The 72,089-nt window shown below is 40.6% G+C and overlaps 4 protein-coding genes across 4 annotated transcripts; 3 read left to right on the top strand and 1 right to left on the bottom strand.

The window, feature by feature from the left end:
- Nucleotides 1–10,089: 10,089 nt before the first annotated feature.
- LOC131229684 (homeobox-leucine zipper protein ATHB-40-like) lies at nucleotides 10,090–13,448 on the top strand. Its single transcript, XM_058225669.1, has 3 exons — nucleotides 10,090–10,233; nucleotides 11,189–11,487; nucleotides 12,731–13,448. Exons 1-3 carry the CDS (start codon nucleotides 10,167–10,169, stop codon nucleotides 12,965–12,967), a joined length of 603 nt encoding a protein of 200 aa, XP_058081652.1. The 5' UTR covers nucleotides 10,090–10,166; the 3' UTR covers nucleotides 12,968–13,448.
- Nucleotides 13,449–22,406: 8,958 nt separating this feature from the next.
- On the top strand, nucleotides 22,407–23,527 carry LOC131229298 (peroxisomal membrane protein 11A). Its single transcript, XM_058225208.1, has one exon. It carries the CDS (start codon nucleotides 22,541–22,543, stop codon nucleotides 23,309–23,311), a length of 771 nt encoding a protein of 256 aa, XP_058081191.1. The 5' UTR covers nucleotides 22,407–22,540; the 3' UTR covers nucleotides 23,312–23,527.
- Nucleotides 23,528–44,250: 20,723 nt separating this feature from the next.
- Nucleotides 44,251–57,790, top strand: LOC131228593 (NEDD8-conjugating enzyme Ubc12-like). The gene is made up of 6 exons (XM_058224356.1): nucleotides 44,251–44,415; nucleotides 54,541–54,654; nucleotides 54,949–55,057; nucleotides 55,810–55,888; nucleotides 56,000–56,116; nucleotides 57,330–57,790. The coding sequence occupies exons 2-6, from the start codon at nucleotides 54,546–54,548 to the stop codon at nucleotides 57,465–57,467; spliced, it is 552 nt and encodes a 183-aa protein (XP_058080339.1). The 5' UTR covers nucleotides 44,251–44,415; nucleotides 54,541–54,545; the 3' UTR covers nucleotides 57,468–57,790.
- Nucleotides 57,791–60,403: 2,613 nt separating this feature from the next.
- On the bottom strand, nucleotides 60,404–70,677 carry LOC131228666 (uncharacterized). The gene is made up of 4 exons (XM_058224483.1): nucleotides 70,430–70,677; nucleotides 63,987–64,601; nucleotides 63,638–63,813; nucleotides 60,404–61,030 (listed from the first exon to the last, which is right to left on the bottom strand). Exons 1-4 carry the CDS (start codon nucleotides 70,504–70,506, stop codon nucleotides 60,432–60,434), a joined length of 1,467 nt encoding a protein of 488 aa, XP_058080466.1. The 5' UTR covers nucleotides 70,507–70,677; the 3' UTR covers nucleotides 60,404–60,431.
- Nucleotides 70,678–72,089: the final 1,412 nt, after the last annotated feature.

The raw sequence follows: 72,089 nt of genomic DNA, 5'->3' as shown, positions 1-72,089 counted from the left end.
CCTAAAGAAGAGCTGTTTTTAGTTTTTAAGTTCAAAATAGCATTTTATGTTGCCATATTTTGTGATTCTTAAAGATAAATTATAAATTTTTATTTTAATTCTTGTCATAAAATTTATTCCTCATAGGCTTGTTTGAAATGATGTAATTCATCTGAAATTACTAGCAATTTAAGCCTTATTAGCATTAATTACTTATCATAAAGATTTTGATGGAATTGAGATGTTATGATAGTGATAACAACATCCTTTGGTAGAACTTGACTCCAAGAATGAGATGGGCCATATGTCCTATCATGACTAATATATTTTGTTTACACCATTTATTCATTTTGTTATATCATTTTATGGTATTAGTCCGAAAGTAACATATATCCAAAGTCCGAGTCTACTACACCGTAGTAGGAATTTTTAATAATTGTCTTTCAATTCCTATTATTTTTCTTTAGCGAGGTCCACTTAAATTTTAAGTTTATCTCTTTTGTAGCCCATTTCCTAAAATGATTTAAATTAATGAATGAAATGCATGAATATAACACATACATCATGGTGAATGGAATTTTGGCTTGGAATCACATGAAATTAGTTTGAATTTCTCATTCCTTTCAGATACTTATAAAAGAAGATATTTACCATTTTATCTTCAACTCATAGGATGACAACATTTTAAACGTGCCCCTAAACTTTGAAGTGAAGGGTAATACAGTAAGGTTAAAAAAGTTTTTATTATGAAAAAAGAGTATTTAGGTCATTTACATGAATTTAAATTGTTGACTTTTGACCAAGGTATACCCCAAAGTATTATAAAATTTATGGGTATAAGTGTAATCAGATGATTAATAGGTAAAAAACTTTAAAAGTAAATTGTTAATATTATACTCTCAATTGGGCCAGCATTTAAACTGTGGAAGACTAGCATCCATTTAATCCTTATCCATTCCATACCACCTTCCAATGCAATTAAATCTTTTTTAACCCAACTACTAATCAAAACCATTAATAAATGTATGAAAAGCTTTCCATGCACCTACTTGCATTAGGACTGATTGGCATCTTCATAGCCTATCTCGGCCGTCCATTAGGTTCAGCCCCTTCTTCATCCACTACTGTGGAAAGATCACAGCAATCTTATGAAGAGTGGATTGGATGATGTGTATGACAACGAATCATGGCCGTACAAAAAGAGACACGTGTCGGGCTTTAAATGGGGGCCATGGTTCAGTGATCCAAATCAACTATAAGATAGAACACGGTGCGGATGGCCCATCACTCTCCAAGATGAGAAAAATATAAGCCTTAAATAAATGGCCCCAAAAATAGACGGTTAAGAAAGAACTAACAGCATCAATTCACATTCAAGTGAAAGAGTAAGCCATTCACGTTGTTCGAATAGGGGGGTTTTTGGTGCACATGGCTTCGAGGGGTGTGGCTCATCATATCAACGGCCCTGATTGCACAGACTATCTGAATTTGGCCATGAACTTAGGCTGTTGTTGATTTTCCCTTTTAAACATCCATATGACAACCACCAATCATGCCGTTCAGATTGCCTGATCAGTATTAGACGGTCTGGATTGAGGACATTCATATCAGATGTCTGCATGTGTACAAGCCTCGTACTCCTCCAGAGTATTATGTTGTATTGTTACCTAACCACCCCACATTTGACAAAATTACCACGAGATAAACGGGGCGGCTATATTTTAGCGTGTAATGGGGACGCGGCTTTGGTGGATCCCCGACTGTGGGGCCTACTTTGATTTATGTGCCTTGCATCCACGCCGTCCATCCGTTTCGATGGCTCGTTTTAGGGCATGATCCGAAAAAATGAACAGATTCAAGTCTAGGTGGGTCACACCTCAGAAACAGTGGTGATTGACCGTTAAAAACTTCTTATGGACTACACGAAAGATTTTGATGAATCCGATAATTGTTTTGTTCCTTTATCCATGTCTTTGTGACCTTATCAACAGGTTGGATGGGAAAAAAACATTCCAGAGGCCACAGCAAGTTTTTAATGGTACGTATTCGATCACTACTGTTTCCTGTGGTGTGGTCCACCTGAGATTTGGTTCTGCTTCGCTTTTTTGGAACGTGCCCTAAAATGAGCTGTCAAAAACGTATGGACGGCGTGGATGTAAGGCACATGAGTCAGGGTGGGCCCCACGATCAGTGATCTATCGAAGCCGCCTCGATTAATGGACCTCGTGTGTGATTGGAACGAACCCAGTTCTGACACATTTAGGATCTATGACGTGCTGACACGTGGCAGAAATAATTTGTGTCCCCCCAGGCGGTGAGGGGCTACGGTGTACAAATTTACTGTGCAAATGAGGTGTAACTTTCGAGGATTGAGGCGATTCGCACATTCTCCCGTGTCCTGTGATCCTGGGTCGGACGTAGGTTAAATAGGGGTATTATCGTCATCTAAGGAGTTGTTCCGTTGACAGGACGTGGGTTGGGTTGAGTCAGGCTGTCGGGCTACGGATTCGGGTTGAAAATATCCAACCGGATTTGAACTGGGGTTAAGTAAATTGGGTCGGGTTAGGTGGGATTGGGAATAATTACGTGCATTTGGGTTGGGTTATTTGGATCGGGTTGGGTTGAAATTTAAGAATTTTGGGTTGGGTTTGAGTAGAGCTGTGCATCAGTCCGGATCGGATCGGATTGGGCCAACTCAATCTGATCGGAAATCTCAATGGCCTATCCAAACTCGATCCAATCCAAGACCAAGTCTGGGTCGCCTGACTCGGACCAATTCGATGTATGGTTGGCCTGACCGAAATCGAGTCCGACTCGATCAGGGAATTTGAGTCGGATCGAGTTGGGTATTATTCGGATCTTATGAATTTAATCCAACTGTTTCATGTGGTGTGGCCCAATTCAGCCTTCAATATACTGCCTTTTTGTACTCAAAGCCTAAAATGATATGTCAAAATGGATGAACAGCTTAGATAAAACATATACATTAAGGTGGGCCTCATATGGCTCTGAAAGAAGTGTCCATCTACCGTATATGTGCTTTTATCGGATGGTGTTGACCTGCTGTGCACGAAAGTGCATTGACGTGCTTTTCACGCTACTTTTTGTATTGACGTTAGCAAGTTTTGTGGGTCTGATCATGGGGTATATGTTACATCCAAACCGTCCATCCATTTGCAAGCTCGTCTTAAGGCTTGAGACGAAAAATAAGACAGATCTAATTATCAAGTGGACCACACGAATTGTTTAACAGTGAAAATTATTCTCTTCTGTTATTTGTGGTGTGATTCAGATGATCTTTGGATATTATTCATTTTTTGGATAATGCTCTATAATAATCTCTAAAAATATATGAACGGTATAGATATAATAAATACATCATTATGGGGCCCATATAACTTTGATCTCCTTTGAACCGTTCATACAAATAGGAGCTCGAGGAGCGCCAATACTCGTCTTCGCACACGACACGTACCTACAATAACTATATAGCTGGTGTGTGGTACACCAGCAAATCCATTGTATCATACAAATGCACCATCTATTGTATATATGGAATGCACGTATCTTAATCAAAACCGTCAAATCTTGGGATTTATTGTGGACAGACGGTTTTGAACAACACTGTAGACCTTAATGGGCATTTACTAGCTGAATACAAACCGTTTATTATTCCCTTGACCATTTGATGATGACCAATCACACTGTTGGAGTCCTCTATCAATTTCGGTTTTTCTTCCTAGACCACATCCATAGGGGTCACACAATTTAGACGGTTTGTATTTGTATTGAGACAAATGCAAGCTATGTGTACAGTAAGTCTGTAAACATGCGCATGATAAGCAAAATGACAAAGTGAGATACGTGACGAAATTTATCGTACCTAATAGGTATCAAAGGCTAAACCTACGATTACCCAAAAATCAGTCTGACAAGTTAGAATGCATGTGGTTTATCCACTCCGAATCGAGTCGAATTGGATCCAATCGGATCGGATTCCAGTTCGGATAGGTATGGATCCGAACTCGACCCGAAAAGTTTTCGGATCTAGACTACCCTACTCGATCTGCACCAATCTAGGCCGTCAGATCGATTCGGATCGGGACGGATCTACCGGATCAGGTTAGGATTGCCCAGCTCTAGGTTTGAGTTTGACATATGAGTTTGGAATTCAGGTTAGGTTGGGTTGGGTTGCAGACGGGGTTCCTTTGAAGTTGGGTTGAGCCCGGGCTAACCCACAACATGACTAATTTGGTTCAATTGATGGACGGAGTGGATGTCACATAGACATCTTGCTGCCCAACATAACTTCTGCCTATAAAAACTTCCTCACATGTCGAGGGCATTTGCAACTCATGGCTTCCATGTGGTCAAAATGCCTTTGAATGAATGCATTTGCGGCGTGTTTGGTTGGTGGAATTGAATGATATTGAATTGTATTAGATGGGATAAACATCATTATCGCAGAATGATTATATGTCTGGAAATACTATAGTATTGTAGCCATCTAATCTCATGTTTGGGATAAAAATTTTACTACGGAAAAACATTGGATCAAGTAAAATTACATTTGGTGACTATGGAATTGTAATCAACGGACCAAATTCACAACAGATGTTGTTCACTTGTACACATATATAACCTAAATGTCACATGTAAACTGTAAATGGATGGACGGCATGGATAAACGCATGCATTAATGTGAGACACGATTTTAAAATCCAAAAAAATCCTGCATGGGACCAAATGTAATTTCATGTACTAAATGCAATTCCATCCCACCTAATCCCAACCTTTTCCATCCTCTCCAAATGCTGCATGGAATTGTACAGGAACAAATGCAATTCTATCCTACCTAATCCCATCTAATACCCCGTGCCAAATTCCCCCTTATGTTTTGATTTGGGATATATTTGGTTGCAAGGGAATGGAGTTCAGGACCATCACAGCTACTCATTCTCAAAAGCTCCAGATTTGAAGTTCATTAGAACCTTGTGTATAAATCATAGTCCAAGTGCACCACCCCTACATGAGTGTGAATCATAGTCCAAGTACGCTACCCCTATGCAAATTTGAATTTGATCAGAAGAATGTACTTCATGAAATGTTTGTAGATAGGAGAGTATAGATTGTGGGGCTTACAAAGTGTGTATATGACGTCCAACTGATCCACTCCACCATCATGATAAATAAATAAATTTTTTTAAAAAAAATAAAAAATCGGTCTCATCTAATCATCAAGTGAATCACAAATGAACATGCAGGCATTTGGGTGGTGCGCATTGTTTTCATGGTGTGGTCCACCTGACGATTGCATGATTTTTGACCGGATGTCATGACCTAACCTTGACATGACCGAATGAAAAGCATCATGCATGTGCGAAGGTGGAGCCTGTAGTAAAAATGCAAAAAAAAAAATGACATTTAACATAAAGTAATCTTTGTTTTTTTACTATAGGCATCCACATCTGATATGCACACATCATGCTTTTTCATCAATTGATGTTAAAGATCAGTGGGGATTTCTTTGTAACTTCCTGGTTATAGGCAATTCATGTTGAAAAATATTATGGACTTTAAATTAGTCCAAACCATTTTCAGTAAGAATTTTTCGGGTAAAAAATGTCATTTTATATATTTTCTTATAAATTAATATTAATTACTCTTCTAGGCAAATTAATTTAATTATTAAATACCAAGTCAATTAATGTAAATGTAAGATTAAGCTTTTGAGTTGAGTTCGTTGGGAAACTGCAGAAGTAAACTCTAAATTCATATCACATAACAATAAACAAACACAAACAAAATATGCACAAGTACGTGAATTTTATGTTGAAAACTCCATAAGCTAAAAAAAACCACACCATAAAACGACGAGCAATCACGATGAAAGTGAAAAGTAAAAGAGATGGGTACATTTACAATTCCAAAAATCATCGTTTTCTCCTCTCTAAACTCTATAAATGACTTAGCCCCGATTAGAATACCCTAATCTAATGTTACACTCGTATATAAAATGTTACACCGAGAATAGAAAACAAATTCCGTGCAATTACAAAAAATTACGTGTGCCATCAATTTAAGCATCGATTAATCGACATCAATCGATTAATCGAACTCCTATATTGGATCAATAGAGTATGGCCTACATTATCTAGAGAGCAAACTGTAAAAAAATGGAATTTCTCAATCAGTCAACCTAGGCCAATCAAACTCCTCTGTTCCTATGCATGTTAAAAACATCTAACAATAAAGTGGGGTATGATTTATTGGGTTTCTTAATTGCATGTAAGAGACCCAAGAAACCAAGCATTTCTAGACCAGAGGCTCTGGCCTATTATTATTCTAAGAGAGTTTCTTTGGATGATTGGACAGAAGTTCTAGCATAGATACTTTCAACTTTTCTCAGGAAGGCCCACTAGAGCATCTTCCCTTCTCACTTCAGTCATTTCCTTCTCTTCCATAAATTGAAATACCTATACAATAAGAAAATCACAACCTTTGAGAATCACCTACTTTCAAGATTCGAAAAATTAGTGGCTGGGATCTTTCAATCTTGGAGTTTTTTTTTTTTTTGGAACATCGTCCATCCACAATGAGAGTGGAACATAATAAAGGTTTGGATTACTAAAGCATGGACCCCATCTATCATATTAGAACACAGTGATACGCCAAGAAAAGTCTTAGGTGCAGCATTCCTATTTGGAAAAAGAGAAGCTTTGATACTCCGGTGGAGATGGATGATATGCAGGGACTAAGAAATTACATACTCGGAATACAAATAATTCAAATTGAACTGTCCAAATTATGAATCTCATTTTAGTAGATGCATTATTTCTAAAAAAGAAAATCATGCCTATTTGATTATCCGACTATTGGATTAGTGGACGAGCATTGGACAGTTAAAATGGGACTATTTCAAAAAACAAATGGCACTGAATAGGAAGTTGGATTATTCAATGAACCTGATTTTGGGACCTTGACTTAGTAGAGTTGCGCAATTTAGTTGGTCTAATTTGAGCTAATTTACTCCAAGTGTACAAGTTCTAAATGACTGCATATAAAGCATCATGCACAACCAGAGTATGAAATAACTCCCTATAACATGATTCAGGGACTGAATTCGGTAGTGAGTGCTCCAGTACTGAGCTTGGTACTGATCGATGCTGGAAAAGCTTTGTGCCCCACCATGATGTGTGTTTTATCCAGGCCGTTCATCTATTTTTTCAGCTCACCGTTAAAAAATTCCTCGGGCCCACCGTGATGTTTATTTGCCATCCAACTTGTTCATGAAGTCAAATAAATCTGAATGAAAGGAAAACACAAATATCAGCTTGATCCAAAACTTCCGTAGCCCACAAGAGGTTTTCCACGGAGGGCATTCGGTGTCCACTGTTTCCTATGGTGTGGTTCACTTGAACTTTGGGTCTGCCTCATTTTTGGGCTCATGCCCTAAAATGATCTGGAAAAATGGATGAACAGCATGGATGAAACACAAACATCATGGTGGGGCCCACAAACCATTGCCAATACAGACCAGTACCAAGCTGGGTACTAGATGGTGACTACCGAATCCGAGTACATGATTCAGGCCCCTTACCCCAGCTTTTGGGGCATATACCTACCACATTGAGGTCATAGGTCACAAGCTCAAAAGGGACCTCAAAGTAGCAAAATATCAGAAGTAACTCATAACCGTGGGTCCAACATGGCCTAGTAAAAGGTTCCCCTACCTAGCCCACCGCACCCGGGCCCTATGAGCTTGGTTCATGAAAAACCGAGCCTATCTAGTGCTCAGCTCAGTTGGGTCAGCAAAATGAAGAAAAAGGTCGCCTCTGCGTTGGTGTGACAAAGGAATTACTTATTACCGGCATCTTTGTTACTGATTTCCAATTCTAACAAGTGGTCCAATGTTTTGATAATCCAAACCATTGGTCTGTCGTGTGTCCTAACATAAATGGACCCCACATAAAAAAATCTACGCTACAAGATGATCTTAACCTTCTCACTTGTTGCCAACGGATAGACGGTCAGAAAGAGAAATACAACAATGATACACATTTGACTGAAAACGGTAGCATTATCCAATACGGCAGACTTTTGGGGCATTCTCTATCCATGATGGGACACAGAAGACAAACGGTCCGGATGATGGATCATGGCCCCATCTATCAGAATCCAAACCATGAAAAGATGCGGGCCACATACGATGTAATTGCACCCGTGGATGACAATGCGTACAAGCATGGTCTGAAATGTAAATAGTATCACAATGAGGGTTTATTTTTGTTGTGCTTTAGACCTTCGGAAGTCTGAGAGTGGATCACAACTAGGTGAAAGAAAGAAAGTAATGCGCTTTTTTTTATTCTACTATGGTTATCAAGGCCTATGGTTGTGTGGTAGACTCTTAAATTCACCACCATTTTAAAAGTGGTTGTAACTCATCCACCATACACATGGCATGATTGTACGGCAATCCAGACCATCCAAATCCCTGAATTCATTGTGGTTCGAGCATAGCCTGAAAATCACACCCAGTGGATCATGATAGTAGTCATCTGATTTCACCAGTTAAATTGGACCACCCACTATTTTACATATTTTACTCTGCATTTGATAGCTTCGAACTGGACGGCTAGGATTGGTCAATAGATGTGGGAGTTGAGTTGCGTTAAGGACCCAACGCACGACCAAACCCAATCCCATTCCAACCCGAGGTGCCCAACCTGAATTCCTCTGTACTCAAACCTGATCAAACTCAACTCAAATGCAAACAGTTATTAATAGTTCAACTTAACTTGACCCAAATTTGCTCGACTTGGGGTTGGATTTTCCAACCCTAACTTGCTTACAACACTCTTGGTCAATGTGATTTTAGAGTTAGGTTTTGTTGTTGTCTAAATCTGTCGAACAGACGAAGTTGATGTAGAGTTGAGCCAACTTATAGCCTTGTCATCACCCTTTGATAAATCTGCAAAAACTAGAAAAAATATGAGTAGTGAGGGGTGCCGATGGCTGACTGTGGACACTCCGATGGCTAAGTCAAGCTTGTAGAAGATAATCGCATGGAGATATATTAGGGCTTAAATGTGTCATCTTTTTTTTTCTAAGTTTAGAGTCTGTGGTCGTATATATAGGGCGTGGTAGAATGTTCCAGACCTCCAAATCTCACTGTGCTATGCTGGAGGACCCCTGATCTAGTAGTATTTTTATCTCAAATATGTTGGAGTGATCTTCGGGTGAGATCAAACCGGATCCTTATCTTTTCGGGATTTGAGACGAGATTCGCCCCAAATTTTTCATACCGCATCTCCGGCAATGATCGACCTAGTCAACCCGAGATGCTGGGAAGCTTGGACTCAGAGCCTAAGCTCATTCCCCACGATTTTCTTACCCGTGTTGTAGACATTCCGAGTGAATCATCTCCTACCGAGCTTTGTCCTCTGACGGCTCATTTTCGAGCGGGAGGAATTACTCGTCCTATGCTGATAGCCCTTCTGCTCGAACCTTGGTCACCCCATCTTAGAAATATATCACTTGCAGATATATGTTGCTCATCCCATGTAAAGGAAAAGTTCAGTTTCCTCACAAAAGGTTCCATATAGAGTTGTCCACAAATTGGATGGTTCGTATATGCATTTTGTAATGAGTAATTGAGTAAGGGTCACTGAGAATACAACCTTCAACGCTTGACAGTATAGGCTTGTTAATTGAGAAGAATGGTGTCGCCAATCAAGAACACCAAAACAAGCCAATGCCTAAAATGAACATTTTAATTGAAAGTAAACTATCATTTTAAATTTTTTTTATGAGAATGGTGCGTATGAACCCACACTCTTTTTCTCTCTCCACATCTTGCAAACTGCACTCTTGTTCTTCTGGGCTTGAAAAATAAAGGTCCAGAGCTGGCCCATTTAAAAATCTAGGCCTGGCCCAATTTAAAAGCCCACCTCCTTCTCAACAACAAACACCCTTTCAGTACTATTGTATTTTCAGTATGGACCGTTGATTGCCAACCACTCAGACTGAAGAGTGGCACATCTGAAATTAATATTTAGGGAGAGGGCAATTGTATAAGTGAACCCATATAAATAGTCAGAAAGCTCTGTTGAATCCCCACGAGAAGGAAGTCCCATGAATGTCCAAGTTACAAAAAGCCCTGAAAAGAGTTGATAATTACGAATAAGATGGCTCAACTACAAAACGAGATGCTGGTCTTCTCTAACTCCGCCATGTATACCCAAATCCCACAAGGTAAGTTCTGTAAAATGTGATCCCCACCGTTCACGTTGCAAACGAGTGTGATGATCAGAACCATTGATCACATGGTCCACCATGTGGATGGGCTGTATATCAAAATTGGTAGTTCTCATCATCCAATCCTTTGCTAGTTTTCCCACTGAATGTGGGCCGTCGCTAATTCTTCAGTCAGATTTGACTGGAACGTCCAGTGATCAGACGGCCAAGATTGTCTATCCACCTTTCTTGCTGTGCTATGGACCATCCAGATCACCGTCTAGATCACTCTACGAGTTTTTCTATGTTTTCTAAGTATTACTTGATATTTAAAAAGTAGAAATAATATATAAATAGCCATCTGTGCTGAGACAAGGTCTCTCAATTTCATTTCTGTGTTTCACCATGTTTGAGTTGAGTCGAGTTTTAACTTGAGTCGTGACCAGGTTGTGTTTTTCTTGGTGAAATCTGGTTGAATTGAGTCGAACCAGGTGAGTCACGCCAGAGCGGTTTTCAACTTTTATGCTTTGCTCTACATGAGTGGCAGAGGATCTTGATGCATCATAGACCATCCTAAGGGTGGCAATGGATCGGCCAAGATTTGATTTGGGCTTAATGTTCAAACTATTCAGCCGGGCCCATTTGAAAATTTCATTTCTCTGAGCCGCGCGTCAAAATTGAATTTATGCTTTTCTAGAACAAGGTATTTCGTAACAGTAGTGGTGGCCGTAACCATTATCATTACGAAATGGACTATTTTTTTAAACCTATTTCAGCTCCATAACTAATGGTTGTGGGGTTGTTATAGGTCTCTCTTTTTTTTTCTTTTTTTTTTCTTTTTTTTTTTGTAATGGTTGTTATGACTCCATAATGTATAATAGTTACCACTGTTACCGTTACGTAATGGCTGTTTTGGAATACTTTTTAGACACATTTGTCTTGTAGATACCTCATTATATGTTAACAAATGTAGTTGAAGTGAAGCGGCGGCAACGGAGGAAGAAAGAGAAAGGAGAAGTGGGAACTAAGAAGAGGAGGCTGAGCAGTGAGCAGGTGAAGTTGTTGGAATTGAATTTTGGTATTGAGCAAAAGCTCGAGTCGACGAGGAGAGATCAATTAGCCCTGGAGCTGGGGTTGGACCCACGTGTTGTGACCATTTGGTTCCAAAACCGGCGAGCCCGTTGGAGGAGTAAGCAAGTGGAAGAAGAATACGAAAGGTTGAAGATGATACACCAGACTGTCCTCATTGACAAGTGCTGGCTTGAATCTGAGGTAGTTTCTCTTGGGTTGCTGGTTTGATTTCGCTTCATCATTGCCCACATGTTTCTAAAGTAGTTCCAATGTTCCAAAACTCGGGCTAGACTCGGAGCTCTTTTAGTTTTTTTGTTTCATTTATGGAAAATCCCTCCTGATCAGAAAATCAGGGTTTTTACCTGATTTTTTGAGTTGGGCTGTCCACAGGTTTGGGTTGGACCAAAGTCTGTCAAAGTCCGGACCATTAAGTAAAATGTAGGCCTGAGCCTGGTGAGGGATGATTATACATGGCCTGGGCTCAAGCTGGGCTAAGGTCGGTTCAAGTCGGATCGCAAAGTAAAACATAGACCTGAGCCCACCTAGGCCTGTGATGGGCAAAATAAATGCATCCGATCAATTTAGAGCTGGGCACAGATGACTTGACTCGACTTGACCCGAATTGAGTGGGTGAGTCGATCTGAACTGAGTAGACTTCGTCCAATCCGAACTCAAACCTAGTCGAGTTCGGGTCACCCAGTAACTCGACTCGACCAAAAATCCGACTTGGTACTGGCTCGGCTTGATCCAAAACCCGACTCGTACGTTTAAAAAAAGAAAAAACCAAATTTGACATTTTAGATTTAAGATGACATGTAACTAATGGAGAGACTGCAATTCCAACAAGTGCACCTAGGTTTTGAGTCGTGATTTCAGCCCAAGGATACCCGCTACACCCGACCCAACTCGGTACCTATGACTGGGTGAGACTTGGTCTAGGTTAGTCCAGGCCAAACCTGGACTCGGATTGGGTAAGGCATGTTGAACTTGGTACTGAGTCGGGTCGAGTTCAGATCAGGTATGTTTCAAAACTGTGTCAAGCTAGGTCAGCCCTAACTCGGACCGACTCGACTCAATGCCTAGCTCTACCAATCATCATGATATATGGCAAAAATACCTTGAAGCTTTGAATGGACGAGCTCAGGCTGGGTAGATGGGCTTTTAGGCACATCGTGAACCCGACCCAATTGATAAATGGCTAAAATTTCAGGCCTAATATTCCAGCCCATGCCTGGGTAAATTGGGTTGAGCCCAGTTCAGCTGAGTGGACTCGGACTCAGTCGGGAACAGTACATGATACCCATTTCAGTACCGCTGACTCGGGCAAGTTAGTCCGATTTACCCCCAACTCTGGGTGAGTCAGGACTCAACTCAGAACCCAAATGAATCGAGACATATTCTTCTTCTTTTTATTATATATAAAGAGAAGATTACTTGGTTGTAGGTCTTGAAACTCAAGGAGCAGATTTCAGAAGCTGAGAAAGAGATAAAAAAGCTCTCAGAGCGCTGCGACAGAGTTTCGGAAGGAGAAAGCAGCTGTAGTCTAACCTCTCCTTTCTCCATGGATGCCCAACACCCATATCTTGGAGATTTTGGAGTTGAAGAAAATGAAGATTTTTTGTACATACCCCAATATTATTATATTGATGACTGGGAGTTGGTGAACTGGTATGGTTTTTAATTAAGGGAATGATCACATATATCCCAAAATCCATCCTGATCCATAACTCAAGTGGGCCACACAAAGAAAACAATATAGGATATTGGATCCACTGAATGGAAGTTTTAAGATGATTTTCGGACCTAGTTTCTCTACTAAATCTTGGTTGTCCATTTTCTATGCTATTAATCTATTAATGGTATGTTTGGAATCATCAGATGGGTCACCATGGTTCATTTCCAATTATACGATTGAATAAACGGCTCATATTAATGATCAGAGACTCCACGTGTCATTTAAAAAAATTGGGGACGTGCTTCTTATGGTGTGTCCCACCTGAGTTTTGGATATGCATGAACGTATGTGATCATCCTCTTTTAATTATGTAAATATAATTCCATGTAAATTACCTTTTGGTTTCTAACGAGAATGTTGTTCTCACTAGCTGTAGTCTTGTTTTTTATCCTGGTTGTTTGAGTGTAGAGATTAAAAACTAAAATTTGCCCTATCAGTGTGGTGGGGCACACCATGTGTGGACCACTATCCCTACCTCTCACTAATTGGATCATTAATTATAACCGTTGGATCTATGATGTACAAATGGCTACTATAAAACATTGAGCAACCAGTTTGCATTCATGATTCAGCAGGAAAACCGACCAGATGGCTAGGATTACACAGTCCATATGATTTTGACCTCATGGTCCATTCTCATTAAGGCTCTCACTAGCTAAATGGTCCACAATGATGAACCAAGATCACAGTACCTGCTGAAAGGGAGAGTACTGTGAATGTTGAAATTTGTAGTTTTAAAGATAAATGTTTCGAAAATTTCATTTCCTGCAAAAATGACGGCTTCCTTGGTCCATGTGTGAGAAAGAGTTGAAGAAAATTTATGATTTATAAATGGTTGTGTGAGTAGTATTTTTACTTAGAAATAGAGGAAGAAATGGCCGGTTTGCGACACAGGCGAGGGTAGTGTAGCTGTAGTAGTGCTAGATTACGCAATTTGCATTTCGCACATATGCATCGTTTTGCAAGACGGTGCGAAATGTGGGAAATAAGCCTGGGTTTTATAGGCTATTGGAAATTGTCGAATCTATAGATCTAAAATCGCCAGCCCTTTTGACAACGGCGAAACAGCCTGAAAATGGATGACCTTCGATTCTCAAACAATTTGAAATGCTCAAAATTTAGTGTCAATGATTATGTTTGTAAAACGTTTTAAACAATTGATGACCATGTAGCAACTGTATACTCCTTTAATGCCTATATAAATTAGACCATCCCATTCTATAATCATCAACTCTAATAGTTCTCATCAAAATTCAATCTGATCTCTTAAAAACATTCTCTTTATAAGAAAAATTGTAAACAACCACTCATCAAGTCTATCAGATGACCAACTGTGTATACCCAGTCCTTGGTTAAATCCCTTCATGATTGTTACACGCAAGATCTGAGAAAGAAGGCACCTGTAACCCATCAACAATCGACAAGGAAGCAAATCAAGCTTTATGATCAACGTCTTTATACATGATTCATCCTGATGTTAAAATTAAATTATTTTATTTTCAGTTTTTCCATTGTATTTTCGAGGTGCAACGGTTCACAAGGTCTCACGTTTGTCACTTTCTTGGATGGTTTTAAGTACGGATGGTGAAAGTTGGCACAGCTGACTTAGAAAACATGAGGCACATGAGGCCGTTTGGACCGTGGTCCACCACATAGAACGTCCGGCCCACCACGTTTTCACGAGTTATCATGGTTGGAACTTTGGGCACATGCCAACATATACATTTTGCAGGGATTCAAAATGCGGCCGGGTAATGCCTCGTACCTGTCACATCTCATTCTGGGGTACAACCACAACCCAAATTAAGTGAAGATTACCAATCCACCAACGCTATTTGTGGGCCCACTTTGACGTGTGCATGACATCCAAACTGTCCAGTAATCAGTCTGATTCAAAACTCAAGTAGGCCACACCATAGTGAACGGTTGGGATGAAGACCCACCATTGAAAACCTTTTAGAGCATATGGGCCTCAATCAAGGCATTCAAAATCGGTTATATCTAACAGTTGTAATGGCCCTTACGTAACTGTAATAGTCATAACCATTACGTGTTACGGGGTTAAAAGGGTTGTAATGGCTGTTACAGAAAAATAGGCCATAATGGTTCCATAACATTTCAATAACAGTTTTGTTTTTTTTTTAAATTTTTCAATGACCGTTACAGTTCGTATTATAACGGTAACAGTAGTGGCCATTACAGCCACCATTACTGTTTTGGAATACCTTTGCCTCGATGTGTTTTTTATATGTTGCTCCCACCGGTATAACGAAAAACCCAAAAATCCGGCAGTTTCAAAACTCAGGTGGGCCACACCAGGTGGTTTTAGGCATGATTTAACGTTTTAGCCCACCTAAGTTTTATATCGGCCTGATTTTTAGGCAGAAGGAGAACTTACAGATTGGATGTCGCACATCACAATGGGCCTCACAGTTCACGTTGTACGTTAAACCCATATGCTTATCTATCAATCAAGTTCGAATCCTTTGGGAAAATAGATCCGAACCATTCATCACTACAAACCTGTTGCGTACCCAAGATCAAACGTTTTAAAAGAGGAAAACAATAAAGGCCATATAGATTATAATTCACTACGTGCCCATGTATGGCCGAAGAGGCAACAATACACTACTTAGATACTATCTGAGGTGGGCCGGAAGCCCAATATCAGATTGATTCGGGGGATCCTAGCCTCTGATCTATGAAGTTTTTCTTATTAAATTAGGACCGTGGACTAATTTTATTCTAACCATCCATTAGGTGTCCATTAATCAGCAGGGCAAGACCGGACATCCGTTCAATGTAAATTTATTTATTTTTAATAATGGTCCATCTAAAGCAAGGACAGTGATTTGAATGGTTTAACTTGAGAATATGAACGCCCCGTATACAACGTGTGAGTGCACGTACATGACCCATCACACGCTGCCCGAGTATCAAAGTTTTTAGGGATGGCAGCTATTTATCCCAAATTTGGTTATCGACACTCATCTTTCTGGACGTGGTTTGGCTAGTGACCCAAACAGCAGCCGGCTAGCTGTGTCAAAGCTCTGTGGGGCCCACCATGATGTATCTGTTTTATCTACGCCGTCCATCCATTTTTTTCATATTATTTTAGAATATGAGCCAAAAAAATGAGGCAGATCCAAATCACAGGTGGACCACACCACAGGAAAACAGTATTTATTGAACATTCACCATTAAAAACTTCATAGGGTCCAATGTAATGTTTACTTTCCATCCAATCTGTTGATAAGGTCAGATAGATCCGGATTAAGGGAAAAAAGAAATATCAGATTCATCCAAAAATTCCGTGGCCTCAAAATTTTTCAAAGGCAAGTGTTCAATCTACACTGTTTCTTATGGTGTGATCCACCTGATATTTGGATCTGCCTCGTTTTTGGGCTCGTGCTCTAAAATGAGCTGGAAAAATGGATGGTTGGCAAAATACATACATCATGCTGGGGGCCCACAGCGCTTTGAAATGAGCTAGCTGGCTGATGTTGGGTCACTAGTCAAACCGCGATCCATCTTTGTATGGTTTCATTTTTATTTTTTAAGAAAGAGGTACTCCGGCAGAAGGGGGTGGAAGATACACGAGCATACGATAATAGCAAACGTGGCATATCTGCTTCCGAAATTAAACGGCCCAGATTATTAGCCCCTTTTACATGGTGTATAACGATGCCCTAGCTACTAGATTTGTAGATATGTAATATGTACTGAACGTATAACATGAAAAACAACCAAGAATTGCAAACATTTTATTAATAATATTATACAGGTTTTTTTTAAATACTACCTCATTGATTTGGTATTCACATCCTCGTACCTGTTTAAGTTAAGTTTTCCTTAAGCTACCTCATTAATTAAGCTAATTGTTAGGATGAGTTCATTAGTTCAAGTTAGGGCCGTACATGAACCGGGCTTGCCCGGTTAACTCGCTCGACTCGGCTTGAAAAAGCTCAACTCGGCCCGATCTAGAATTGAGTTCGAGTCGGGACGGGTCATTTTCTTCAGTCCGAAACTGAGTTGGGCCGAGTTCGGATAGGTCCCAGTTCGACCTAACTCAGTCCGAAACCCAACTCGGTAGGGTAGTGTGTGTGTGTGTGTATGTATATTCAAAACCCTACCCGTCCTTTTTCCCTTTACCCTCCTGGGATAGTTCACCGCCCATCTTTGAAGTGACAGTGACTCATCCACCTCACAGACATATAACTTGAACGGCCAGATTCATGTAAATATAAAAATGAATTATAATGTCCTGACTAGTTAGATTTTTTGTGGATTTTATAGTTCAACTATTTAAATCGTTGATCGAGGGCCTTGTAATGGGACGTGGATTACCTGCCAAAGCCCTTCGTATGAACTTGCTATAAGGTCCGAAACTGGCCCAAACTCGACCCAAACTCGCCCGATTGCTGACCGGGCCGAGTTCGGGCTGGACATGTTGGCCCAGTGACCAGGCCGGGTCGGATTCGGGCTGGGTTTGGCTGGTGACCGGGCCGGGCCAAGTTGAGTCCAGTTCGACTCGAATCAACCCGTTTACACCCCTAGTTCAAGTGTTATTGAGGTACCTATTGCATTGACGTGGCAAAGTTTTATGGCCCCACCATGATGTATATGTTATACATATCCACACCTTTTCATCCATTTTGCAGGATCGTTTTAGGGCATGAGTCCAAAATGAGGCAAATTAAAAGCTCAAGTGGACCACAACACATAAAGTGATGTGGACAATGATACCCACCATCAAAACTTTCCCATGCCCCACCATGATATTTATTTGCCATCCAAACTGAAGCAACTGATAAGGTCACGCAGAGAATGAAGGAAAAAACAGATATTAGTTTGATTTAAAACTTCAGTGAACCCCAACAAGTTTTCGATGGCAAGGTTCAATCCCCACTAATTTCTACAGTGTGGTACACCCTAACTTTGGATCCGTCTCATTTTTTGGGCTCATGCCACTAAAAAGATGAAAAGTGTTAATATAACATATGCATTATGATGGGTCCACAAGACTTTCCCACTTCCACCTTGTACATTAGGTTGGTTGGGTCATCCCCACTATGCTACTAAAAAAATCATAACTATCCAGAATTCAGGTAGGCCATGTTGTAAAACAGATTTCTTAAATCTTGGTTCACCGAAATGTTCGACTAGTCGAAAGTTCCTTCGACTGGTCGAAGACAGTTCGACTCGAAGTCCAACAACGATATATTTGGAAATTTTGGGATGCTCAACCAGTCAAGGGATAGACTTGACCAGTCAAAGAGGTCCTTCGACCGTTCGAAGTCGGGGCTTGACTAGTCGAGGGTTACGCAAACAGTGTGTAGTTTATGCGCGAACTGCGTAAATTTGAGGCAGTTTCTAGAGAGGTGCGTAAGTGGGATTTCCCCATCCATAAATAAGAGTCCTTAGGGCCATTCTCAGGTGTGCTAAGGATTTTTAAAGGGGTTCCTAATATTTCTAAAAGGGTTTTCGGGTTTCTAAAAGGTGTAGTAAGGGTGAGATTCGAGGTTGTTCGAATCGGGTAAGTCTTTTTCCCTTTGTAATTTATGTTTTCATAGTGGATTTCTGTCGCTTTGTGCCGTAGTTTTTTCCCAAAAGGATTTTCCACATTAAATCTTTATGTTCTCTTGTGATTGCTTGGTACTATTTGATTGCTATCCTAGATCCAAATCTATGTGATACCGCAGATCAAATCCTAACAAGCCACACCCTACATAGGTTGAGATTAGTCGCTCACCATTAGTTTTATGTAAGGCCCACGATGGTGTTTAGATGTCATCCAATCCATTCATCTGGCATGCGCCATTGGCGCAAAAGAAATACATAACATTAACTTTTAATCAATGCTTTAAATTCACTGGATACATCATGTGATCACTTTAGAAATGCATGTGGTAGAGATCGCTCATGGCTTACTGGTAGGCTCACAAAAGTTTTCACCACAGAGGTCATAGGTTCAAGTACCCATTTTGGTATGTAGATATTAAATAAATAAATAAATAAACAAGGCAATGTTTATTTTAGTCATTAAGCATCAATATTTGGGCATACAGTGCACATATACAAGATGGGGACCTTCCATTTGTTTGGTTGTACCTACTAATCAAAAGAATGTTCAGGTTTACAGATGGATGGTTGGGGAGTTTGCAACCAATGCAAAAGTATTCTAATTGATGGCTAAGATCATCTACTAGTGTGGTTTTTGCTGTATGGCCTGTCCACCGTACACCACAGTAAATGGAACCATCTTGATACCATGCATACATATCCCAGGTTAAGTGCTTGATTCCTATTTTAGATATTACTGTTTGGCAAAGTTGGGCCATGGCATTTGCTATGAAATAATATGCATTCGTTATGAAGTTTATGATGAGATGGAGAGTGTGATCTCAAATAAATCATCTAAAGTAAAATTAGAAAAAGAAAATTATTATTCATGTCATAATCTTTCATAAGGAAGTATTTATATTTATTTTTCATTTAAAAACCATGACTTGATGGCCTGTTTAGATTGAGAATGACCATGGTAATATAGCGTTATTGGAAAAGTATTAACCTAATTTTAGCACCGTGAAACCAAACACAGCAATTGTTGGTGGCCCTCAAAATTACGAATTCAAAGCCGTATCAATGTGGAAGCAGATTACGTTGATGTGGCAAGGTTATATGGGCCCCACCATGATGTGTGTAATGTCCACACCTTATTTTTACAATATTATTTAAGAGCATGAACTCAAAAATGAGATAGACCCAAATCTGAAGTGGACTATACCACATACAGCAGTGGGGATAATGACACATACCATTAAAACCTTTTTAGAGCCCATGATGATGTCTATTTGTCATCCAACCTATTCATAATGTCACGCAGACTTGGATGAGGGAAAAATATAAATATCAGCTTGATTCAAAACTTCTATGGCCTCCCAATAAGCTTTCAATAGTAGGCATTCAATCCCACCATTTGTGGGGTAGCTCATAGGAAATTTGAGCTGCCTCATCTTTGTGCTCACGCATTAAAATGTTCTTGCAAAATGGATAGGCAACCCAGGCATAACAAATGCATCTTGGTGGAACTTACAAAACTTTGCCTCGTCAATACACCACCAATGAGGTGTGTGGCACAATGATAGTGTATTGATTTAGTAATTTGACATGACATTACCTTAATAAATAAAAAAATCCCATCATACAATTTGATTATCAATAGCAATCCCGAGTGAGCAACCAATTTCTCTAAGGGCCCATTTGGCCGGGGGGATTGGAAGGGATTGAATGGTATTAGGGTGGATGACATGGATTTCTAGGTAATGATGGTGTTGTTAGTGGATTGTCTTGAGATCCATGGGATTGTTATATCCCTGGATTGCTATATCCAGTCTGTTTGGCACGCCCGGCCAATCCCGGGATTAAACCTTCCCAACCTTTCCAATACCCTAACCAAACAGGTCTAGGCAAATTTGAATGGATTAGGGTGGATTGGATGGGATTTAACGGTAATGATGGTGTTATCAGTGGATTGTCTTAAGATCCCTGGGATTGGGATCACATCACCGACTCTGTCTGGCACGCCCGGCCAATCCTGGATTTAACTTCCAATCCCTTCCAATACCATCCAGTCCCTTCCAATTTGACCGGCCAAACGGCCCCAAGAGCTTAAGTTGTTAGATAATGGTGTATTGATATATAACAAGGGACTTTAAGAATCCTTGCTCAAATGCAATGCATTCAAAAGACATAAAATACATTCTAACCAGCCAGGCAAGAGATAAGAACGTATTCTCCCATCAAACTGAACTGAATTGCAAAATAGTTTAAATGTAAAGTTCATTTAATTGGGTACTCAAATGAAAATACAAAATTAATTAGGTATTAATATTTAAAAATCCCAATTGTATATTTACAACATGTAAAGCCGCTTTCATGATTTGGACAGTTCGACTCCAGTTACGTATACCTACGTGTATAGATTCGGGTGCCTGAGTATCATCGATGATTGTCTTCCAGAGTAATAAAAAATTGCTCGTGTAGCTATCAGTTTCAAGTCACACGTCAGCAAGTATGATAATGGCACACGCTTCCAGGAGAGCTTTGAAAGTCGCTGCTCAATTTCCCAAATAAAGAATCATCCGTCGTGTTCGTTTTGTCTCGTCGCGACTCAAAAACCTCCGGTGTATCGCGGACGCCGATTGTGCAGCGAGGCGCCCACCACCCTCTGGCCTGATGTGAGACTCTGTGGGGCCCACCATAAATGTACGTGTTTTTATCAACGCTGTCTATACGTTTTCAGCCCATTGTTTTAGGGTATTAGACCCAAATTGAAGTATATCCAAATCTCAAGTGGACCACATCACATGAAAATGTAGGAATTAAATAACTATCGTTGAAAGCTTGCTGTGGGCCGCAGAAGTTTTTCATGAAGCTGCTGTTTATGTTTTTCATAAATTCAGGTCAGTCTGACCATATGAACAGAATGGATGACAAAAAAAATCTCTGCAGGCCCTTTAAAGTTTTCAACAGTGGATGTCGTTATCATATAGTGTGATTTACTTGATAACTGGATACACTTCCATTTTGGTCTCATGTCTTAAAATGATCTAGAAGACGGATAGACGGCGTGGATAAATGGCCTTATAATCCTCGCGCCACTTAAAGGGTGGTGAGCACCTCATTAAACAATCCGCCTCCGTGGAGAACGGATTGGCTACTTCCCTGCCACCTGCCACCAGCCCCGTGGCTGATGGTCGGTCCTCTGTGGGCTCTACCATGATGTATGTGTTTCATCCCTTTCCTTCATCCAATTTAACGGATCATTATAAGAAAAAATTATAGGAATATAAATCTCAGATGGACCACCCCACAGGAAAACAATAGTGATTGGATATCCACCATTAATATCCTACTGAGGCCCAATGTACTGTTTATTTGACATCCAATATATTGATTAGGTCGTACCGACCCAAATGAAGGGAAAAAACAAAGATCAGCTTAATCCAAAACTTTTATGGCCCCAAAAAATTTTTAATGGTCGGTATTCATTCAAAACTTTCCTGTAATGTGGTCTACTTGAGATTGGGATAAACCTAATTTTTGGTCTCATACCATAAAATGATCTATAAAAATAGATGGATGATCTATAAAAATAGATGGACGGAATGGATGAAACACCTACATCATGGTGGGGCCCACAGAGCACCGACCACAGCCATTGGCTGGTGGCGGGGGAGTAGCCAATCCGTTTCCGCCTCCGTGTGTCCGTAACCACTGGACCCACATGCTGAGATGGCCCACTTACGGTTTAGATCCCCCCTCCTGTTTGAGCTCATGTGTCAAAAATGCAAAAACGAGACAGATGGACGGAGTGGATATAACACAAAAACTGCGCTGGATCCCACGTCCGAACTGTCGACCTTCTAAGTCAGAATCTGGCGCCACCAACGCCCTATTTGTAACCAACCTTCCCCCCAATTTCCGTCTCTCTCCGCTCTCTCCCCTTCCAAATCCATGGACTCCAAACCTCCTCCCCAAAACCCTAGCTCTACTTCTGCGCCACCACCCCAATCCAACGGCCGAGATTTCCTGGCCCATCTCGAGTCCTACCTCGCAAAGCGCGATGGCGTGGACAAGCTCCTCAAGATCTCCCGCTACGCCTCCAAAATCATTCTCTCCTCTTCTCTCCTCCCTCAATCCCACCCGCTCTACCCTCGCCTCAAATCCTTCGAATCCAGCGTCGGCCTCAGCCGGAAGGCCTTCCGCCTCGGCAAATTCGTCCAGGACGTAAACGCCCTCCGCTCCGCGCATCTGGATTCCCGCCACCGAGCGATCCTCGCCGTCCTAACCTACGGTGGCGAGGGTTTCTACTACTTCGTCGAGCAGTTCGTCTGGCTCTCGAAATCCGGCCTCATTGACAGCAGGCACTCGCCGGGGCTGCAGAAGGTCAGTGCGTGGGCTGAGCTGATCGGTTACGTTGGGAGCATCAGCTTGAAGGTTATTGATCTGAGAGGGATTCTCGAGGAGGAGGACTGGCTGCGGTCGAGGATTGAGGAGCTGCAGGTGGCGGGCGGTGGGGCTGAGAAGGAGGCGGAGAAGCTGCGGCGGTTGAGGGAGAAAGGGTTGCTTAAGAAGCTGTCGATTGTGCAGGATATCGCCGATGGGTTGATGGCAGCTGCAGACGTGAGGGATGGGAAGGGTGCGTTATCGGGTCCACTGCTGTTGGCATCAGCAGGCCTTCTTTCGGCGGTCATCAGCACGCATAAGAATTGGATTTCTTGCTGAAATGAATCGGTACATGTTCGATGTAGTTTAGAAATCTATTGTGTTTTTTAAATAATTTTTAATTTGATTTATAGCGGAAAAAGTGTAGATGAAGATAAAGAAATCTTTTTACTGCATTTGGGAGGGCGATGCGAATTCGTTATATATGTTGGATTCGCATTTCTTGATTTTTTTAATCTGTCTTTATGAATAAAGCCTCTCTTTCTTATTTGCAAATATCTGACTTGTGTGCTTGGATGGAATTGTTGAGATGTGGAGCCACATCTGGATAGGGCTGCTCGACCAGTCGAGTGCCCCACTCGACCGGTCGAGTGGCCCGCTTGACTAGTCGAGGGCTGGCTCGACTCAAATTCCAGCAAGCTATGTTTTTTAGGGTCCGAGATGCTCGGCCGGTCGAGGCCCATGCTCGACCAGTTGAAGTTACGCAGATTCGTTTCCGGATTTTGAACGGACCGCGGATTTTTGAGTCGGTTTTCGCAGAGGTGCGAAAGGGAAGTTGCCTAAACTATAAATAGGGGTCCCTAGGGCTTTTCTAGGAAGAATGGGGGTTATTCTAAAGTGTGGGCAAAGGGTTTTCATTATGCATCCAAGGGAAAAGGTTAGTATATTGCTTGTAACCTTGTTTTCTTCATAGTGGAAGTTTGCACACGTAGTTTTTTTTACCCTTGTTTGGGGTTTTTTCCACGTATTTCTTGTCTTGTGGTTTGTTTGGAATGCTTTGATTCTTCTTCTAGTTTATATTTCTTCTTGTTTATCATTTGTGGGTGAGACCAGAGTTTGGATCTCGGTTCACTGCGTTGTTGGCATGCTGCGCAACAGGAAGTCCAATCCGGATACATGCTAATTGTATTGTGGAGGTGTGTAGGATCAATGCTTCATTTTATTGTTTTTTGTATTGCTTGTCTACTCATTTTGTTGGATATTTCATTGGTTAAATGGGAAAAACAATGATGAGTAGTTAGGAATCTGTTATCTCCATGTGTAGAGTGATTTTGTTGGAGGTCTAATGAATGGGCTTGAAGTCGAGAATCTGGAAACCTTAGGTTGGTGTGTTTGGATGCTCAATTGGAATGAATTACTATAGTCAATAAAGAGGAAATGACCAATTTGGGGCTTACCCAACTTGGGTGCATTTGGATGCTCAATCAAAATGAATTACTATAGGTGATAAAGAGGAAATGGCCAATGTGGGGCTTGCCCAACTTGGGCAATGCTCAATTGGAATGAATTGCTATAATCAATGAAGAGGAAATCATCAATGTGGGGCTTGCCCTACTCTGTTCAGACTAGCCCGAATTATCAATGGAATCATTTCAAGTCCAACTTGAAAGGAATGGACTTTGGTCAAGGGTTTTGTCTCTGTCATGAATTCAAATTGTGCAATGCCTAGTTCTGCTGTTTCCTCTTTATTAAATTGATTTATCACTATTTGATTCAACTGAGCACCAAAACACACCCTAATTGCAATTATGTTATCCTCCCAAGAGAAACATGTCTGAGATAAGCTTCTGTAGGTCCTTATGGCACACATTCATGGCCAAATATAGCACACGATGGGTGCATTGTTTGCTTTGCTTCATTTTGATTTACAGGTATTGTTCATGTGCATTGATTATTTAGAGAAGAGAAATATTCCGTTCGAGTTAGGGTGCATTTGGCTCATGCCACAAGAATTGTGATTTTTAATCTCAGGGATTGTTTGGCAGCATGGATTTGGAAGAATTTGTGGGGATTTCAGTTTTTTGGGATGTTTGGTAGCAAGGATTTTGAAAGATTTGGATTTTAGTTCCTCCAAAATCCCCAAAAGAGCCCTTTTTCCATTCCCACCTTCAGTAGAATCTCCGTTAAAATGATCACTGCCTTTAGTAGAATCTCCAGAGAATGTGAATTGACATTTTTATGAATAGGAAAGAGTTCTTTTATCCAATGCAACACAGAAGAGCCCTATTTCAATAGTTTTGTTTTCTGTTAAGTGTAAAAATTCCAAAACCATGAATTATTTTTCTCAGTTCCTAAAATTTCTAGTGCACAAGGTTAAACGGTTGATTATTGAATGGGTTTCTAATGTAGATAGTCTCAAGGGTTGTAATCTTCTCTTTATCGGAGTTTAGGCGGTCCGCTTCTCAATGGCCCCTCTCCTTCTGTCTTTTTTCCTTTTCTTTTAATACAATGCAGTGATCTTTCAAAAAAAATAATAAATCCATGTGTTAAACACAACCTTAATCATTTTTTGGACTTGGTCATTGTTTGCTAATTTGTCGAGCTTCGTTTAATTTGTAATTTACTGAAACTCCTCAGATTAAGTGCAATTTCAAGACTCTTTAAGTGTTTTTTACCTATAGAAAAAGAGGAATGCTAGGTGAACTTACTAGCTGAGGAAAATCGGAGTCCTTGCAGCACACATGCGAACACAACATGTGCATGCACAATCCTCACCATTCATCAGATAGGGAGGACTATGAGCATGTAGACTAGATTAGGAATATGGACCACTTTTGTCTGTTTTTCTCATACAAGTATGGCCCTACTTATGAGTGACCCATCTGATCTTTGCACCAGGTTATGGTCGTAGTGTCTCCTACCTTGTCAAACTCCCAAATCTTTCACACATCTGCCATGTTGGGGCGTACCATGAAGTCCCTCATCCATCTCACATGAGTTAGCATACTTGATGTTCCTCCTAGGATGTGGTTGAATTTTAGTAGTTTGCAGCTGACGATGAAGTGGTGGATTGCTTGACATGCATATAGGCATATACATGAAGATCAAGGAGTTAATAGAGTTCCTGTTGACTTCACGGGGCGTCTTGTTGTTGTAATCTTTAGGCTCTTGAGCTCCTTTTTGATAGGTAAGCTGACCTCAAAACCAGAGACTGGAAGTCGAAACAAGGTCAGGTCTCTTGAGTTCTTCCTACAGAAATTCCACCTTCCTCTCTTGGCCAGGTAACCTGTAATGGATTCTGCCATTCCTTTTAAGAACCATTGCGAAATTTGTCGCATATCTTAGGAATGGTCTCACACGGAACTAATTTGAGCATATCTATCATATATATCTATGCACAAGTTTGGAAACAATGGTGTCATAATTAAACTGGGCCACTGGCAAAATTGATCAGAAATGCATCTAAATTGAACCGGCCAATCAGATCAAGTTCCTTATTTTCTCATCTTTATTCATTGAGATTCCATTTGTTATTAACTGATTTTCTCATGTTTATTCATAATTTTGAAAGTGGGTCTTGACCTAACCTTTTAGGGGCTGTTTGGGAATGAGGATTCATTAGAGAATATTTCCTCTGTGGATTTGGTGTTTTTCACTTGTATTGTAAAAAGTAGCTATGGAAATTGACCTTCATAATTGCACTTTTCATTATAAAAGTATCCTTTCCATTTTCACTAAAAAAACCCATTATGTGGGCATTTATGCAATAACCTGAGACACTTCTTGCTGTTGACCGTTGACCTTTTCACATTTCTATTAGAATAACCTTGAGAAGAAGAAAATGTTGTGATTAACTATCGACCTGTTAATATTTTCACAGAAATCAAGTTGAGGGCAAACAACGGAGATTGACTATTAACCTTTCAACGTTTCCTCTCCTCTACTGATTTGTAAGTTACTTATGATTTGTAGAGGAGTTATCTGCATCCATGTTTAGATGTCACCCTACTTGAACAGGACAACATCAACTGGGCACAGAGGTGTTAGCCATTCCTTTGATGTTGCTGAGTAATGCCTTGCCAAACTGATTGGGAATGGAAATAATTACATCTTTCTTTCTGATTCTGAAACGGTTTGGACCTCCTTCTCCCGTCCCTGTCCTATTTTGTTAATTGAACCTTCATAACATGAATATAATTGTTTGGAATCCATGCCCTCGTGCAGAGATGTACAAATCATGCAAGGTATGCGTTTTCATCAGTTTATAACTCCACACAACATCTAAAGCATCAGATCAGAACCATTCAATTCTTTCGGAATGGCGCGGTCAGAGTTTCAACGTACATAATCCTTACATAGAGCTCCCTTCTCGGACATGATATCTAGTCCAAAACTCATGGACTTTTTGTGTACGTTGAACTTCAGTACCAGATATATGTGCATACAGCACCTGTCAAAGACCCGTCCCACTCATCCTTGAACATGCTATGGACTAAAAATTATGTGGGTCTACCAATTAGGCCGGTAAAATACGTATGACAGAATGGGCTGTTGGACAATGAATTCCAAAATTAAAAATTCAACATACAGTGCAGTTAGGGTTGGCAATGGACCTTTTGTGGTCAGGTTAGGGTCAGCCCAAGCCTGACATATTTACTAGATGGTTAAGAATTCTAGCCCGAACCCATCCTGCAACCCATTACTCGATGGTGGACCCGACCCACTTAAAATTCATCAAGTCCATGCCAGACCTGATCTATGTAGTTTGTAATTGGGTCATGCCCGAGGTACCCGATTCACCTGAATCGAACATGGGTCTAAAGGTGTGTTAGCCTTACCCAATTAGTTGATACATAAGAACATATGGGTGGTTCAGGCTGGGTAGGGTTCAGCTGGAGCCTAACCCATTTGCTTAAACCCGGTGCATTTCTAACCCAAGCCTAACTCACTACCCCTTTAGCACGGCCCAAACCCACCTAAGAAGTGGGTTGGGCTAGTTGACCCGTGGGCCTACCAAGCCCAATACCACCCTTTTACCACCCCTGATTCTTGGCAAGGGACATGTTCACATTGTGACCTTTCTGATATCTCACACGTGTGCCATTTGCAAGGATTTTTGACACGTGTTCCCCTACTCATACAGAGGGTCTGCTCGGTGAATCATGACCTATCAAAATTGTACAAAGCAAGTGGAAGATCCTAGCATCATAGGGATGGTTTCTTTTTTGTTTTTTAAATCTGTCGAATCATGTGGAGCACAGGTGATTTCTCTTTCGGTGCCCATTCGTCCAATCAGTGAGAATTTTAAGACTGTTGTGATCTATGCATGGGGAGTCTCGCTAGACAAATAAACTAATGAAGATCTAAGATTTTTTTATTTTTTTTAAAGGCCGAAAATTGATAAATATAATCAAAATGATCAACTGTTACCAAAGCACTGTAGTTATAGTGCTATCAGTTTCTTTGGGCACTTGCAGATTCCATTCTATCATTTTGGAGCGCCCATTAGGATCAAACATCGTATTCATGAACTAAGTGTGTTTGTTTTTGTTGAATTATTTTCTTTAGATGTGGGAGCAGAAACCGTGGATTCTGCTAAGGAGTTTCTGCTTTCGGATCGTATTTCCTTTATCCGTGGATTCCTGAAAATTGTTTAAAAATAAAAAGCCAACAGCGAAAAGCTGACTTTATTTCATTCCAACAAATCATCATCGACTTTTTGAAAAGCATTGATACCCCGATGTTTTTGTTAAGGGAAGTTGGGCGCACTGATCTTTCCGTTTGGTCAAATTACCTAACTAGATTCATCCTTTCAAATATTCCAAGAGTGGCCTTTTGACTAGCTTCCATAAATTATTTGGACCAAAATGCCCTTATTCTTGCTTCAGTAGTTGTACGGTTTTTTAGGAAATAAGAAGTTACGTCATATTTAATGCCAAGAAAGTGATGTGTACGAAATCCTTTTTTGCACGTGAGCAAGGACCAAACTAGTGGGGTCCACATTGATGTGTGTGTATAATTCATACCACTCATCCTTTTTGTCGTGTCATTTTAGGGTTAGGGCCCAAATATCAGCCTTATCCAGAGCTTGTGTGGGCCACATAATAGAAAATAATGGTGACAATGGAACCCATTGTTGAAACTTTCTAAGCTCATTGTAATTTTGTTAGAAGTGAACACTGCCCAAGTTAGGACTTTTTTGGCCTACGGCGAGCAGGCCGACAAGGTGGGCAGAACGGATCACCCAATTGTGGGCCTTAGGCCGTGTCATTTTAGGGGTAAGGCCCAAATAGTAGCCTGATCTAGCGCTCGTATAGGCCAGAAAATAGAAAATAATGGTGGGGCCACATTGATGTATGTGTATAATCCATATCGCCCATCCTTTTTGCCGTGTCATTTCAGGGCTAGGGCCCAAATATCAGTCTTATCCAGAGCTCGTGTGGGCCACATAATAGAAAATAATTGTGACAATGGAACCCACTATTGAAACTTTCTAGGCTCACTGTGATGTTTGTTAGAAGTGGACACTGCTAGTTAGGACTTTTTGGCCCCATGGTGAGCTGGCAAACAAGGTGGACGGAACAGATCACCCCATTATGGGCCTTAGGCTATTGTACCAATGGCTATCCTTTCATTTGATAGTAAAGGAAGTGAACATGTAACAACCGCGACCCATATAACATGACAACCACGACCCATATAAGTTTTCATGAGTTAAGGGTCATGGTTGTCATGAGGTAAGGGTCGTAGTCTTCATTTTATAAGCTTAGGACTAACTAGTGGGGCTTACATTGATGTATGTGAATAATTCATGCGGCCCATCCTTTTTGCCGTGTCATTTTAGGGCCTTAGGCTATTGTACCAATGACAATCCTTTCATTTAGTACTAAAAGCGATGAACATGTAACAACCGCGACCCATATAACATGAGAACCACGACCCATATAACATGATAACTACGATCCATGACAATTACGACCCATGAAAACCACGACCCATATAACATGACAACCACAACCTATATAACCTGCATTTCCTACTCCTGTAATCTATCAATAGTCATCTTATATTCGAAAAATGTCAGGTTAGCTTTTGTATGGATGTGCATGTTACTTTTCTAACTTTGTACAGTATAACTTCATGAGGATAAGATTCACACTGTCTGTTAGATGCCCCACCTTATATTTAGATTGAGACCCAAGGATGAGAATGATTTAACGGTCAGGTGGGCTACTCCATGGGAAACTACGACCCATATAATAGGACAACCACAACCCATATAACATGATAACTATGACCCATGACAACCACGACCCATATAACATGACAACCATGACCCATATAATATGATAACCACGACCTATGACAACTATGACCCATGGAGTTTCATTTGATAGATGGTAAGGATTTTATGTATGTTTATCCCATGTAATTACCAAGTTAGTACAAGTCACGCCTTAGTCGATAATGGTCGTGGTTGTAATGTTCTAAGGGTCATAGTTGTCATGGGTTGTGTTATGAGGTAAGGGTCGTGGTTGTCATGTTATATGGGTCACGGTTGTCATGGATCGTAATTATCATGTTATATGGGTCGTGGTTGTCATGTTATATGGGTCACGATTGTAATGGTGGTTGTAATGTTCTAAGAGTCGTAGTTGTCATGGGTTGTGTCATGAGGTAAGGGTCGTGGTTGTCATGTTATATGGGTCACGGTTGTCATGGATCGTAGTTATCATGTTATATGGGTCGTGGTTGTCATGTTATATGGGTCACGATTGTAATGGTGGTTGTAATGTTCTAAGGGTCGTAGTTGTCATGGGTTGTGTCATGAGGTAAGGGTCGTGGTTGTCATGTTATATAGGTCACGGTTGTCATGGATCGTAGTTATCATGTTATATGGGTCGTGGTTGTCATGTTATATGGGTCACGATTGTAATGGTGGTTGTAATGTTCTAAGGGTCGTAGTTGTCATGGGTTGTGTCATGAGGTAAGGGTCGTGGTTGTCATGTTATATGGGTCACGGTTGTCATGGATCGTAGTTATCATGTTATATGGGTCGTGGTTGTCATGTTATATGGGTCACGATTGTAATGGGTCGTAATTGTCATTGATCGTAGTTATCATGTTATATGGGTCATGGTTGTCATGTTATATGGGTCGTAGTTCTCATTTTAGGGCCAAGGCTTATAAAATGAAGACTACGACCCATATTGCATGACAATCACGACCCTTACCTCATAACAACCACGACCTATAACAATTATCACCCATGACAAGTATGACCCTTATCACATTACAACAACGACCCTTACCACATTACAACCACCTGATGCGACCCATGCTACTATACAGATATCGTTTGCACGACTATAATGTGACTTGCACTAACTTGGTGACTACATGAGATAAACATACATAAGATCTTTACCGTCTATCAAAGTTAGAAAAGTAACGTGCATATCCGTACTAATGCTAGCCTGACATTTTTCGAATATGAGATGACTATTGATAGACTGCGGGAGCAAGAAATGCAGGCTATATGAGTCGTGATTGTCATATTACATGGTTCGTGGTTGTCATGTTATATGGACCATGGTTGTCATGTGTCGTAATTGTCATATGGGTCGTGGTTTGCATGGGTCATAATTGCCATGTTATAGTTCGTGGTTTACATGGGTCGTAATTCCCACGTTATATGGGTCATGGTTGTCATGGTGCATGGTTCGTGGTTTGCAACGTGTTCGCTTCCTTTTCTATCAAACCATTGGTACCATAACTTAAGGCCCGCAATGGGGTGATCTGATCCATCCACCTTGTCGGCTACCTCGTTGTGGGCCCTAAAAGTCCTGACTTGGGCAGTATCCACTTCTAACAAACATCAAAGTGAGCCTGAAAAGTTTCTATAGTCACCATTATTTTTTATTTTTTGACCCACACGAGCGCTGGATCAGACTAATATTTGGGTCTTACCCCTAAAATGAAACAGCAAAAAGGATGGGCGACATGGATTATAAATGGCATGGATGAAACACATACATAATGGTCGGGCCCACAGAGCACCGAGCACCAGCCTTTGGCTGGTGGCAGGGGGAGTAGCCAATCCATCACTTTCTTGGGGTTGCAAAAAGAAGGTAACTTCTTATTCACTCCAGGACCGTACGACTTCTGAACCAATGATAGGGGCATTTTCGTTTAAAATAATATCCAAAGCTTGTCAGAAGGCCACTCTTGAGATATTTGAAAGGTTGAATCTTGTTAGATAATTTGACCAAACTTGAAGGTCAGTACAGTCAGATTCCCTTTTGTTGAAGAGTTTCGAAAATGACACTGACTCTTATGAATAAAAAAATTTAAACAAATAACATTGGATAAGTAGAAATCTTTTCAATTTCAAAGGTACTGCAGGAAAACAAACACGCCCTGTGATATCAAAGTCAGTGAGCACTCAATTTCAGTATGATGGCAAACACCCACGATATCTAAACCGTTCATTTGTTGGGTCCCACTGCCACGGATGAATGGTACACAAAAAATTGTACTGGGTGGGCAATCCCTAGTCAGCTATTGGGAGATTACGATTAATCAGTTAAATGAGAAAATGGGTAAACAAACGCCACAATAAGCAACTAGGATTATCGGATTAGATTGATCTTTTTTTGTGTGGTCCATCTCATGATAAGGCCCAACTGATGAGCAGTACCATTCAGATCTTGAAATGGAAGTTTGTTTGCTGCATGGACATAGCTTTTTCTTTCGGATGTTATTGGAAAGGAACCTTGCAACTGGCAACGGTGAATGGCGTGCGAGGATCACCAATAATGAAACTCTCTTATATCATAATCACATTGGCAATGGACATAGCTTTTTCTTTCTCAATTTACAAAAGCTATCACACTGGCAATGGTGAATTGTCTAGAATACTCAGGCGTTTGTTTGATCTGAAGTTGCCCCTTGCCATTGAAGCCGTTTATACAATGGACCTCACCATGATTGGGAGAGGATTACCAATAATGAAACTCTCTTATATCATAATCACTTATTTAACTCCTCTTCTTTGAATATGCTTTTGTGGACCACCAATCGAAATTCTAGGATCTTCTAATCTTGGAATATCTCCGAGAGGCTACCCTCATCTGTGTATCTCATCGGATCAACATTTTGGATCACCCTACATATGCAAGATCAATAGCTGTGATCCTAGCAATCCACCATTGTAATAGAAATTGATGGTCAAAATATTTTCGTATGATGGGTTGGATCATCCGATCACTGTGGTTTTTGGACTATGAGCCATCCACGGTACACACTTCTGCATGGAAAGCAGGGATGCAATTCGGGTCGGTTGGACCTTGAGAGGACCCAACCTGTAACCTGCTGGCCGCCACCACCCAAATTCTAACCTCAGGGCCTGTTTAGGAGCGTGGATTTGGAACCCCCACAATTGGAAACCACCTGGATTTGCAGTCCTGACAGTGTCTTGGCCACTTGGAGTCTGAATCAAACTTTAATCCAAAAATAGCTACGCATGATATATTTATAAGGATTTTAAATTAATTATTAAATCAACTTTAATGTCTCTAATTAGTGAGATATATAATTTTTGACACTATGGTTGTGGTAAGCCCGGTGAAATATATGCTTTGCCTGAAAATGAAGAAATTCCAAGTCTCGGATGGACCGCAAGCACAAGATCATGTCTGAGTGACTAACCAACAATTTAATCATTGATTAATATGGACAATGTTTGGACGGTGCTGATTTACATGGACAATGTTTGGACGGTGCTGATCATCATTAGTGGGCCATGTGCCCAATAGAATGATAGTGTATCGTGACACACATGCTACACCTACAACTATTGAAATGATTTTTGATGCAATCTATGCTCTCACCGTGGATTGCAAACCCCCTCAAAGAGGGGATTAGAAACCCCGTGGATTTGAAACCCTCAGTTACTTTATGCCGCCAAAGCCAGGGGATTGCCAATCCTCTCCAATCCCCTCCAATCTTAGGGGTCGTTTCGCACTGTGGATTGGAGGGGGTTTCAAATCCCCCGGTTGTTTGGTAGCATAAAGTAATTGGGGGTTTCAAATCCAGGGGGCTTCCAATCCCCTCTTTAAGGGGGTTTGCAATCCACAGCGAGAGCTTGGATTACACCTAAAATCCTTTCAATAGTTGCAAGTGTAACATGTGTGTCCCTATACACTATCATTCTATTGGGCACATGGCCCACTAATGATGATCAACGCCGTCCAAACATTGTCCATGTAAATCAGCACCGTCCAAACATTGTCCAGTACCGTCCAAACATTGTCCAGCACCGTCCAAACATTGTCCATGTAAATCAACGATTAAAAATCGTTAGTTATTCACTCAGACATGATCTTGTGCTTATGGCCCATCCGAGACTTGGAATTTCACATTTTCGAGCAAAGCATATAATTCAGCAGGCTTATCACAACCATTGTATCAAAAATTTTATATCTCACTAATTAGAGATATTAAAGTTAATTTAGTAATTAAATTCAAATCCCTGTAAATATACCATAGATAGGTACTTCTGGATTAAAGTTGATTCACACTCCAGGTGCCAAACACACATGAAGGATTACAAATCTAGGGGGTTTCTAATGCTGGGGTTTTAAATCCAGGGGGTTATAAATTCACGCTCTAGGCCTGTTTAGGAGTGTGGATTTGAAACCCCCTGGATTTGAAATCCTCTTGTTGTGTTTGGCCCCTAAATTGAGAATCAACTTTAATCCAAAAGTAGCTATTCATTGTATATTTGTAGGGGTTTGAATTTAATTACTAAATCAACTTTAATATCTCTAATTAGTGAACTTATGTAATTTTTGACACAATGGTTGTAATAAGCCCGTTGAAATTTATACTTTGCCACAAAAATAATGAAATTCCAAGTCTTAGATGTGCCACAAGCACAAGATCATGTTTGAGTGACTAACCAATGATTTTTAACCGTTGATTTACATGGACAATGTTTGGACGATGTTGATCTTCGTATTAAAGTATTTATAGTAATGCAATTGATAATCTAATTATTTTAAGATATCATTAGTGGGCCATGTGTCCAATAGAATAATAGTCTAGTGATACGCATGTTACACATGCAACTATGAGAATGATTTTAGATGTAATCCAAGGTCTCTCCTTGGATTTCAAACCCCCGATTCAGGGATTTGAAACCCCCAGTTGCTTTATGGTGCCAAACAACCTAGGGGTGTGTTTAGCCGGGTGAATTGGAAGGGGTTGAATGATATTAGGGTGGATGGCATGGTTTCAAGGTAATGATGGTGTTGTCAGTGGATTGTCTTAAGATCCATAAGATAACTATATCCCGGGATTGCTATATCAAGTCTGTTTGGCACGCCCGGCCAATCCCGGGATTAAACCTTCCCATTCCTTCCAATCTCTCGAACCAAACACGTCCAAGCAAATTTGAACAGATTAGGGTGGATTGGATGGGATTTAAAGGTGATGATGGGGTTGTCAGTGGATTGTCGTGAGATCTATGTGATTGTTATATCCCGAGATCAGATCACCCAGTCTGTTTGGCACGCCCGGCCAATCCCAGGATTTAACTTCCAATCCCTTCCAATACCATCTAATCCCTTCCAATCCGCCCGGCCAAACAGGGCCTAGGGGATTTGAAATCCCCTCAAATTCCCTTAAATTCATGGTGCCAAACGACCCGTTAGTACTCAATACTCGCCCGAACCATACCTGACCCGAATGGACCTTAAACAAACCCAAATGCATATGATCATTCCCAACTTGACATAAACCAATCCAAATTTGCTAACCTAACCAGCAGACCTTGACCATCCAACCGAAATTCTGATTGGGTCAATCGGATTCGGGGTAACCTGAACCCAAGTTGCAGCCCTAATGGAAAGTCTCCATCTACCATCCCAATACCACGTGGGGATGAAAGGTGGGTTGCATGGAAGCTCAAAGCGAACGGCTCTCCTGAATCAATTTGGGTCAGTAAAAGCAGTTGTCCCATACACATCACGTATGTGTACATGTGATCTGGTCTATTTTGGTTTGTTGGTGGGCTATGACGTGAAATGCAAGGTGACGGTATAATGGTAGCCGTCTAATCAGTAATCAATTATGAAATGCAGGGAAGTTTAAAAGAAAAAAAAAAGCAATGGTTCTAACAGGTATAATTGTATAACGAGCCCAACTAACCAACCATCAGGGGGACCACCAAATCAGTGGCCCCAACTACCAATGTCGTACTTCCTGTTGACCACACTTCGTAAAACTATGATGAAGTAAGCGTCACTGTAGCATTTATGATCCTCTTTCTTACAAACGAACGGTGTTCCAAGAGATTATTGTTTTAAGTGACCCATCAGGTCCAAGCCACACACGGGTGGAAGGGTAATGAATTCATTGGGTTCGTTCATCTAGTTGCCTTTACTTTGGATGGACTATGTTTCCAAAGCACAACTATTTTATTATCCTATCCATCTGAAAGCGTCCTTATAAGAGATGGTGTGAGATGAGAATAGTTAATGACCAAACATTCATAGAGAGAAATTAGTGAAATGCGAGGGACATGATTGTTTAATTAGTGTTATAATGTATTCTGACTGTTTTTTAAAACTCAATTGGAAAAGACATGTATTATAGTAAGTGAAAGATTTTGCAAGCTAAATATCTCCAAAGATGCTTAAAGTGCTTTTTAGGGAATTATAACTGACAGGATGATAAGACAGGGAACAGTTGAAAGGAATTCAAAAGCAAACCAAGTAGTTGACCAAGCGGCCGATAGTCATTTAAGAGGTTGATCAAGTTTTCGATATTCATTCAGGAGGTCAATCAAGCGGTCGATAGTCATTTACAAGACAAATCAAGTGGATGATGGTCATCTAGGAGCTCGATTGAGCGGCTGAGCGAATGTAGTCAAGTCAACAAGGAGGCATAAAGTGGTTACTTGGATAAGTGGCAAGGAAGTCTCTATAAGATTGTGTATTGCTGAATAGTTATAACAACTGTTAGAATGTAGGAAGCATCCAGAAAGCCAAGTAGTGCTAAAACGGTTATGACAACCGTCAGAACATAGAAAGAATTTATATAGCCAGGGTAAAGCTATAAATAGAAGAGGAATGCAAGAGTAAGATTTTATCTAATACCAACCAAATCAAACCAAATATTACCTTTCAATTATCTTTTCAATTACCGGTCAATTTACATTCCACAGTGTACTATTTTACTTTTTCTGTCAAATAAATTTACATTTTTTAGTGTATTTCAGCTTGCTGTTTACATTACATAGTATAATCTATAGCATTTATCAAGTAGTTGGTGATTTTAACTATAATTTGAGTCTATACCCATACGCTAGATTCAAATCTCCACTAGAAAATGTGTTTTATAGCTGTTCTTCATGACTGATTGTAAGAATCTCTTTCTTATTTCACTTTATCTATATTAAAAAACCCTTTTGTACGAAAGGCAAATGTGTAACCCATCATCAGAGGATAAACCTTACCCTTTGAATATCGCCTAATCCCTGTTTACACATTAAGTGAGTGGCTAAATTTATTAGATCTCGGTTAGACACTATGTGTCTGCGTATCTTGACGCTTAAGGTTATAGTTGTTCGGTTTGAATTGAGTCGTAATTTCAATTCTGGCATGCCCGCACATATACAACTGAAAACTAATCACCAATAATTTTTGTATAACACCCCGAATTTTTTAAAAATCCTTAAAATTACTTTTTTATAACTATCTACGTCATCACTAACTGACCATCGACACTCGAGATGGGTTTATACGCGGCTGATACCGATAAAGAACTGTACAAATAGGATTGATCAACCATAGAAGACCAACGAATCCGTCCGATCACTTAAACATCGAGCTTAACCTCGGGATTTGTTCATTTAGAGTTGTGATAACTAAGGGTCGAATCCTACTTAACAAACCAAATTGAATTAATATCCTTTTAGCCTAAGAACTGACGGTTTAGAATGATTACAATCGAATCTTCATTTCCACTGGTTGTGAATAGGTTACACTATGAACTTAGCTAATCCAAACCCTAATAATCACGCACAAGAAATCTTGATACCTAATTCATTCCAGAAATGCCTCAATTTTTCGAACAAGCTCTACACCACTCATTAGTGGACCACTAGTTCCGAAATTATAAAATAATGTCTGTTTCACTGGGCTTGACGTCCATTGCGGGTGTTGAACCAAGAAAGTGCCTAAAACGGCTCAACTTGGGCCAAAAGTTAAGTGCTTGCAACACGCGAATCCCCAAGGCCGAAATCTGAAACTTAAGTGAAATAGACATTCCGCTCTTTCGTGAAGTTGTGACTTTCGGACCGTCGATCCACAACCAAAATTAGAGTATCGATTAATGATATTTCCTTGCTCATATCCGTATAGTTGCGGCCTCAATCGATCATCGGTGACCGCTAAACAGACTTCTAATCATATTTGTTGATTCACACATCTAAATGGCGGACTGATCATATCCATACATAAATCATCATTAGGGCTAACTATCCTATGGTGTATATCAACATGTATACCCCATAATGGGCCCTAGAGGTTAGAAAAACCCTCTTATAAGGCTAGTATAGTAAAAACCCAACCATTAGGACCATTTACACCAAATCTGGCACTATATAAGGGCCTCATTTGGGCACCTCATCTCTCTATACTAATTTACATCCTCAAAGGGAGAGAAAGAGAGAAGGAGAAGGAGAAAGAAGAAGAGAAGAAGAGTGAGAGTAGGAGTGGGGAAGTTTAAGTGCTTCCCCTTCATCGGTTTTCTCCAATCAAAGCCCTAACATCGATCATTTTCCTCTGTTGAATCCACCCCATCTGCGATTTGGAGGTAAGAAACAAACCTACTTCCTAACATAGGTTCTTTCTAAAATGAATTGCATGAATCTCATATAGTTCTTGGTGTTTATATAGGAATTTGTGATTTTCTTCAAACTCTAACCATAGGAGCTCAAAAATCAGATTTTCCTTCTTAACGTGCAGACCATTATTTCTAGTTTTTCATTTATCGACCCTTGAGGATCTCAGATAATGATGTCTTGCGTTGAATGAGTTGTAATATCTACCATGTTCGTATTTCATGTTCGATTATATTATATGCTATTTGTTGGATATGAATGCTTACATGTTTCATGAAATGCTTGAACGGTGGAATGTATTATTTTTTTTTGTGCTCATGTGCTTGATTTATTACTTAAGTAATTGTATTACTTTATGCATGCTCATATGTTTGATTTAATGCCTTAGTGAACTTAGTATCCTATGTATGCTTACATGTTTGATAAAATACCTAAGTGGTTGTATAGTAGAACTTATGCTATGATCGTGTAATGTAGTGTTTAGTCTGTAGTGATACTTAATATTGCTTACAATGTTGGATTAGTCGATAAATTGCTCAAACCAAGGGGTGACCCTAGTTAAGTCGGCCGCCCTAGGCTTGTTTGATCGACCCGGGTGAACACGGACGACCGACGGTAGCTGGACTACACGGGTTGCTTACACCCAATACTGGTTGTATCATGGTTCTCCCAGGTCAATCAAATTAGTCCACTAGCCGACTGATCATGTATGTTCACAATGTATGATAGACTAAATGGAATCTAGGATACCCCGTTCTCAATGGATGTATCCATTTATAATCGTAGTGTGATACAATCCCACTAAGACTCATTAGCCGGGCATGGTGGTATGGGACACCGTGTCCGAGCTGTTGGCCTACGCTGGGGTGACGAGCCTCCCCGTAATGACCAGTGAGCAACTAAGACTCATGAGCCGAGCATGGTGGTAAGGGACATCATGTCCGAGCTGTCGGCCTATGCTGGGGTGATGAGTTTCCCTATAGTAACCAGTGAGCACTGATGGAGGTGATAGACCATTGTTTGAACGGCTCCCGTCAAATTACCCGGCCGATGGTTGCGTGCCAGAGTACCGTTCGAACGACTCAGGGCGTGAATGGAATTGGGTGGCGAGCCCTTTTCCTCTATGTTTTGATTTTATGTGATAAGCCCACACCTCAGAATTGAATGATCATACCCGGTATTAGGTGACGATTCATATTGGGTTGATCCTCATACATTTAGGTATTGTGTCGTACCTTTGGAATTGTTGATTTGTGAGATAAACGGGTGATACCTAAAGTTGAATCAAGGGACACTAGTAAGAAGTCGCTACGTGCGGCAACGAACCATGTGATCTGGTAAGGAGTCACTACGTGCGGTAACGAGCCACGTGATCTAGACAAGTACTCGTGATATAACGTCGGTATCCTAGCTTCGCCAATATGCTGGATGAATTGAACTTAATAATTACTCGGCTAACATGATCATGCACCGCATTGCATTAGTTAGAATGTGGCAGAACGGGCATTGAAGTTGCACGTTTGAGGAAGTGTCTCATTTGCGAACTAGGTGGTCGGAGTCGCGTGTGAGGGAGTGTTGTTTGGAAATGGCATGCATCATGTCATATCTTCATATGCATATTTAATAAGAGTACTTAGAAAATGTTTGATTTCTTGTTTTATCATTACCTGCGCTAATTGGGTTGATAACATGTGTAACTTAGAACTAATGGAACCACTGAGTTAGGTACTCACTCCCACCTGGGACGGTGTTCTAAAACACCAACCAGAACACATTATAAATGTAGGGTTGATGGAGCTGTACGCACTGGAGGATACCAGCATGGATGATGAGGAGGAGCGAGCGCACTACCAGACTTATGGTAGATCTTTCTAAACTGAGCTTGGCGACCCCGAGGATTGAGCCAGGGCCCTAGTCACTTTGAGGGACATATGTATGGGTGGGACTAGTTTCATATTTGGATATTTTTAGATTTGTGGTTTGGATTTTTTTCATTTAGTGGCACTTGATTATGCTTTATGACTTATTTATGCTTCATGCCCTATTAAACTCTCCATTACTTATGAAATAATCCAAATGTAATTAAAATCTGAAGCCCATTGTGGCACACCTGACATCCGGGAATTCGGGAGCCAAGTTCCTGCTCGGCCCCTGAAAAACCGGAGCGTTACATTTTGGCACGCTCGATGAGACACTAAGCATCTTGGCTATCAGAAATATACACTAAGCACTAGCCATACAAAGCACCAATAATTTTTGACATGCTCGGTGAGATACCATAACATGAGCCAGTATGAAAGTAATGAGAAAGTAAGATGACCGACATATCTTTTTGAGATAACGATGACTTGCATACGTGATATGCAAATGACGAATCAATATATAGAAGAGCAATTACGAGCTCAGGCCGAGCAGTTACAAATTCAGGCCGAGATCTTCAACAGATGGATGGTCAATCAGGTCGGAAGCCTAAATATGATGTTTTCTAAAAGAACATCTACTGTGGCGCGACAAAATGTGTCTTAGCCAATTGTTAATATTAGTTCTATCGGAAATCTAATATCAATACGGCTAGCACTGTAGCTACCTCTTATGTCACAATAGAATATTCATTCAGCTCCAATCTAGGAGATATGGAACGCTTCACAATCCGCCGAGTTCAAGCGACCAAAGCGAGAGATCAGGAATTTTATTCCTAAGAAGGAATCGGGATATACCTGGAGGGAAACCATTTCTTGGGAATCCATCATATCATGGAAGACAAACCAGGTAAACCTTGAACCACCCCCATTGGCCGAATCGCATTGTTTGAATCGTGACCAAATTATTTAAATGGTTCAGGAAGTAACATGCCAAGTTTGTGACCGTATTACTACGTTAGTCAACCATAAACCTTATTCAGAATGGATTGACCAGCAGGCTCCATTGTCATGGTTGATTTTGCCGTTTTCTGATTAGGATGACCAAGTTTGACTAGGATTATCGATTTTGCCATTTTTTATTATCAAGATGATTGAGTTTGGCGAAGTCGACCCACTTTGATTTTTTTTATTAGGATGGTTGAAAATAATATTTTTTATATGGCCGAACAATCACATATGTTGTACCAAATAACGAATTAATATCATATTCAACTTTTTACCTAAGGTGAAGTGACTTGGGGGGGCAATATTATATCGTATTCCTGATTGTTCTTGGAAAACCCAATTGAAAAAGACACGTGTTATAGTAATAGAAAGATATTGCTGGTTAAAGATCTCCAAAAATGCTTGGAGTACTTTTTATGAAATTACAACTAAAAGGATAACAAGACGAAGAGCGGTTTGGAGGAATTCAAAAGCAAACCAAATAGTCGATCAAGCGGCCGATGGTCATCCAGGAGCTCGATCAAACGACCAATATTCATATATGAGCTCAATCGAGCGACCTAGTGGAATACGATCAAGTCAGCAAGGAGGCTTAAAGTGGTTACTGAGACATGTGCAAAGGAAGTATCCAGAAGATTGTGTAGTGTTGAATGGTTATGACAATTATTAGAATGTGAAAAGCATCCAGAAAGCCAAGTAGTATTAAAGCAACTGTGAAAACATACAAATAATCTAGATGGCCAAGGTAAAGCTATAAATAGAAGAGGAATACGGCAATAAAATTTAGTCTTATACCAACCAAAAATAACTAAACGTTACCTTTCAATTACCAGTCAAATTTACATTTCATATTGTAATCCTTTACTTTTCCTGTAAAGTAAATTTACATTTCTTAATATGATTATTTACTTTTAGGTGGTGATTTTAACTATAATTTAAGTCTATGCTCGCATGCTGAATTCAATTCTTTACTTGGAAAGGTGTTTTGCAATTGTTATCCGTAATCAATTTTAAGAATCCATTTATCATTTCATTTTATTTGTATTGAAAAGTCATTTTATACAGAAGGTAAATATGTAACCCATCAACAGATGGTAAACCCCACAATCTAAAAATCGTCTGATCCTATTTACACACTGAGTTAGTAGCTGAATTCATCATATCTCGATCATACGCAATGTGTCTGCCTATTTTGGCCCTTGGTGTCATAGCTGTTTGGTTTCAATCACCAACAATTGGTGTAATCTTAAAAACATGATAATGATAGAACCCACTGATTGGATGGCCCCGATTGATACATCTTCCTGTGACCATGACTCTACCATATAACAGGTCTAACAACTCTACCATATCATATCACATAGTTCACTTCCCAGGCAGGCAATTGGCATCACATTCACTCGTGCCAACACATCCACAACTCTACCAAAAAAACATGGCCTCTTGTCCTCCACATAAAGCGACTGACAGCCGACATTAACATGCAAATGTGGCCCACCTTGTGAATAGACCATCCTTAAATCTTTAGGTTGTAAACGCAACAAGATGATTTGAGGCAGAGATATTAATGTGTTTGCTTGCTTGCAAGCCTAGTCAACATCACCTCACTGCAACTCGGCCCAACCCACCCCAGTAGGATCCAATCTTCAAACGAACCCGACCCGAATTCCAACCCAAGTAATTCACTGGACCAACTCAACTTGACACGACCTAAATACATGCGATTATTTCCAACTTAGACCCAAACCAACCTCATCCTAATTTGCACGGCCGGAACTCAAATGGGTTTACCTTTCCCAACCCGAGGACCTTACAATCCAATCCAACCGGAAGCGGACTGGCTGCTGTACCTCACACCAGCTATATAGCTGCTGTATTGACTTTAGCAAGTTTTGTAGGTCGGAATTAAGTGTTATATCCCAACCGTTCATCCATTTAGCGAGGTCGTCTTAAGTTTGAAACAAAAAATAAGACAGATCTAACTATCAAGTGGACCACACTGCAAAAAGCAGCTGGGGATTGAACTTCTACCATTGAAACCTTTTTTGGGGTCACAGAAGCTTTGGATCAATATGATTTTTTTTTTTCCTTTTCATTCAGGTATTTTTGACCTTATGAACGGATTAGATGAAAAATAAACGTTATGGTGGGCCCTAAAAATTATTTAGCGGTGATCATCTCCGCTGCTATTTTTGGTGTGGTCTAGATGATCTTTGGATATGATTTATTTTTTAGATAACGCTCTAAAATGATCTCTAAAAATAGATGAACAGTGTAGATATAATAAATACATCACTGTGGGGTCCATATAGCTTTGATCTCCTTTGAACCGTTCGTACAACTCGGAGCTAGAGGAGCGTCAGTGCTCGTCTGCGCACGACACGTACGTACAGCAGCTATATAGCAGTGTACATCCGCTTCCAATCCAACCTAACTTGTCGGGTTCGGGTATTGCCGACTTTCTTTCACGGGACTCATCCGTCTTTTCAACAAAATCCCAGGGTTGTTTTTATCCAACGAAATTCCCAAGTGGGCGACGGAACCTGTCGATTGTCGATCCCTTTTAAAACGCAAACTCGCTGTCATTTCCAAATTCCCTTCTCTCTCCTTCTCTCCCTCTCCTTCCCTCTCGTCTCAAATCTCTCTTACGTTATTTGGACGAACAGGTAATCTGTATGTATTTTCTCTTTCGCTTTTTTTCTAATTCTACTTTCTACCGATTCGATCTATTCTGTATAGATTACAATCATTGGATAGATATCTATTGTGCTTTTTCCTGTTTTCGTCTTTCGATTTGATGATCGACGGAAGATTCTAGGGCTTGGATGGTATTTTATTTCGTTCTTATGATTCCAGTCTTTTTGCAATATTTCTAGTTCGTTTGGATGCCGTAAATGGTTTACTGGTAATCAATCATTACAGCCTGTCCTGTTTTTGGCTGTAAGGTGTAAATGATTGTCTGTGTTTGGATAGCTTGTAATTTTTTTAAGTCCTGTAAATGGAGAGTGGAAAGCCTGTAAATGAAATCCGACCTTTTTGCCTGTAAATGAAATGGGGGTAAATGCTGTAAATCATTTACAGGCGATAAAAAAGTCATCCAAACGCAGATTGTAAATGATTTCCCGTTTCCCTGAAAGTCATTTGCGACTTGCCCCATTTGCAGACATCCAAACGACCCCTTAGTGGATTACGGTTTTGGATGCTTTTATATGTTTTTTTTTATTTATTTTTTTTAAAATTCGAAAATTGAAGATTTTATTCCATTAAAATATCTGTACATCATGAAGAGTAGGCCCAACTCAGTGACCCTCTCATCACTAAGAAATCAGGCCCACCACAAAAATATTAGCACAGATGAAATTCAAAAGACAAATTACAAGAAGAAACTGCCATCGTATAATCACTATAGATTCCCCAGTTCCCTCAAGAGATCCGCCTTTACGCACCCATGGAATTCCTGCTTTGGTTCCCCTCCGCTTTCCATGTGGGACAAGGTGGTGGAGAAATTCCAAAAGTCGTTGGCTAGATGGAAATGTAGGTACTTGTCTATCGGGGGTATCCTCACACTTATCAAAGCTGCATTGACAAATATCCCTATTTATATTTATTTCATGTCCCTCTTCATCTGCCCTTCGGTTATTCGGCGTCAGATTGACAAGCTGAGAAGAGATTTTCTGTGGAGCGGTAAGGAAAATCAGAACAAATTCCATCTCCTGGACTGGCAAGAGGTCTGTAGGCATTTCAAAGATGGAGGCGCAAGCGTCAAAAATCTCAAGGCGATGAATAAGGCTCTCCTGGGCAAGTGGACTTGGAGACTTGGATCGGAACCGGAAGCTTTATGGAACAACGTCATCAAAGGGAAATATGGGTCGTCCTCGGGAGGTTGGTGGACCAGGGATTCTACAGTATACAGAGCTTCTCGCAGTTGGAAAGGAATCCTTCGATCCAAAAAACTGGTTATGGAGAATATTGCTTTTCATTTGGGAGACGGGTCGGCGATTCGGTTTTGAGAGGACCACTGGATTGGGGAAAGGAGTTTGAGAGACAGCTTTTCATCTATTTATCGTCTTGCTGTTAGGAAGGATAGGCCCATAAACAGCTTCTTCTCTCAATTTGAAAATGGTTTAGTCTGGGATATCAGCTGCTGCAGAAATCTGTACGATTGGGAGGTTACTCTTTTTGCTGAACTTCTTGATTGCCCATCCAGGGTTTCCCCTTTCCTGTCCGATCCGGATAAAATCATCTGGACCAAAGATAAATCCTCTCAGTTTTCGGTGAAGTCCCTTTACTCTTCTCTTCTCTCCTCCTCTCCCCCTGCATCGTTGGCTTCTCCGTTTATCTGGAAATACCCCGTCCCCCCAAAATATATTTGTTTTGTTTGGTTGGCCTCCAAGAATCGGATTTTATCAATGGATAACCTCATGAAGAAAGGAATGCAACTCGCCAACATCTGTCTTTGTTGCATGGCCTGCGATGAATCAGTTGATCACCTCCTCGTGCACTGTCCGTTCATCTCTCAGATTCGGCAGGATTTCTTTTCAAGTTTCAATGTTAGCGGCTGCGTGCCAGCTACAGCCTCCTCTTTCCTTGCTTATTGGCACGGGTTCAAGTTGGGTAAAATCAGATATAAGGTTTGGAAAATGGCAATCATGGCTATCTGGTGGACGGTTTGGAAGGAGAGAAACAACAGGTGTTTCAACAATGTGCAGGCTTCGGTTCAAGTTGTGGGATCGAGAGCCAAAAAGCTGCTTATAGAATGGGCTTCTAATGTGCCTAGTCTTAAAGATTCTGATTTTCTCTTTTTAGGCTTGTAGTCTTTTTTTCTGGTTTTGTTTCTGCTATCTCAGCAGTCCCCTTGTTTCTCTCCCTCGTTTTTTTAATATATTCCCGTTGCTTTAACAAAACAAAAAAAAAAACTGGTAATCAATTAGAGTATACTTCTACCAACTTCAGCTGACGAAACCTTCTTCTCAAAATTTTTATAGTATTTCTCTCTCTCCCCCATATGTTCCACAAGACCCCAGTAAAGTACATCTTCCAAAGGGATTCCTTGTGCCCTTTAACAGCCCACCAAGCCATTCGACCACCAAATTGATTATTGAACTGCTGAATGGCCATACAATCCCAAACCTAGTGTGAAGAGTAAAAACCCACTCCTCTCTAGCTGCTAAGCAATGGAAGAATGGATGGTTGATTGCTTCCTTATCGCACTTGCACATGACACACATATTCGGAGAGGCCATCTGTTGCTTCTTTTGATAATCAAGCGTGAGGATCTTGTTAGCTGTAGCAACTCAAGTGGATCCTATCACCCTTGGGGGAATGGGGGGCTCTCCATACATTTGCACATGGAGGGGATGCACCATTCCTTGCTGTCAATACCAAGATGAGGATTTTGCCAAAAGCTTGCCGTTCAGCAACCACCTCCACGCTTTCCTATCAACAGACAATAGATCAACATGCACATCTTTCAGCTTGCTTGGAATGTTGGTAAAAAGCCTCAACTCCTCATCATATGAATTTGTTCTCATCCTGATATTCCAAGCCACCCATCATTTTGTAACAATTTTGAGTCTTTGCCCCATTTTCAATAGCTAACTCACATAGAGCCTAACAAGATGGCTTTAGAGGCAAGCTATTCCGTAACGGTAACAGTCACCGTAATGGTCTCCAAAATGCATTTGGTTCTTCCAAAACCTCCAGCACCATTTACTCAACAACACCGATTTTTTCTCTCACATTCATAGTCCCTAAAACCCTTTGTCTCACTACTTTCGAACTCATTTAATTAATGAGGTGAATATTTTCCCCTTCCGCACTCCTTTCCACAAGAAATTTCTTTGAAGCCTTTCAATCTTGGAGGCGACTATAGCAAGAATCTTGAATAGGGAAAGGAAATACACTGAAAGATTTGTTGTATTGGGACTTTTTTCTATTGTATTTTATTTTTGTTTGTTTTTGTTTTTGTTTTTTTTTTTTTTTGTTTTTCTGGTTCTGGTTCTGCCTAATAAATTGCTTCATGCTTTTTTTTTTAAAAAACACCCAGAGTTTTGAAAAAAAAAAGCCCTTCTTTTGGATATTTTTTCCTAAAATGGTACATTATGCTTCTATTGTCGAATTCCACTCAAAATTATGATCTGATCATCACAATGTGCCTAGATCTAATCTAAAATAGTTTCTAAGCTTCATGGTTGAAATGAAGAAAGAAATGGAAAATGAGAGAACTTTTGAAATAAAAGATTTCGAAATGGAGCCTTTATGGTCATAACGGCCATAAGTAACGGCCTTGTCGATATGGAGCATATCAACCCGGAAAATGAGAGAGCATTTGAAATAAAAATTTCGAAATGGGACCTTTATGGCTGCATTGGCCATAACAGCTCAAATATGAGTGCTAATATGGGGTGTATTGGCTTGTGCTGGCAGATACACATCTATACGGCACATTTTTTTCCTTAATAGATCGGTTCGCCTGTATTAGATTGTAGGGACAGCTGATACGGTTGTGATATGACCGATATGACCATTTTGCCACCGATATCTAAAACCATGCTTCATTTCAATCTTGCTCAAAATTCCCGCGTTGCTGCTTTTGGTCCTTCAATTTATAAGTTCATTTGCACAAAGATGCCATCCAAAATCTGTATAAATCTTCAATGAACACCCCTTGAAACTGTGAGATCATAGAAGTGGAAACTCCAGGTGATATAACTGCAAGCACCTTAGCTAACATCTTGTAGCATCCTTCCATAAAATCTTTGGTTTCCATTGCATCCTCAACTTTTGGAATAAGTGTAGTAAGTGTTGAATTCTGACCCTTTGCTTGAACCTGTGATGGAATTCTTCAAAAAAAAATCCACAATATTGATTTTAGTGATGTCCCAACACTCTTGAAAGAAAGCCATCGCGGAACCATCCAGCCCCAAGCCTTTTGCCTGTAGTACATGTCACCCACCACTTTCTTAACTTCATTTCATTCAAAGCTTCTTCTAATTGTTTTGCCACCCCCATGGCAATGCCTAGAAATCTAGATCATCTAGTTTCAGTTGATAAAAATCTTCCATAGAATATAATTTAGAGTATTTCTCAATGATCACATCTATAATCTGAATATGGTATTCAACCAATGAGATTTTCAAATGCAACATAGGATTGTATTCAATATCCTCCCATTCGCCGTATATGGAAGGGATAAAAGTTTGTCTCTCCATACTTAGATAATTCGATCTCGATTTTGCCGCCACAGAATCATCATACTTTGGGATTTCGCTTTCAATTAACGAGCTCTCATCAGGATGCCCTTCCTCTTCTCTATTCATAGCTTCAATTTGGCTACATATTCTTGACCCCTGCTTGACCAATATCTAAGCTTCAATTTTCTCAAGCATCTATAACCTGCCTTACCATCTACCTCACATTTCATCACCCACTCTCCAACCAACATTTCTCAATTCTTAATGGTATGGGCCTCATGGAAATATCCGACAAGTCCAAAAAGATGGGAACACGGTCCGATGCTGGCCTTGGACCAATTGAACCACATGCAAGAAATGCCACCCCCAATCCATTCATATTAGGAACATATGTAGCTTGTACCAACTTAATAAAATCTGTGAAGCATCTCAGTGAGGTAGTCACTCTTTTTTTCTTCTTTTTTTTCCCCTTCTTTTTTTGGTGGTTGAAGTATTCACCTTTTTGTCTCCTAGTTTTGCTAAATAAAATCTGCGAAACATCTCATTGAAGTAGTCACTCTGCTTCTTCTTCTTTTTTATTTTTTACGTCACTGCCACCTAGTTTCTCATAAGAGAATGTAGTTGTATTGAAAAAGAAAAAAGTATGTAGTTGTATTGTCTACCTTAACCTCCCATGGGAGACTACATCTCGCATTTATCCTTGAAAATTCATCCGAAAACTGTGACCTTACATTAGGATTCTTAGGTCTGCACACAGCCATCAATGCCCACCTGAAACTTTCCCCAATTATGTTACAAACTACCAACGCAGAGAAAGATCCTACATGATCCTGCTCTGTCAATTGACAGCTGTTTATGTCAGCAGTGGCTGTAGAATTTTAAGGGACTCAATGATTTCCCTCCACACAGCCAGACATGTGGTAGCTATCAACGTTTTGGCCCACAGGCGTATGGGGCCCCCTGCACCCATGCCAGCCCTCATCTTCCGCATCTCTAATGTGCTTCTGGACACCTTCCGCAATCTGCCGTTATGTATAGCATCAACACTAAGCTTTGATGCAAGTTCAGACAATAGAACCATGCCTCTTGTCAATTTTCACTACATAAGCTCTGCCCTAAACATGAGAGGAACTGTCGTTTCAGTGCTAACGGCTCTGTTGAAGAACACCTTCACCCTCCCTACCTCTAATTTTTCAACTGATCTTGGATCCACATCCAAGAAGGATCTAATGCAAGAGCCCAAAGGAGAGAACCTCTTCACATCCCATGCGTGGAGGGGGACACCCTAGATCTTGAACCAGGCAGACCTCTCTGATGAACCCATTATCTCACTCTACTGAAGAGACTTTTCATCAGTCACTGAGGCACCCCAATCTTTTAGCAGAACACTTTCTGCCTCCCCTACCAAAATCAGAGTTTTTCAGCACTTAAACATGCGGTTTCTCAAATCTTCCAATGTGACTTTGCTGAAATCTACCTTCCCAACAAGGCAAGCCTTGAGGAAGTATCTCCTAAAAGAGGCTAGGGAGTCCTTCACCACCACTATATTTTTTCCATCCAGTAAATCTTTCCATGCTCTTGTAAAGATGCCTATTTATTTACAAATTCAGGTGGTGGGACCAACTTGATAGTTGGATTGGCATTTTTATTTTTTTATTTTTTTATTTTATTTTTTGTGTTTCATCATCATGGTGGGGCACACCTGATGCATGGGTTGGATGACGTACACAAGTTGGTTGGCTCTGCTGGATCTGGGGCTTTTCTATGGCCCACTTGGTCATTAGATTGACCTGATTTTTGGGGTCCCCTAAATTGATTGGGTGCACCTGATGCATGGGCTAGATGCTACACACACACACACCACGTGGAACACATTGGATCGTTCCCACCATTTTTATGGTGGTAATGCTACCATTAGCATCTCCATGTATGGGCAATACTAGTGCTGCCACCTTCATGGGTATTTTTTTGATTGATAAGCTGGGCTCAACCTTCATATGGGGATGTTGCCAATGTCTCCAAAGATTTTAAGTGAAATGTGGCAAGGCCAATCAATCTGGCTGTTTATTCATTGTACAACCGGGGGCAAACCATGGTAAATAAAAAGCATGCGATTACATGAATCCAATCCCCCCCCCCCCCCCCCCCCCCCCCCCTTTCAATGAGTGATAGATTGGATGGTTAGCATCATCAAACCAAACTGTTTCTTTGGAATCATAAACAGTCCATGGTGGGACCTTTTGAATAGATGTTTCAATGTGATGATTGGATCTATTTTGTTTCTCACTCAATCTTGATTCTTGAGTATCCATTTTTCGTGTATTGATGGGGATGGTTAGGATCATCTGATCAATGGATTTCTTTCAAAATGGCTTGTACCAAAAGCCAATGGTATGAATGAATGGAAAGTCCGGATCTATGACTGGATATGCCACATGTGACTTACAAATTGTGTTTGTGTCTGTTTCTTCAAAGGTAAAGAGATACATCATAAAAGTAAATTAGTGAGGAAAAGAATCACCAATAGAAAGAATCTTGCAATTAGCAGTCTTTTGCCAAAATATCGGCAACACAATTTGCCTCTCTCTATCCGCACGGGAGCTGAAGGACTGTAAAAACTTCAGGCCTATCAGTCTGATCAGAAGCCCATATAAAATTCTAGCTGAGGTCCTCGCTTTAAGGTTCCACGAGGTGCTTACTAGTGTCATATACAAGTCCCAAAACGTGTTTATGAAAGGAAGACAAATATTGGATTATGCATTGGTGGTGCATGGATGTATCTACACCCCGTCAAAAGGATGGGGAAAATGAGATAATTTACAACTTGGATTTAGAAAAAGCATTTGACTGTGTGGATTGGGCCATTTTGGATTATATGCTGGGGAGATTGGGATGTGGTAGTTGGTGGAGAAGTTGGATGCAATCTTGTATGCAGTCAATGAGATACTCAGTCCTAGTGAACGATTATCCAAAAGGTTTCTTCAAAGCATTAAGGGGCTTTAGACAGGGGAATCCTTTATCTCCATTTTTGTTTGTGGTGATAGCCGAGTCGAAACCTTTAGTAGGATGCTAGATAAAGTTCATGAGGTGGGCCTTATTAAGGGATTCAACATGGGGATCCTCTATTTCCATTTCTGTTCATGGTGATAGCTGAAACCTTTAGACGCCTTAATCTTTTGTGAGGCTGGCAATCGTATGGTGGACAATTTAAAAAAGATCACCAGGTGCTTTAAAGCTATATTGAGTACAAGGGTTGACATTTCAAAGAGCGATATGCTAGGTATTCACACCTCTACGGAGGAAGTGGAGAGATTAGCTGGAGTGTTTCAATGTGGTGTAGCGTCGTTCCCATCCATGTATCTTGGCCTCCCTCTATGCATTGGAAAGCCACCAAAGCATCTTTGGGATAAAGTTATAGAGGAAATGAAAGGAAGATTATCAAGTCAGAAGAGCAGGCATCGTTTCTTCAGGAGAGATGAACTTTGATAAAAGCAGTCGTGACAAGTTTGCCGTTGTACTTCATGTCCCTATTCAAGTGTCCGAAAGCGGTGTTCAAGATGCAGCAAAATCTCAGAAATTCCACTTGGTTAAGTTTGTTTGCAAGCTGACTAGGGAGGGGTTAGCAGGTTGGATGCAATCAATGAAGCTTTGCTCTACAAAAGGCTTTGGAGATTCAGGACGGATGAAGTCTGTGAAGAGATTTGATTATTGCCAAATATAGAGCTGCCTGGAATGGTTGGTGGGTCAAGCAATCTTCCTTATACAAGGCATCCAGATTTGGAAGGCAATAGAAAGTGTTTCAGCTAATTTTAAAGAACAGGTCAGATTCGCAGTTGGGGACGAGGAAAGGGTGCGCTTCTAGGATGATGCGTGGCTAGGAGATGAGAGCATGCGATTCGAATTTCCTGGACTGGTGACAATTACTTCGAGTAGCAACATCACCATGGCCAGGTAGGGAGTGGGTAAGGTCTTGCCTTGTAGAAGAAATTTGATGGATGATGAGGTTGAAATGTTCTTTTCAAGGTGTCTGCCCCTCTTGGGGTGAGAGATGCCATGATTTGGAAAGTGGAGAAATCAGGTAAAGTTCTCGGCTTGGTCCTTCTACAGCTTGATCACTTGTGACACCCCGCGTTTAGAATCGGATTGTTAGCGTTTATTTAGTAATATGATGCTCCTCCCAAGATTGCAGTTTTCGCTTGGTTGGCGGGAAAAAATAGAGTGCTTGTCATTGACAATCGTCAAAAGAGATCGATGATCGTCCCCAACATGTGCTCCATGTGCATAAGTGATGCGGAGTCCGTAAACCACTTGTTTATTCATTGTCTGATAGCAAGGGTAGTATGGGAGAACCATTTTGTAGTTTTAAAGATTCCTTGGGTGATGCCGGGATCAATTGAAGGGCTGATGCAAGCATGGCATGGAGGCAGTTGTGGTGAGGGAGGGCGATGTGGAGACTTTCCTTGTTAATGGGCCTATGGTTCATACATTTGGGGTGAATGAAACAACCGGCGCTTCAGAGATAAGAGCGGGTCAGTGTCTAAGATGGTTGAGAGGGCGAAAGTGGATGTGAAAGATCGGGCTTCTAATATAAATTTCTATGTAGATTGGTTCTCTTAGCCTCCTTTGGGATTCTCCCTGTATTTTCTCGCACTCTTGCACTCATTATTTTTCTTAAAAAATGGGCAAACGAATGTTTAGCCTGGATATTTTTTTGAAAGATGAGACTTTTATTGAGAGGAAAAAGAGGAAAACAAAACAAGAAAACAACAAAAACATAGAGGAACAAAGAGAAAGCTATAGAAAAGCAGATATACAAAAGCTGCTCTAGAGCAGCTTAAACCCTAACCTCTAACCCATAACAGCAACTAAGGCGCCCAATCTCTGAAGAAGATTAACACTCTAGAGAACACCCCCGCAACAGAAACCGATATATTCCTGAAGCATCGATTGTTACGTTCCACCCAAACAGCCCAAATAACTGCCAAGAGAATGATCTTCCACTTCTTTTTGCCTAAAGCTCCTCCTGATTCCGCATGCCAACTGCAAAATAAGTCATCTATAGAACTCGGCATAACCCAGGAAACACCGAGTCTAAGAACGCTCCAACAAATATCGGAAGAGAATGGACAGTGCAAGAGGAGGTGATCCACCGTCTCTTCTGCTTTGAGGCAAAGAAGACACACGTTCGGGATCTGCATGCCTATTTTCCTAAAATTGTCAACTGTCAGAATATATGGGATCATGAATTTTTTGTAATGAATGAAAGTCTCCATGGCTCTGAAGACTACCTAGAAATAAAATTTCTAGAATCACCTTCAACCGTTATCCTTCACATCTGTTTTCATAGTTCTTGCTTCCATCTCCAAGTATTATCCATGATTAGTCTCCAGATCTTTTGCAAATACGAGTTGTGACCGGTGTCTCATAAGTTCAGTAGAAAATATTATGAATGTTGTCCCAGAATCTTTCTCTGTAGTTCCAATCGAATCTCATAAGAAACATGTTCAATTCGAGCTCAAATCCTTCTTTCTTTCTTTTTTTCTCCTGATCTTGTGATTGACTTCTTTTCACCTCATTTTGAATCTTATGATCTTGCAGGAACAATGATTAAACTTTTTAAAGTAAAGGAAAAGCAGAGAGAAATTGCCGAAACTGCCAATGGAAGGGCACCTGTCAAGAAGCAAAGTGCTGGGGAATTGCGTCTGCATAAAGGTGTATACTTTTTTTTTTTTTCAAATAACTCTGTTTCATTCTGTCTTTGATTCTTTCTTTCAGTTATCTGTTAACTGGAATTCATTTAATATGAGTTGATATCTGCACACATCATCATTGATGGTGGCACAGACACCCTTTTCTCTCTACCTTTAGTTTTATGATGGTACAACTTTGCTTTATTATTATACCAAAATTATAAAGCCACTGTTAATGAGGGAGAGTGCTAGTGGGTAAGACATTGTATGTGCTGATTGAGTTTTCTCATGATATTCAATATTTCTTGTCTCATAGATATCAGTGAGCTAAACCTTCCCAAAACAACTACCATATCATTTCCCAATGGCAAGGATGATCTAATGAACTTTGAGGTCAGCATTCGGCCTGATGAAGGATATTATCTGTGAGTGATTTTATTCTCTGCCCCATATCTGAGGATTTGTTGTCAACAAAATTTTATTATTAGGATTTCATATATTTTTGTTCCTTTCTGGTTTGGGGTGCTCTCTGGTGGTACTGTTACCACCATAAGCTATGGCAGTTCTGGGAAAAAGTGGGGACCACAGAGATCTATTCATGGTATCCAACCTGTAAATCAGATGCGTCATCTTACATTACACCCAGGGTCCAAAAATCAACCCAAACAGAAATATAGGTGGGCCACAGAACATGGAAAAAGTTGAGATGGGATGCCCACCCTTGATTTGCGTGGGGTCCACCATATTTTATATGCAGAGTCCAGGCTGTCCAGACCCTTCATCTTCCATGGATGTAAGTGTCAGGACAAAAATTCGGGCTATTCTGCAACTCAGGTGGCTCAGTGAGAATAAGGGTGGGTATCCCTTCCAAACCTGTTTCCTGTGCTATGGCCCACCAGAGTTTTGGATCAAGCTGATTTTCAGCTCTGGGTGCTCCTGTTATAAGTGATGCTTCTGACGGACAGATTGGATATCGTACATACACCAGTGGGCCTCACATTCTGCCCGGTACCACCATAAGCTTATGGATCCGTTACCACTGGAGTGCACCTCTTCTGGTTTTATGTTTTGTCTGCATGCAACAACACATGCTTGGCAGAGATCTTTCTTTTAAAAAATACCTTTGGTGCTACCATGACCATTATAACATTAGCTCACCATTTCATGTTATTGCCAGAGGTGGCAATTTTGCGTTTACTTTCCAAGTCCCTCCCATCTATCCTCACGAGGCACCAAAGGTTAAGTGCAAGACAAAGGTATGATTCTGATTTCAACGAGCAGATCTTGTTCATTTAAGACGTTTTCCTCTGTTTCTGTTAACATTCTCCAACGTCTTATAGATGACTTTAATGTTATGCCTGCCACAGGTGTACCATCCTAATATCGACTTGGAAGGAAATGTCTGCCTCAACATTCTGCGAGAGGATTGGAAACCTGTCCTCAATATAAACACTATCATATATGGCTTGAATCACCTTTTCACGGTAACTCTTTTTCTCTTTTTTTTTCTTTTTTCCTTTCTCTGGAAGAAGGTATAGTGATGGAGATAGAGCTAAGAACTGCTTTAACTTCAAATTCCAATCCAAGAGTGGCACAGGGAATTTACCTTTTATCAGTTCCCAGCAGCCAGAAAAAAAGGTGATTTTTACTGAAAATTCTACCAAACAGTGCCTCCACCTTTTCAAAGCATGGCAGTGCTTCATTGAGTAGAATGACCAAAGTGCCCTTATTTGTAATTTTTCTTAAAAAGGTGTTAGAGTCTATGCATTGTGGGCCCTTGTGGTGTTTGTATGATATCCAATCCATCCAACTGGTGCATCCCACAGTTTTGATAATACAAACCAAAATCTGGAAACTCCAACTATCAAGTGGGCTACGCCACAGAGAACTATATAGACCACCCAAAACCCTTCAAATTTGATTGGCCTACCTGATGATTAGATTGGCTAGATTATTGGTTTATATGTATATCGTGCCATGAATCTGTTGGACTTCTTTTAGAAAAATAATAGATGTAGGGCATGGTACTCATTTCACTCACTCGAAAGCGCTCTGCAGTAATTTCAAAAACCTGAGGTATTGTTTGGTAAAACTGAAAGTAGTGAGTTTATATCTACGCATGTGCACCTGCATCTATTCCATGCACCAGAACAACATAAATTTTATCAAATGATATAGTCATTGTATATTTTATTATCGTGTGTGCACGTGCATACGTAGAAATGCTCGCATCCAACCAGTTGGACAATGAGTTGCCATCCACCCAGCAGATTACCTTCCAACCTATCTTGTCTGTGCGACATCCACCTGGTCCAATAGGTTGGCCCCACCATGAGGATCAACTTGTGCAAAAATCAGCCCCATCCACTCATCAGGCAACCACACGAGTAATTTGTAATCTATCAGTGGCTATACATTATTTTATTCTATGGTGTGCCCACTTGATGAGTGGATGGGGCTGATTTTTGCACAAGGTGATCCTCATCGTGTGGCCAACTTAACGGACAGGGTGGTTCTGGCACATGCACCGGATAGCTTAAAAGTCATCCACTGGGTCGACTGTAAATTGGATGTAAGCATTTCTCATATATGTAGGTCTTATTTGAACTTGGACACATGATAAAAACACCTTCTCCTTCCCGACATTCTGCAACTCAGTATTCCCCTAACCCCTGCTATTTTCCTGTGTGCCTGCAGCAACCCAATCACGAAGATCCTCTGAACCACGATGCAGCAGCTGTGCTCAGGGACAACCCAAAGATGTTCGAGTCCAATGTCAGAAGGGCAATGGCTGGAGGCTACGTTGGTCAGACTTTCTTCCCCAGATGCATATAGCATTTTCCAGTGACAATTCTGTAAAAATAGTATTTTCAATGCGTGGCTCCCCACAAGAGCTGCAAATTACACTTTGGAGCATATCTTCCTGGTGGAGTTCCCAATCTCCCGCATATGCTTTGGGATTGCTTTAGGTAGAAACCAACTCTTATAAAAAAAGCTCAACCGGAAGCTGTTTGAATTTGCTCTCAGGTGTAATTTCTTGTGTTTTCTAAGCGAACTGGTCTGCAATGAACGGTCATGGAGTTATGTACTGTGGAATGGGAGATTGTGCTTGTTTCCATTATTAGTAAGAAAAACATATGTTTATTTGCCAGCTGTAATTGCTGTCCTTCCTCTCCTCTTATGGTTTTAGAAGCTTGATAATGACAGAACTGAAAAACAGAGGAATCTGGTCTTGTAATTTGACAGAGTCGACTCGACTTGGAGGATGGCTATAGCTGACGTGCTCTCTCAATTGAAATTCTATTTTTGCTGAATACTGGCATCAAAGGTCCAAATAAAGATTCAAACCATATGTAAGAAAACAGAGAGGTTAGTGAATGGAGAGGCAGTCAGATGGACAGTGGTTACACGATTGTCTCTGCTGCTGAAACTAGCGGCAAGGAGTAAACTGGTGCCAATCCAACCACCTCTCGAAGCCTCCAAAATGGAATCAGAAACCATCTATTTTCTTTCTTGGTTTTCTTTTTCTTTTCTCTATTCAAGCTGTGCAATGCAATGCAGGTGCCAGGCGCAGGTTAGGGGTGCTACTCGGTTGGGTTAAGGGTCTACATGAGCCCAACTGACTCCAAGAGGACCCAACCTGCAATCCGACCTAACCTGAATTCCAACTCGAACACGAACCAAAATCCTTTATAGTTAACCCAACCCAAAGATGTGATTATTCCCTATCTGACTGACCCAAATATGCTTTACCTGAACCCAACCTGAAATTCAAATTGGATTGATATTTTCCAACTCGAATCCAACCTGAGGGCCTTGATAACCCAACCCAACCTGATCCAAACTTGGGCAGGGTTAATTGGGTTCATGTTGACCTGAACCCAAGTTGCAGCCCTAGCAATGGTTAAAAGACTTAGCAACTCAGAGTGAATTGTTCAGTCCTGAGCTGAGATGGGAGTTGCCTGAATCAGGTGCAAATCAGGGCATCGAACTGGATCAGGTTTAACACCGGCTGCTGAGAGTCGGGATGAAATGAGGGTCAAAACTGTAGTTATGGAGGGAGCAATGCAATAACATTCTAACGCTGTGATTTAGGAGCCATTTGTTTTTACTAAAGTTTTTTTAGTTTTGGCTGGGCCACACCATTGATGTGTCATGACCCCAAAATTAAGCAGGCTGGATGAAACCTAACTGCCGGGATTTGAGCGTTGTGGTCCGTTGGTCAATATTTTAACTACCTGATTTACTCAAATTCCTACTGCTAGGATGTACCCACCAGCCTGATTCAGATCCATGGTAAGGCCTGCCTGTAGAGCAGCTCAGATCAAGAGTGTAAGAGCAGCAGCAATCAGTATTAAGTCAAGGGCTTTTAAAATGACAACTGGGGGTATGGCCTCTGCGACAGACGTGGAGCAAACAGATGGAGAGAAGGGGGAGATTCAAAGGAGAGAAAGTCAAAGGGAAAGGTGGGGTTACATGCAAGTGCATGCTGCATAGAGAAAGAAGGAAATGGTGGGAAACCCAACCTCAGTATTTCTCTAATTGTGGCCCACTCCAATTCCCTATATGCATAATTTTGTAAATGCCCAAATATGAGTGGATGTATAGATTGAATGTCATACAATTGCAAGGGTAGGCCCCACAATACCTTTGTTGTATGTCTCCCCAAATAAGTACTTTGCACAGGCCATTGTTCAGAGTATCACTGTAGTATTTATGATATTATTTGTAAGATACAATGGGCTGTAAAATATACAATTTTTTTTAAAATATACACACACACTCACACATACACACACCCACGCACTCACACCATAGTGGGATTTCACCGCAATGGGTACTCGAACCCATGACCTCGTGTTGAAACTCTTGTGAGTCTACATCTGAGGCATGAGAAAGGACCTGAGGAAAGTGATTGCTTTTTGTCATAATCATATCCAAATTCACTGTCCAACTCTCTTGGGCATTTACATATCCACTCTAATGGGCAAGAACTACAGGAAGCAATGGAAATGAAATGCAAAATATGAAGCTGCAGGAAGCAGAAAATACCTTGTAAGCAAGTTCTTAGATTTTAAAATGATTGATGATAAACCCACTGTTAACTCGCATCTCAAGCAGCATAACTACTCTCCACAACGTCGGGTGCAATCCGGTGCCTCTAGGCATGAGAGGTCAACAACATGTCAGTGCTCAACACCAGGCATGTCTCTACTAGATCGAAAGCAAAACCGGTCATTTGATATGTATCATAGTGAATATGCCATACTCTAAAAATAAAACCTTTTAAAAAAATCCTAACACTTATGCCACCGCATACAAATTGATTAGCAAAAGGTAATTCAACAATGGCCTTAGATTCCTTGAGAAAATGTATGTTTATTAAGCGGTTAGGATAGTCCAATCTAAGCAAAGCAATTTTCCAATGGAAAAGATTAGAGGGCGCCTAGTTCAGATCATCATACAGACAAGCTGTGTCATGAAAACGCCATAGGCAGTGGATTGCTCTTGTTGAAATAAACGATCAGCACTCAAAAAGTGTGGTGCGCACCTGAAGGATTGTTTCTTCATCAGCACCCTCTTTTCTCATAAATGTGTACGGGAGAGAACGATAACTCAGCTGTTTGTGCTCTCAATAGCACAACAAAAGCTTCCTTCAATGTAAGGGAGATCGTGGAACCCTGTCAATCGATCACATAAATTAAAACGCCATCTTCGTGTCCTTGATGTGTTGACATTCTTGTTAGCTCAAATAAGGGAGTCCAAACACATGAAGGTTACTTTCAGTAGGAAGCACTTTCATGTCATTTCTTGCTCTTTTGAACTAATGATTCTGGCATTCTCACGGTCTCGCTTAAAAGTAAGATACAATGGGCTGTAAAACAGGCAGCACAAACCAAAAGGAACTATCATCATCGACAGAAGGCCCCTTGACAGAGCAAAAGCTTCCCGTGCAGATCCAGTAGCCAAATTTGCTGTCTTCGGGTTGTAACCGTAGATCTTCTCTGAGAGGATTCCGACGATGGGGGCAGCAAATGAGGAGAAGGATCCTTCAAAAGCACGATCGAAGGCATATATCATGGTCCGGTGCCTGGGTGGCACGACTTCAGCAAACATGGGATTGTTTGCGCAAGTAGCACACCAGCTAATTGTAAGGCCCATGAGTAAGAGGGTAGTGGCGAAGATGAACCAGCTATTCACTGACTGCGGGATCACTGTGAGAAGGAACCATGAGAAAGGGATGCCCATGAAGGCACTGAATTGAGCACACATAATGCGGCCACCCTGTGGGTAGATGCGTGACATCCGGTCTGCTATTAATCCGCCCAAGAGGGACCCCATAGCACATCCAATTGCGAAAAGGCTGAGAAGGGCAGCTGTGCTGTTATGATCAAAGCCTACAAAATAATCAAATAGATCATATGCTGTTTGTGTCACACATCTTAATTAATCAGGAGAAATGTGTGAACAACTCTTCTTTTTTTTTCCTTGCTCTTTGTAGCTTGCAAACTACAGATAACAAAAGCACAGAAACCATGAATGCCATTGGTCCAAGAGATGCAGGTTGCAGCATAACAATGCTCTTAGGTAAGGCTGGTAGTTCCATAATGCAGTGGAGTGATGCAGTCCAATTTGCTGAAAATGATCAGCTGCAACTAGTGCATAGCAGAAACATGGGCCAAAATCATCGTAAGGACACAGATTTTGGAATCCTGCAAATGTGGCCCAGTGACAGATTATGAGGATCGGCAAGCAGCTCAACAGGACCAGGCGTAAACCCTCAGCCAATTGGTACACCCTTTCTAGAAATTTAGGGAGAAAACTCAAACCTAAAATCATGTGATTGTATATATATATATATATATATATATATATATATATATATATATATATATATATATATATATATATATATATCCTAACCTTCTATTCCAAAAAAATACAAACGTAACAAAAACATCCCCTAATCGTCACAACCATACATGCATGCTTACTGGAAATTGACAATGGTGTTGGAATTACATGATTTTAGGCTCCATGAGAGCTAATTCAACACAATTCCAAATGGGACCAGTTTTATGTCATTCTGACATCATTTGATACCCCAATGGTGGGCCGCAAGATGAATGACATCAATACCAAACTTGTTGTCCAAGCTAAAATAAAAAACTAGTGAAACAAATTATCCAAAGAGCCTATTCCCCAAGGAATTTCTCATGGGACCCACGAAGGTGGGACTGATCATGTGCGCCTACTGGCATGTAGATGATCACAGTCCGCCAGGGCCAATGATGACAGCCTCCACACAATCCCATGCAAATCTGGGTCATTGAGCATCTAGATTGCAGGCTGTTTGGCAATCAACCATGTAGAAAATTTTGAGATGTGCCTGCATCATGGAGCCATCTCTCCACAGCACACATCACCAATGTTCGAGGTTTCGGCGATATTATCAATAATGTCGTTGAAATGATCAGAGTCAGCAATACTGAACTGCCAAAAACTCACAACATTTCCAAGTATCAGCGATATCTCAGCAATATATCACCGTGTATTGATACCACCGAGATATCAACAACGTATCGATTACAATATTTCCAGGCATCAAGAGTTTCAGTGGTATCATCACCCCTCCATTTTGACAAGCAACGTGTGAAAACCAGCAAAAAAGACAAGAAAAACCAAGATTTTCTCCAAAAAATTTTCTTCCAAATCTAGGTTGGAGAAGGGATTTCGGCACCTCATCTCCATACCGTGTGGATTGAATTTCCAATTTGGGGGAGAAAAAGTGAATTGAAAGCTTGGTAGGCCGGAATATTATTGGTATGAAATGAACTCATTTTGGTGACTATTACATTGATTTTTTATGACAACACATACTTTAGACCCTTATGAAATGAAAATTTTGGTTTGTATGTTTTTTTTGGCAACTTCTTATTCCTAAATATGCAAATATATGTATTTTAGCATCTCCTAAAGTTTCACTGAAAAATCCAACCGCTTTCCCCATGTTTCTCCAATGTTTCCCTCAGTCAGTGATACATTTCCATGTATTGGCAATATCAATACATGTTTCCATAACCCCAGCCAGAAATACTTGTAACAATACTAATGCTACAAACACTGCACATGGCAGGGTGACTTGTCATTTGGCACTGTCCATCTAGTTACCCCATTGTGGATGGCAAATGGTTCAAAATATAAGATGATTCTAGCCATCTGATCGATGGTTGTCAGTTATTTTGGCTATTATGGGAACAACTATTTTAGTTGAAATAAGGTTCAGATGATGATGATGATGATGATGGGAAACAGTTAATTTGTCATTCCTAAAATCTGGTTCTTGGAAATGAGTACCAGAGTATGGAGAATGGAATCCTGCCTGCCCACCCACACGTGCACACGTGCGGGCATGCACACACAACAAAATTTACTCTAGCAGTTTAAGAAGAGCAATTATATGATACATGGTCATCATCTTTTGACAATATACATGGGTTTCAATCCCACAAGTGGCCTAATGGTTTGATAGTACAAGTCATAGATATTCCAAGTCCAACCGTTGATGGAGCATTACCCAGCCCATTTAATTGTAAATGGGTCAGGGCCCAACTGACCCAACCCAACCTATCATGACCCATCTCGGGTTTAAGTATGGAATATGACACTAAGGCTATGCACAATCGAGCCCAAACAATGTATATGGATCTACATAAGAAATTTATCCACACTTTTTATTTCGGGTTTTGGGTCAGGTCATCTGGCCCAACCCATTGATAACCTGTGTGGGCAGGTCGGGGCAGATTGGGGCGGGTAGGGTTCAACCCAAGCCCAACCCGGTTACTTAAATGGCTCATATTTCAGCCCCAAGCCCAACCCGCTATCCATTTAGCTTGACTCAGACCCACCTTAAAAGTGAATCGCATCAGTTGACCTGTGGGCCAACCCAACCCATTGCCACCCACCCCTAATCAGTATCCATAAGCGTTTGAACCTGTGCTTACCAATTAGTTCAAACCACATTGTGAAGAACACCATGGCCGTCCATGGCAGCGAGCCGACAATGCCCTGCAAGACTATGATCTGAAATGTTTGCACTTTCATCACAGCTTTCATGGCTATCCAGGAATCTCTCCACTTCGATGGTGAAATGGCAGTGCTCTTTTCAACCAAATCAGTCCTGGGAAATAACCATCAGGAAATAAGCGGGACCCATATGAGTATTATGCTATGGGCAGGAGAAGCATCTGAATGCTATGGGCAGGACCCATATGTATAAACACATTAAAAACTGTCCAACACTATAATGAAACAGACGGAACTGAAAAAAGCTCAAGAAAAAAGAAAAGGTACCTTTCAGAGCTCTCGCCAGTCCCGTGAAGCATTTTTCTTGGGTCAACAACAAACAAGTAGACAAGGAACCCAATCAGCGAACTCAATAGTGCCATCATAATGAAAGCACATCGCCATCCTGGTATTCCCCAAAACTCTTGCCCCGCCATAACCGTTGCCAGAACACCACCTCCTATCCCACCTATGGAACCAACAAGGTTCAATAAACCAAATCCCGCCCCCCGGACACCATCTAGATAGCTATCAGCGATGAAAGACTGGAGTGCTGGTATCACAATGGCCAGTCCAAAACCGTTCACTGCCCTCCAGAATGCGACTTGCTGAAATTGCAGGCTCATACCGACTGCGGCTGTTGATAAGGCCCAGCAAAAGGTGCCCATTGCAAGAATTGTGGGGCGGTCATAGTGAAGGACTAGAACACCTGCCAAGGGTGATGATAATGCCTGCACAAAGTTCCGGATGAACGTAAGATATCCTAGATCAGTAGGGCCAGCACTGAAAGCTTCACTGACTTCTTTGTAAACAGCTGGAAGAAGATTCTCATCGGCACGCTCCATTATAGAAGCCATATTGATGAGAATAAGAGATAGAGAAATCCCAAAGACCTTCCTCGTTCTGTCAGATGACAAAAATAGTAGTAGGATATGGAAGACGGAGTCAATGCACATAAACATAGTAAGATGTTTTTTGAAGCATTAAGTACCCAAGTTAATATTCATGCACAGTAAAATGTGTTCAGCAATGAATCCCCATACTAGAAACAACAACCCAAAAGATGCAAGTACTTTGGGGATGCAAATACAGACTCAGCAATCTCTTTTTTACCAGATTACTTATAACAATGTTCTTTAATCCAGAATGTTGCGTGCGGGTTAAGTAGAAGAAAGGGTATGTATCGTTCTTTTGGAACGAGAGTCAGAGCTCATACATACCACAAGGCATTCACATACTAATGAAGCAGAATTTGATGCTACTGTTCCTTTATATAAGAGATAATATACATGGCTCATACTACAAGGTGTAGCATATTTCCTCAAAGCAACAATTCCTGTACCAGTATATGTGAACATTGGAACACTTCAAAACATATTTTGATAAGGCTATCCCTTTTGAGTGTTTGTCTCGAAACAGAATGATTTTAAAATTTGAAAACAAAAACAATCACAGTTTCATAATCATGCCATTGGCTTGAAGCAATTACTAATAACAGTATCCCAACCATATTCAGACAGAAGAAAATGTTTTAAATTAGGTTCTCTTTCCTGGGAGATAAATAATATCATCTGAATGCTAACAAGCCTTTCGCAGTGAGTGTTCCATGTGGATTGGTCTAATCAAAGCAATATCCAGAACACATATTTTAAAACATGCAAGGTACACTTTGAACTTAGGCTAAAAATGGGTAAAGCTTAAAGATGTGATATTATCCTAATAACTCACAGATAAGGTAAGGTAAGCAGAGACATCTTGGCTGAGGAGAGAATTGACTTCACAAACCTTTTTTTAAATGTGAAATAAAAGCACTAATAAAACAAGACCAAGTTGATAGCAAATCAGCACTCAGAAGTGACTAGCGCAACTTGTCAGGTGCAAAGGTGCATTGAGTCACACGCAATGTGATAGTGTTAAAAAACAAGTTCCAAACTGTATCAGCTGTATCCAATCAAATAACACAGAAGAACTGGAAGTGTTCACTACATATTCACAAAACCCAATGACTAGCGTTAATATTTGTCAAAAACTAAATTGTTGTTGCTGTACATACCATTTTGAAATTGATTATTAGGAGGTTTACAATCACAATGATCTTCATGAACAACCACAGTTTTTTTTTTTTTTTGGGATCACTTTGTACAAGTTCAATATACATCCAATGAGATTTACCCATGGAGGTTTGGGCCACTAGCAGCACCGTATCTCAAGTAAATCAGCAGCCTCAGGCATAGGCCTGGAGCCTAGTGTTAGAGGACTAATGGGTACACAAGTTGACAGATCTAAAGGCCGACAACCTTTCATATCTAAGCGACCAGATATTTATCTAAGACAGCATAACCTGGGGGCCCTCACCAGATGCTACCATTGGGTAGGGATATAACTTGGGTTGGGCTCAACCCAAACCAGACAGGCCCAACCCAAAAATTTGATTGGGTTGGGTTGGGTTCGGGCAGGAAATAGTGTCAAGGCACATTTGAATTGAATCAAAATTTGCAATTGTTTTCTCTATTTGTTTGAGTTCACGTGCTTAGATTGAAGGTGTCTACGCTTGGGGCGGATCCTTCCTATCAGCCGGTTGCGCCAGTTTGGTATTAGAGCAAGGTTCCAATTGCTAGGTTGAAGTCTTGGATCAACAACAATCTCGATATTATTGTTTTCAGGTACTTTAATCATAAAATTCTGCATAATTTCCTTTATTTACTTCATTATATCCATTCCTCCTACCCCCATTCACAATGGGAGACTACCGAAATTTTTTCAGCCATCTACCTTGGTTGCGCCAGTTTTTCTTTCTTTTACAAAGCCCAAACGTCCAATTTACAATGGGAAACTACCGAAATTTTTTCAGCCATCTACCTCCATAATCCAACCCATTAGAACCCAAAATCAGCCATATTCAAACCCATTAAAACCCTCAAAATCAACCATATTCCAGCACATTAAAACACCCCAAATCAGCACCTCGACCCATTGAAACCCCAAAATCAGCCCTATTCAAACCCATTAAAACCCCCCTCCCAAAATCAGCCATATTCCAACCCATTAAACCCCCAAAATCATTCTTATTCCAGCCCATCAAAACCCAAAAATCAACCCCATTAAAACCCCAAAATCAGCCCATTGCATGGCTGAATTTGCTTATAATAATTCAGTCAACAGGTCCACAGGGATTTCACCTTTTGAAGCAAAAACCGGTATACAGCCACATCTTCTAGTCGATTTGGTTCCTCTACCCATAGAGTCGAGATCAAAGCGTAGAAACTGATGACTTTATCCGTCATATGCAGAAAATGCATGACAAAGTTCGATGCAATATCGCCGCAAGTAATGAAAGTTATAAGCATCATGCAGACACAACACGTTGCTTTCTTGAATTTGTGAAATGTAACATGGTTATGGCCCATATTCATCCTGAACAGTCATCTCCTAGCACTTCGAAAAAGCTCCATCCTTGCAATGCAGGACCGTTAAAATCATAAAGAAGATCAGTGTCAATGTTTATATTTTAGATCTCCCATTAGATTCACCTATCAGTCCTACTTTCAATGTGGAAGATATTTCCATCTATCATGAGCACCATACTAAAGATGGTATCGAAGAACAAGTCATCAGACTTCCAACTGTTTTACCACCTATAGATACGATTGTTGATGTTCTCGATGACTAGATCGTCTCCACACACTAAGGTGGTTACCAGAAGTTTCTCATCTGTTGGCAATGACGACCTCTCTTTGATACTACATGGATCACAACTACTGACTTCCAGCATCTAAATCATGACCTCTATGAGCAATATTAAGCCATTAACTCGCCAGAGTCGAGTTCTTTCAAGCGGGAGAGGTTTGATGCAGGCTAATCTAGGCCCACAATCCATGAGTCGGGCCTCAGCCCATTAAGCCCAAGCCCAACAATTAGCCCACCAATAAGGAGGCCCAGGCCTCTTATTTAGGTAGCTAGCCTATTTAGATAGTTTGTCAGTGTAATCAATCAGCTAGCTATGAATAATCCATTAATCAAATCCATTTTATTTATTTTCCATATTTGTAATAAGTCATTAGTTGTCAATGACATTATGAATTTTCCTTGTATATATGTTTTAAAGCTTCTATAAGGGCCTGCGATGAGTAGTGTCGAGACACATTTGAATTGAATCAAATTCTGCAATTGTTTTCTCTATTTGTTTGAGTTCTCGTTTTTAGATTTAAGGTGCCTATGCTTGGGCGGATCCTTCCCATCAGCTAGCTGCACCACTCAGGCAACCAAACTCAACCTGAACCCAACAACATATTAGGTAATTATATACATACATGAATGCTTCCATTCACTTGATAGATATGAAAATTTTTAAATGGATGGTTGTGATAGAGCCTAATGAGGAGAGAAGAGGAACTAGTTGAAAAGGGTGGGAATATAAATCCCTTTTTGAAAAAAGAAAAAAATAAAATTGTCAATGCCTCTCCTGAACATTTGTTAGGAAAAACCCGAAGGTGAGCAATTGAAAGCCACACATCAATCACCCCATCTTTAGAGGCAGTCGACCGATCAATTGACTGAAGAAGAAGAAAGATGAGGTAAGCTAGCTTCTTCTTCTTTTTCCTGAGATTTTTGGGGGCAACCGGATAAACCTAACCCAATCGAAGATGGGTTAGGGTTGAAGATAAGATAAATCGGGTTGGGCTCGGTTTGGAGATCTCCAGTCTAGTCGGGTCATGGATTGACAAAGCTTGAATTGGGCTTAGGCTCAGGTTGATCCTCAACTTGACCCAGTCCTCCCAAGTTGCACCCCTACTGTTGAGGTTCTGAAAGGGTTTATCCTGGACCTGGCATTTTTCAATATCTCTAGCTAGACAGAGATTTGACAGCCAAAGAGGTTGGACAAACAAAGGAAGCCTGTAGTGCCTAGCGAATTCATATGAGGAAGAATCTTAGACAACTATTCAAAGATCTTATCCAACTTGAGAGAGAGAGAGAGAGAGAGAGAGAGAGAGAGAGAGAGAGAGAGAGAGAGAGAACGCTCATGGATCTAAAAGGTTCTAAATATCAGTTTTGGGGAATGTATTAGCCCAGAAAACTGATATAACATGGGCCAATACAGCACCCATCAGCCAACCTTTTCCCCTCAAAAGAGTTTTGAGAAAATGCAAACACTACAATCTATCTTTTTAACATGTACTCAATGGTGTATCAAACTATTCTTTGATAAGATTGTTGTCCTTTGACGTGACCTGTTGAAAGTCAACCAAATAGGCTCTAATCAAACACAAACCAAACATGGTTTGGTGGATTAGAGCCAATCACATTGAAATACAGTAAAATAACAATGGAAAAAATGAACAAAAAGTGATGCTTTACCCCTTTTTCCCAATCTCCCTAAAACGATTCATTCTGCTTGGATTCATTGAATGCCACTCAAATCTTGCAATTTGATCCCAAAATACAAGTTGATGTAGTCTAAAATGACTTTGTAAGCTTCCTCTAGGGTTGGAATGAAGAATAAAGTGAAAAGCCTAGAGAAAAATAAGAAAACGAAAGGGGGCTTTTATGATTATATTGGACCGATACAACCTTCTTTATTTTTCTTTTCTTTTCTCTTTTAGTATTGCATGTTCACCCACATATCTCGTATCAGGGCATAATGCAAGGCCGATGTAGGTTGATATAACCCATCATTTCTAGTATGGCCAATTAACCCCCATATTGCTTGGCCGGGAAGTCCGATGCAGATATGAAACAACCGTAACATATCTGATATTTGTAACCATAGTTTTGTTAATCAATCAACCGGCTCGATTGGTTCTACCTACATACAACTAGGAGTGTTCCTTGGGACCAACTACAGTTAGCTTGGATGGAGGAAACATTAATCCCATTGTTTATAAGACAACATGCCTGTCCACATGGCATTTTGTGACTTAATACAAGTGTTGGAATCATTCAGCTCATCATCTAATATCCAACCAGATCGATTGATTCTGCCAACACACAGCTAGGAGTGTTCCTCGTGTCCGACTACATTTAGCTTGGATGGAGGAAACAGTAATCCCATTGTTTATAAGACAACATGCTTATCCACATGGTATTTTGTCCGACTACACAGATAGAAGTGTTCCTTGTAACTGTATCCAACTACTTTTAGCTTGGATGGAGGAGACAGTAATCCCATTGCTTGTTCCACAGTAATCCCATCCATGGTGGGCCGCAATCCAGACAGCACCAATTTTCAATTTTCAGGCTAAAGATGGATACGGCAAAAAAAATCTCAACTGTCCACATTCAAATGGGTAAAAAGTACATCAATAGACAGGATTATCCGATAACTGCAGTTCTAGTGCCATGGCCCATCCATGGCAGGCCCACAATTCAGACACCACCAATCAGCCAAAACATGTTCAGAAAATGAAAATAAAAATAAAAATAAAAATCCCGTCCATAAAATTCACACATGCCGTGTATACCTACAATCGCGATTGATACATCCGAAAACATCTATCTTTCTATTTATAAAATAAAAAATAATAAAAATCCAATAATCTACCAAAATACCAATGGACAGAAATACAACCAAACACTCTCATCATCAAGTGAAAACACCACGGAATCCCAAAATCTCCATAAATCCCTCAATCAAACCTTTAAAAAAAATCATCTTTCAATCAACAGAAAATCAAAGAACATAAACAGAAAACCCAAACCAAAACGCATCAAAGAGATGAGTCGATCAAACTCACTTCATCTCGCCAAGAAATCTCGAATCCGAAACTCTAGATCTCTGAAAGGAGCGAGATCCGACGCTCCTGAATCCCATCCACCGAAGAAGAACCCAACCCTAGAAACAGATCCGAAGCATCTCTGCGAATCATAGTTTTATATTCTCTCCGGCGGAAGGACACGTTGGGAATTATCAGGTAAGAATATTCAAAAAGGGCAAAGAAAGAAAAATCAGACGAGCTTTGGAGATTGATTTATTTTCTTCTTTTTTCAAATGTGCGCGCCACGAATCTTGCGAGAAATTCGACGTGGGACTTTCGGACTCGAGTTAGATATTTTAAGAAACCCCAGGCGAGATATTCGTCTTTTTCTCGCGATTGTCCGATAGATTCGGTGGCTGCCTGGCTGAATAGTAAATTATCGCGAGAAAATAAGTAGGGATAGGAAATGCGGAGAATTTTAAGATAAATAATTGTAAATTCCTCCATTTTGTTTTGAAATATTGCAATTATCTCCCCCACTGTTTCAAGATTCTCCGTGCAGTATATAAGCCTGGACGCAGATTTCCTGTGACAGCCTGGCCTGCCTGCCACAGGAAGCTAGGTGGGGCCTACAGTGATGTTTGTAATAAATCCTCCCCGTTCATCCGTTTTTTCGGATCATGTTATAACTTGGACCCAAAATCGAGGCAGATCCAAAAATCAAGTGGGCCGCATGACAGGAAAAAGTAGGTAACGAAATGCCTACCGTTGAAACCTTCTTGGGGTCCAAAATGATTTTTATATGCCATCCATACCGTTCATAAGCTCATTCCTACAGGGATGAACTGAAAACACAAAAATATTTAGCCTGTTCCAAAAGTTTTGTGGTCCCACTAATATTTCAACGGTGGACGTTCAATCTTCATTATTTCCTGTCGTGCGGCCCATTTGAGTTTTTCATCTACCTCATTTGCTGGCCTATATCGTAATATGATCTTTTGAAACGGATGGACGGAGTGGATTTCTCACCAACATGGCTTCACCTAGCTTCCGCAATCATCATCCACGGGGAACACTTCGGTAACTCGCGCTAGGTACATACCAGTGGGAGAAACAGATTAACCTGAAATCCGCGCCGTTCATCATGTACATCACCACGTGTTGGACCTTGATCCAAAAAATGAGTATCATTCACTATTCAGGTGCTACTCTTAAAATCTAGCGGTGTACACCGAGTTGAACTGATTGAGCTGGCCACTAGCTGACCTCAGCTCAAACTCGGCTCAAGTCCTCGAGCCTGACTGGTCAGCTTGGCTTAGATCAGCTACCAGCCCAGGCTAGTTCGAGTTAAAATTGAGCTTCCACAACATTTTATAAACACACGTGGTGCACTTTCAATTTCTCACTAAATATAAGACAGTAGCAACTTTATACGAATATTTCACCAAACACCTTATAGGCAATATCAAAATCAAAGAAAATACTTCACTCGTCCAGTCATTTCATCAAATACTTGATGAGCAATATTAATATTAAAGTAACTAAGTCACTGAACTAGTTCGATTTGTGTTAGGGTTCGATCTGAGATGAGTTAAGCTTAGGCAAGCTTGCACTCAGTTTGAAATTTTTTTGAGGCTAAAAAATCAACTCCACTCGGCAGGAACTCAGCTTCGAACCAAGTCGAGCTTTTTCGAGTGGA

Source organism: Magnolia sinica, chromosome 16, assembly GCF_029962835.1.
Source record: "Magnolia sinica isolate HGM2019 chromosome 16, MsV1, whole genome shotgun sequence".
Lineage (NCBI taxonomy): Eukaryota > Viridiplantae > Streptophyta > Magnoliopsida > Magnoliales > Magnoliaceae > Magnolia > Magnolia sinica.
This window is presented reverse-complemented; position numbering and strand designations above follow the sequence as displayed.

Excerpts from the sequence above, each read along its gene's own strand:
- LOC131228666 (XM_058224483.1), bottom strand. The coding sequence starts at position 70,506 with ATGGGATTCAGGAGCGTCGGATCTCGCTCCTTTCAGAGATCTAGAGTT. Across the intron at positions 64,602-70,429 it reads AGATTTCTTGGCGAGATGAA|AACGAGGAAGGTCTTTGGGA; the intron begins GTGAGTTTGATC and ends GTCATCTGACAG. Across the intron at positions 63,814-63,986 it reads ACTGGCGAGAGCTCTGAAAG|GACTGATTTGGTTGAAAAGA; the intron begins GTACCTTTTCTT and ends GTTATTTCCCAG.
- LOC131229684 (XM_058225669.1), top strand. The coding sequence starts at position 10,167 with ATGGCTCAACTACAAAACGAGATGCTGGTCTTCTCTAACTCCGCCATG. Across the intron at positions 10,234-11,188 it reads GTATACCCAAATCCCACAAG|TTGAAGTGAAGCGGCGGCAA; the intron begins GTAAGTTCTGTA and ends TAACAAATGTAG. Across the intron at positions 11,488-12,730 it reads AGTGCTGGCTTGAATCTGAG|GTCTTGAAACTCAAGGAGCA; the intron begins GTAGTTTCTCTT and ends ACTTGGTTGTAG.
- LOC131229298 (XM_058225208.1), top strand. The coding sequence starts at position 22,541 with ATGGACTCCAAACCTCCTCCCCAAAACCCTAGCTCTACTTCTGCGCCA.
- LOC131228593 (XM_058224356.1), top strand. The coding sequence starts at position 54,546 with ATGATTAAACTTTTTAAAGTAAAGGAAAAGCAGAGAGAAATTGCCGAA. Across the intron at positions 54,655-54,948 it reads GGAATTGCGTCTGCATAAAG|ATATCAGTGAGCTAAACCTT; the intron begins GTGTATACTTTT and ends CTTGTCTCATAG. Across the intron at positions 56,117-57,329 it reads GCTTGAATCACCTTTTCACG|CAACCCAATCACGAAGATCC; the intron begins GTAACTCTTTTT and ends GTGTGCCTGCAG.